At 45.0% G+C, this 60,948-nt stretch overlaps 6 protein-coding genes and 1 non-coding gene across 8 annotated transcripts; 2 read left to right on the top strand and 5 right to left on the bottom strand.

Annotated features, from left to right (window-relative positions):
* Positions 1–4,156: 4,156 nt before the first annotated feature.
* LOC133908094 (abscisic acid receptor PYL10-like) lies at positions 4,157–5,235 on the top strand. Its single transcript, XM_062350220.1, has one exon. It carries the CDS (start codon positions 4,295–4,297, stop codon positions 4,934–4,936), a length of 642 nt encoding a protein of 213 aa, XP_062206204.1. The 5' UTR covers positions 4,157–4,294; the 3' UTR covers positions 4,937–5,235.
* A 2,504-nt stretch (positions 5,236–7,739) lies between these two features.
* Positions 7,740–7,828, bottom strand: TRNAM-CAU (transfer RNA methionine (anticodon CAU)). The gene is given in 2 exon segments: positions 7,740–7,775; positions 7,791–7,828. It is a non-coding gene; the product is annotated as a tRNA-Met (tRNA).
* A 499-nt stretch (positions 7,829–8,327) lies between these two features.
* On the bottom strand, positions 8,328–10,760 carry LOC133907928 (mitochondrial carnitine/acylcarnitine carrier-like protein). Its single transcript, XM_062350053.1, has 3 exons — positions 10,599–10,760; positions 9,450–9,841; positions 8,328–8,992 (listed from the first exon to the last, which is right to left on the bottom strand). The coding sequence occupies exons 2-3, from the start codon at positions 9,839–9,841 to the stop codon at positions 8,458–8,460; spliced, it is 927 nt and encodes a 308-aa protein (XP_062206037.1). The 5' UTR covers positions 10,599–10,760; the 3' UTR covers positions 8,328–8,457.
* Positions 10,761–17,839: 7,079 nt separating this feature from the next.
* Positions 17,840–19,890, bottom strand: LOC133907013 (uncharacterized). Its single transcript, XM_062348984.1, has one exon. It carries the CDS (start codon positions 19,691–19,693, stop codon positions 18,116–18,118), a length of 1,578 nt encoding a protein of 525 aa, XP_062204968.1. The 5' UTR covers positions 19,694–19,890; the 3' UTR covers positions 17,840–18,115.
* Positions 19,891–20,172: 282 nt separating this feature from the next.
* On the bottom strand, positions 20,173–22,965 carry LOC133907016 (uncharacterized). Of its 2 annotated transcripts, none has more exons than XM_062348986.1 (7): positions 22,720–22,965; positions 22,545–22,581; positions 21,520–21,593; positions 21,319–21,412; positions 21,143–21,225; positions 20,823–20,985; positions 20,173–20,688 (listed from the first exon to the last, which is right to left on the bottom strand). In XM_062348986.1, the coding sequence occupies exons 1-7, from the start codon at positions 22,789–22,791 to the stop codon at positions 20,666–20,668; spliced, it is 546 nt and encodes a 181-aa protein (XP_062204970.1). In that variant the 5' UTR covers positions 22,792–22,965; the 3' UTR covers positions 20,173–20,665. The 2 variants fall into 2 exon arrangements, with proteins under 2 accessions (XP_062204970.1, XP_062204971.1); XM_062348987.1 differs by having other exon boundaries at positions 20,793–20,985; positions 22,720–22,953.
* A 723-nt stretch (positions 22,966–23,688) lies between these two features.
* LOC133907015 (RING-H2 finger protein ATL28-like) lies at positions 23,689–24,991 on the top strand. Its single transcript, XM_062348985.1, has one exon. The coding sequence runs from the start codon at positions 23,896–23,898 to the stop codon at positions 24,640–24,642; it is 747 nt and encodes a 248-aa protein (XP_062204969.1). The 5' UTR covers positions 23,689–23,895; the 3' UTR covers positions 24,643–24,991.
* A 4,698-nt stretch (positions 24,992–29,689) lies between these two features.
* LOC133907777 (replication factor C subunit 5-like) lies at positions 29,690–35,080 on the bottom strand. The gene is made up of 11 exons (XM_062349872.1): positions 34,266–35,080; positions 33,883–33,993; positions 33,770–33,802; positions 33,450–33,612; positions 33,155–33,333; positions 32,925–33,061; positions 30,601–30,696; positions 30,430–30,499; positions 30,244–30,324; positions 29,985–30,132; positions 29,690–29,901 (listed from the first exon to the last, which is right to left on the bottom strand). Exons 1-11 carry the CDS (start codon positions 35,031–35,033, stop codon positions 29,828–29,830), a joined length of 1,860 nt encoding a protein of 619 aa, XP_062205856.1. The 5' UTR covers positions 35,034–35,080; the 3' UTR covers positions 29,690–29,827.
* Between the last annotated feature and the right edge of the window lie 25,868 nt (positions 35,081–60,948).

Here is a 60,948-nt window from a genome sequence, read left to right as displayed (position 1 = left end):
AAGATTCCTTCGTCATTCGTACCAACTCTAGCTAAAATATGGCGATGATTACGCGGATTAATAGTAATGCGCAGCAGCAAATTAAACTAGTGGTACTGGACATGCATGCACCTCGACTCTTCCTTTAGTAGGTGGTGTGTCAGTCTCTCTCCGGACCGGACGTGGATGAACCGAGGAAGAAGAAGATACTCAACTGTTTCTCAAGCTCGTTTTCTCTATCTACAAAAGAAACTCCATTTCGCTTTCGATATTACTCCCTGAGCTGAGTGCACTAGTACGTCGTGCAAGAAATATACGTACTAATTAAGTAAGCGTCATGTTGCCAAGTTGGCTGAAAAGTGTGACGAAAATACCATTTGAGTGCGAGACATGCATGCTTTTGGGCGTCCAAATCGCAACTGTCTTGCTACTCACGGCGGGCCATGTCAGTCTCTTTGAAAAAGTCGTCCGCTTTGTTTTTCATGGGATAGGTGTCACCATTACTTGCAGTTTTTGTTTGTATCAGGTCACTGTGATGTGGTGAATGTTTATGTTCATCATGCACACATTTTGTACTACTTTGCTTCAGCTCTGCATGGTCAGTCATGGAGTTACTGGCAGGCCATTGGATTGTAATTCTGGTGAACAGAAAAGGAGCACTCATACTCCATAGGTTACATTTTTCTGGCCCCGTTTGAACCACATGATTTTCTTCTTCTGATTCTTGCAAAAAATGGTTATCTGATTCTTGCGGAAAAATGAATGTAAGCATAAGCATCGTGTTGGCAAGTTGGCTGCAAAGTGTGACGAAATTATGATTTGAAGGAACGCGAGAGAGGCCGGGCGTCCAAATTTGCGGCACGCTGATTGGAGAACCCAGCGGTCCTTCTTGCTCGTCTTTGGAAATTATCGTCAGGCCCCACCCACCTTCTCACATATGCTAACCCGATTCAGTTACTTTAATCTCTCCAATTCCAAGTCCAGATTAGATAAAACTCTCGGCAAATCTTGCTAAAAGGCACCAAATCAAATTACAAATTTCAAAGACTCATCTGTGTACGTGCCACACGCTGAGAGTCTGTTGTTTGCATGCGTGACTTATCATACCCACTAGTTATACGCACATCATTTTAATATGTGTGTATGCACATTCAAATCATCTCCAGCAGCTATCTTAAATTTTCATTCTTAAAAATACTATTACAATATTTCTTATCACTATTACAGCATCTTTTATTTTTTTATCTCTAATAACTATCTATTTTCTTACTCCGGTCCCGCTGCCAACCTTATGAACAATACTGCTACAGTGTTTTCCTGGACTCACGGCCAGCTATTATAAACAGTGCTGCTACAGGTTGCATGCACTGTAGCAGTACTGTGCGGCACTGTAGGACCAGATGAGATATCTGTTGGAGACCGATTTTCAGTGCTACCGTACTTTACAGGGTACTGTAGCATTAGATAACTCATTTGCTGAAATTGACCTTACCGGTACTTGTTTGGCACATACACAAATGACATTGGGTGTCACTGGCGTACACATAAATAACGAGTTTGGGATAAAACACGAGAAAAACAACTTCTGTCACATACTAGATAGACAACCATCCTTATGGCTAAGAGGATGTTTGGCAGAACTTTCAGAACAGTTTTCCGGTTAGAATTAGAGACCTCTATCAAATAATATATTTTAGCTTTCTGAGTGGAATCTGTGTGAGTGATTTTTTGAAATAAACTAGAAACTATGGAGTAAAAAAAGCACATTTCACTGATTCACTTCCCGCATAGAATCACTTGTTTCACATAATTTATTCTAGAGAATCACTTTCAACTACAAAATCATATATCATAGAGATTAAAAAAACTTGAATCAGAAAAATTTGAATCAGAAACAACACTACTAAACAGATTAAAAAAACTATCATTGGTGTCCCTAACAGGCAAACTCACTGTAACTCTCTCACACGGCGTAGCAATAATTGTTACACTAAAAATGCCATTGCTTGAACAAACTTGCTTATTTCACTCCTTCGCTCACATTATTTATCGATTGAAAAAAAAAACCATTCTTTACGCCTCAGTAAACGACGTTGTTACGACATGATTGAAATAAGGAATCTCGCTTATTTCGCTCTCTTTCTCATATTATTAGTTGATGGAAAATAAAACCCCATTTTATTCGGACCTCAACAAACTTATCATCCTTTACAACAAACGTATCATGCTTTACAGTATAGAATGACTCACACGAGATAAACGTCAATCTCTACCGCTAAAAAGAGTATTGCTTTAACATACTTGCTAGTTTTTGTTTTTTTGGAAATTAGAATAATAATCGTGACTCCTACTGATTCAATATCAGTTTGACAAGCTTATAAGTTTTCTTTAACAACTCATGATGACCTTTATGACGAAAAACATACAATCCTCATGGCACAAAAGACTACACTTAAAATTATAGTTAAAAAGACTACCACTTTAATAAGCTCGCTTATTTCACTCTCTTGCTTACATTGTTCATAGATGGAAAATAACATGCCATTTTCTTCACAGCTCAACAAACTTAGCATCCTTTTACACTTCAAAATGACACACACTTAGATAAACGACAATCTCTATCGCTAAAAAGACTATTACTTTAGTTTTCCTCGGGAAATCAGAATAATAATCGTGACTTCTACTGATTCGACAAGCTTAACAATTTTCTTTGACAGCTCACTATGACCCTTACGCCGAAAAAACGATGATCATCACGACTCAAAAGACTACCGCTTTAACAAATTATGGTTAAAAGACTACCGCTTTAACAAAATCTCTGTTGCTCATATTATTCATCGATGGCAAATAGCACGCCATTTTCTTCACGCCTCAACAAGTTTAGCATCCTTTACAATTTAGAATGACCCACACGAGATAAACGACAATCTCTACCGCTAAAAAGACTATTACTTTAACAAACTTGCTAGTTTTTTTTTTCAGAAATCAGAATGATAATCGTGATTTCTACAGATTTAATAATGGCTCAACAAGCTTAAAAAGTTTTCTTTGACAGCTCACTCATGACGACCTTTTTGTCAAAAAGCTGACAATCCTCACGGCTCAAAAGACTACCACTTCAACAAATTACGGTTAAAAAGACTACCAATTTAATAAGCTCGCTTATTTCCTTCTCTTGCTCACATTGTTCATCGATGAAAAATAACGCGCCATTTTCTTCACACCTCAACAAACTTAGCATCCTTTACAATTCAGAGTGACACACACTAGATAAATGACAACCTCTACCGCTAAAAAGACTTACTTTAACATACATGCTAATTTTCCTCAGGAAATCAGAATGATAATCATGACTTCTATTGATTCGACAAGCTTAACAATTTTCTTTGAGACCTTACACCGAAAAACCGACATTCGTCACGGCTCAAAAGACTACCACTTTAACAAATTACGGTTAAAAAGACTACCGTTTTAACGATCTCCCTTGTTTGAGAGCCATTTAAATTAACAAAAAGACCCCTATGAATAATTCCAAAATACAAAAGAAACCTAGCCAACTCAAAATTAGAAGCCTCCAAAGTCCAAAAGGAGAAACAACAATACGCATAACAAAAACAATCTACTATAAAAAGGGAAGAGAGAGAGAGAGTATTTTTTAGACGGAGAGAGAGTAAGAGGAGGAGGAGGAGAGAGAGAGGAGGGGCATGAAGGCAAGGCTAAGACCAAAATAAGTAAAGGTGTGATTGTTTGCTAGCATGTTTTGTTCTTCGTATGAATAATATATGTAGGAGGAAGTAGGTTGAACGGATGTAAAAATGTTTAGTTAGTTGTATTTGTTCGGATAGATTGAACTGAGTTTTTGTTTGATCGATTGAATCTCATATTACATAAGCGGATGCAAGAGCTGAGATTCTAATTGGTTGCTTATATAAAAGTGATTTTATGACATTGATAAATAAACTCTTTTGTATAAACGGATACAACAGTCTACATTCGTCCAGTCAGACTACGGAGTTCGAACTTGAGAATATAAATATATATTTACATATAAACTAAAATAATATATAAAAAATCTAATACGATTTTCTTTAAAATTATACACATTTACATAGCCAGATGATACGTGCAGCCAATCAATCACCCCAAAGAGGTAGAAAGCCCAAACCCCATCTCGCTTCCTCAAAGAAAAAAAGATCTCCATCTCACCCTCGTCGCTTTAGTATTAAATATACTCGCGCTCCAGCTCACTGGTTCCCCTTCCCAAATCACCTCAGCGAGTCCAATCGAGTCCAAGGCGGAAGCTTTAGCTGCGGCTATGGAGCATCAGGGTGCGGGGACGGACGGGGAGGTGCCGGCGGGGCTGGGGCTGACGGTGGCGGAGTACGAGCAGCTGAAGCCGACGGTGGACGCGCACCACCGCTACGCCGTGGGGGCGGGCCAATGCTCCTCGCTGCTGGCGCAGCGCATCCACGCACCGCCAGCCACCGTCTGGGCAATCGTGCGCCGCTTTGACTGCCCGCAGGTGTACAAGCACTTCATCCGCAGCTGCGCGCTCCGCCCGGACCCCGAAGCCGGCGACGTCCTCCGCCCTGGCCGCCTCCGCGAGGTTAGCGTCATCTCCGGCCTCCCCGCCAGCACCAGCACCGAGCGCCTCGATCTCCTCGACGACGCGAGCAGGGTCTTCGGCTTCTCCATCACTGGCGGCGAGCACCGCCTCCGCAACTACCGCTCCGTCACCACCGTGTCCGAGCTCGCCGGCCCCGGGATCTGCACCGTCGTGCTCGAGTCCTACGTCGTCGACGTTCCCGACGGCAACACCGAGGACGACACCCGCCTCTTCGCCGACACCGTCGTCAGGCTCAACCTCCAGAAGCTCAAGTCCCTTGCCGAGGCCAACGCCGCCGCCGCCCCCTCCAACTCCGTCCCCCAGCCTCCTCCGCCGGCGCCGGCGGAATAGCGCCGGTCGGAATGGGCAAGGGAAGAAAGCAACAGCAAGTTTTTGGTGTATCTGTAATTTCGTTTCTCTGAGAGGGTTTGCTCTGAATTGAATCTGATCATGGATGGACTTGGATTGGACAAGGAGGGGTCAGCTTGAATTAGGTGTCATTGCAAGGGTGCTACCTGTAATAAACCCCTTTTTCTTCTTCTTCTTCTTTTGCTGGATTCCTTCCTTTCTTCTTGGCTTTCTTTACTTCTTTCGGAATTCGGTTAATTTCAACTTTATGTGATTGGAATGGTTCCTTAGGAATTGCTGCTTCTCATCTTGCATTGCATCGTATTATACTGCATTGCATGTGGCTATCTTTCATGTGATTCAAGCATAGATTGAACCTGAATTCCTGGTGCATGAAGGATGGACTCCTCATTGGTAGCACCACTAAATCACTGATCAATATTGTTCATTATTTGGTTCCTTTCGTCTCTTAGTAGTTCTTGAGCGATAATGATTATAGATTGTTATATGTTGCGGTTGCAACATAATTTATTGGATTCTCTTGTGAATGCAAAAATCACCAGTGTCCATTTTTTTGGGTCAAGAATCTAGATCAGCTGGTAACCAGGCACTGTATTTTGTGCATGTATCTCCACTTAGAGCTGGAGTGGTTTGCCTTGTAGTTATTGTATTCTATAGCATGTACTACTATTTGAGTAAATTTCTTGTAGCTCCAGTGTAGCAGTACATTAGGAATAGCAAGTGTCGTCGATTCCTTAAATTGTACTGGTACTATATTTGATGATTGCCTTGAGATGCTTGTTCAGTACTAGCAATATCAGGGTGTTTTTTTGTCTCTTCTTGCCATATTTTTCTGCTACGTGTACGGTGTACTCCCTCCACGATCATTGTTCTGGAAGAAGCGTCAAATATGCTATAGCGACGCTTTGCTTTGTTATCATGGAATAGATATCACCATTAGTTGCACTTCCCAAGCATTCTTTGTTTCTATCTGATCACTGCAATGTGGTGAATATATGTCCAGCTTGTACCCTCCATTTTTAACTTGGGTTGTAATTCTAGTGAACAAAAAGGGGTACTCATACTCCATGGGTGACATTTTTTCTGTCCAGTTCGAATGGCATGATTGTTTTCCTGATTCTTGCAGAAATTGAATTGTTTCTTTGTAAAATTCAAGCATTCCGAACGTCGCCGGGCCTTGGAGACCATATCTTGTAATGCCTTCGAAAAGTGCCTGAAGATTCAGACAGGGAAGGGGGAAGCAAGTAAAATGCTCACAAGACCAATGAGCATTTCCTTTCTATTTCGCCACACAGGTCCTTGCCACAAGTGAAAAATCAAGAGATTCGGAGAGCAATTTCTCGCCTCGAGAAAATTGAAAGCTCAGGGCACGTTGGAATGACAAATAGTATATTTTGGCGCTCCACTTCCTGTCAGTGGGGATCTCCTCTCACCAATCCCGTTGCTTCATCGCTCAGCAATTCGGCATCATCAAAAGCCTAATCAGCGTGTCTCTTCTTTCATGACCTTTTGACCGTCTTTCATCCCCCATCGCCACCTTACTCAGATTCCTTCTGCTTTAACAACCACAACTGAAAGCTGATGAAAAATACATATCCCTGAATAATTGGCAGTAGTCACATGCTTATGTGTTCATGAAAACTGAAAACCAGTGGTCCCTGAGAGGGACTACGCTGTAGCAACAACAAACCCGGCATCCGGGGCTCCAATTGGCTACGAAATCTCATTGCAAACGAGCAGAGAGATCCCGGCTCATCGAAACGAAGCTTGAAAGCGATCCACCACATTCTTTGCCGCGACAACGGGTGCCATGGTTGGAGGAACAAGGTGACTGTGTGATCATCAACCAATTGCTGTCCTAAGTTACAATGGATGCTACAAATTCCTTGGCCAAGATCTACCAACTTATCTACCAACTTCGCTTTACATGTACTTCTTCAGATTAAAACCAACGACCTATATTCGAGTTTGAATTCGAAAACCTATTCTCTTCTACTCAGAAAATTATCTGATTCTTCCTAGCTAGGTAGTCCCACTAAGTGAAACACAAGTGTGTAACTTCGATGGCATTGCAGTACAATAACGCAGGTCAGAGGGAGGAATGGGGACAGGCATTTTGTACAGGTGAGAAACAGAAGTACTGGTGGCTGCCGTTGCATTGCACTCTCACATGGCACTGTCATTAGGACACTGACCTCCCCTCATCGACTTGCTCAACTTGCCCTAGTAATCAAAGCAAGAAAAGACTCCTCTCTTCTGGGCCTCAGCTGGTCAGGTCAGGTCAGGATATCATCTCACGTACGACTCAAGTCTGAAGCAGAATCGACGGGAGCAGAATTTTCTCAAGAACTCTGCCTTAATTGCGATTAACACAGGAATCACTGTGTAAACAGTGTAATGAGTCAACAGCTACAGCAGCCTGCATTAATTAATCATTATTACTGTAACAATTCCTGTAGTAACAGTGGTATGGTCTAATATAGCGACATGATTTACTGTTCACTAATTACTGTAGTGCATGATCTGAGCTCTCCGTTTTTGATCGGACGATGCACATTCACCTTAATGTAGAGGACTGTAGCATCACTGCATTGGCTTCTCCAATGCAGAGGATCTCAGTCCGCCAGCTACAACTAGTGATCAAATGACATCAACAAAAAGTTCTCGTCGTATCATAGTTTGGGGTTGAATTTGCCAAGCCGAAAACAAGATTCCTGATGGCAATCTAGTGTTCATTTTAGCAGTTTTCCCCTAAGCGAAATAGCGACGCAAAAGATTAAAAAAATGGGGTGAGAGAGGCTCGAACTCTCGACCTCAGGATCACTCACGTTTTAGCTATGAGACCTACGCGCTAGCCAACTGCGCCACCACCCCGCTAATGCTCTGCGTTTCAATTTATTAATCATAATCCATCAAAAGAGTCTCTACTAAATTTCACCGAATTTTCGGGAATTCTATAAGGTAACGAAATATCTAGTTTTAAATTTTCTTTTATTGCTATGTGAGACCCACATAGCAGACTATGAAAAATAATCAAAATTTCATAAAATTTGGTCTTTTCGCCGATGAAAAAAAAATATAAAATAAAATTGAAATCCCTACCCCGCCGAGGTCATGTACCAAGCCAAAGATTTAGTTAAAGATTGTTATCATGTCCACGATTCGTACACAAAAAGGTCTCCGAACAGCATCAGAATTTCAACAGCAGTTGACACTGCAACCGTGAGGTCAGTATCATCAGCGCCTAAAATTTAGGACACGCACTGTACACGATCACTGCAAAGTCACAACGCCGCCAAATGCACCCATCAGCAAGGCCTTATCAGCTTCATTAGTCTCATGGCGCCAGAGCCAGCGTCAGCAAAGCTCCAAGTGAATGCAATGCAAATTTCATAAACAAATTTTCTTTTACAGATGAGTTACACAGTTCGCCGCCATCGTTGCATCACATGAATCAGAACAAGTGTGAAAGAAACATCAGAACGAAGTGACATGGTGCAAGATCACCCTAGCGCGGACCTGGTCACCTCGTACGCCAAGAAGCACGCAGCGTTGGCCGGCACGCTGCGACCCATGGCGGGGCCGAACCCCTTGTACAATCCCTTCACGCCGTCGGCGGCGAGGATCTTCCTGAACGCGTCCATGGAGCCCGAGTACTTGGGGTTCTTGTAGTCGTCCACCTGGAGCACGCTCTTCACGACGTCGGTCGGGTACACTGAGCCCCAGAAGGAGGCACCGGCGAGGCCGCCGGCCACGATCAGGGAGCCACGGCCGAGCTGCGACGTATCCTGCCCGCCGGCGATCAGCTGCTTGATCGCTTCGTACACCCCGAACATGATGGCGTTGCCGGGGACCTCGCGCGCGAGCGTCGGGAAGAGGCCCTTGAAGAGGCCGCGCGTGCCGCCTTCTGATTTGAGCACGTGTCTAGCGACGTCGATCGGGCCACCGTATTTCACTGAAGCGGGGGCGGCGACGCCTCCCGCGCCGGCGGCAGCAGGGGCAGGAGCAGCAGTCGCTAAGGCGCTCTGGGCTTGCAACCTGACACGAGATGAACATGCAAGGATCAGTGCTCTGCTTCATCTGCAGTGCCGAAACATTCTGAGAAAACAAGCATGCAAATTGGCAAACAACAGATTAACTGAGTGGGAATGCTGCATGATCGCAAGAACACATCTCAGTAATGCGGCAGAGTACTAGCACTGCTGAACAATGCAGTGAAAAGTGATGCATTGCTTGAATGGAAGGATGGACCAAAATATTTTAGCTACATCACTGGACCAACAACACGCTGTAGGAAGATGATGCTTCAAACATAATGTTTGACTCATTTCCATAAAACACTATGCAAGTTTTTTTAATTGATATGACATTATTCATGTTGCTTGCTTAACACTACTAGATACGCTTGCATTCAGATTACACTACTTAATGAACTGACGCAACACTTTTGTTCAGAACGAAATGATCAGCAGGGTGTTACAAGTTTACAACTGACCTGCACTTGATGAGTTCGGTGGGGCACGCCAGGAACGAGACGGCGACCCCAGCGCCGGCGCCGGCGACGACCTGCTGGCCGACGGTGAGCGGCACGCCGGGCTCGGACCGCAGCACGGCCTCCATCTGGCCCCTGACGGTGAAGAGCACGGCGTTGAAGGCGGCGACGGTGGCGAGGGGCGCGCCCATGCCCTTGTAGAGGCCCCGGGGCCCCTCGGCGCCCAGCGTCTGCTTGACGGCGTCGACGGCGCCGGCGTAACGGGGAGGCTGGCCGGGCGGCGGCGTGGGCTGGCTCTGCAGCTTCACCTTGATTGTGTCGAACGGGTGGCCCACTACCAGCTGCGCCGCGCCGCCCACCGTGCCGGCCGTCAGGTCCTTGGCCACGTCACCCATCTGCCATGCACGCTTGCAAATTCAGTTGGATGCTGTCTGCCTATCTGAATGTCAGTTTCTACTCACTTTCAGTAATTTCTTCAGTGCGTCACTATTCTTCATTTTAACCGCATTATTTGTTTCATGTAATTAGGTTCAGTAAACACATCAGACAGCTGAAGAAATGAATAAAAAAAAGGCATATTCACAACTGCTCCTAGAAGCATAACATCTTCGCATTTTCTGACCAGGATGAACTTGTCTCTTTCTCTGCCTTCTTTTGCCTGAACCTACCAACAGCTGAACCTATCTGTTTCTAAGATAGCTTACGAACCTAGACGGCTTGACACCAGAACAGGCTCCCTTGTAGGAGCATCCATGGCCGAGTAGGCAGACAAGTTTGTCCCAGTAGCAGGGAAGACACAAGGAGAACATGTTCATGTACGCCCAGGCATTGTAAGTTTGTAACTGACTGACTACCCAGCGAACCCTTTCGGCATCTCTAGATTTTGGGCCTCAAGTGGTAGGCGCATCAGACATTAAATTGTAGGCCTGAGGAGAACGAGGGCAGACGATTGATTTACGAGATTACGCAAAGAAAATCAGTCGGGATGATGATGCTACCCTCCGATAAATCTGCATAACCGTAGCCCAATCAGATGGCCGAAATCCCAAATTAAGCAGCAAGACGGACAGCTCTTCCAATAATGGCCATACCCAACCAGAAAATACACACACTGATCTGACAAGAACAAGGAAATCTGAAATGGATTCATACTTGGGTTAGGCAAGGAGCAGAGCTTTTGCAATGGAGATGAAGGCCAGGTACGACCGCCGCCTCCTCCTCCTCCTCACCCAACGACTCAGCACGCTCCTCCACAATAAGTCAATAACCAGAGCGGCAACTTGGACTACTAAAATACATGGCACATATGCCAATAGGAAAAAGGAAAGAAAATTGAGGCCAAGAAGCCAAGAGTGGGGAGACGAGGGCCACTCGCCACCAAGCGCCGCAACCTAACAAAAACAAATCGAAAGGAAAGGCCACCAGCCCACCAGCAGCACCATCTCAGCATCAGAGCACCACCACTCCCGGATCACCGTCGGATGGCCAATCCACTCCAGGCCAACCATTGCGACAAGGCCTATATCACTATCGAACGTGCGTTGGTTGTTTCGCCGGTGGCGGAGCGACCGGTTGGGGGTTCGATTTCCGGTATCGTAAGGGGCCTTGTTTCCGTTAATAGAATTTTTTCAAACAGTCTTGAGCATCTGTGAACATAATAGGAGCGTACAAGTATATGTTGAAGGTTCCGTGAATCTCTTTAGCAGATGTATATGGATATGTATAGGTCTAATATCTGCTTTAGGGTATATGGGTGTGTATGTATAGGATGTGATATGTATAAACATGTTTTCAGATACTACAGTTTGTACCCAATGTTGAGAAAAAAAATTGTCAATATCACTACTCCATCACCTATCATTCATTAAGGGTCTATTTGGTTGGTTGAATCAATCCATACATGCACGGGGTTGTGCGGGATTTGAATAGGTTCAGCTGTTTGTTTTGTTGAATCGTATTATTCTGTTTAGGGTGAGATGATTCAAGTTATTATAATATACCAAGAAGATGATATACCGAGTTGTGTGGTAAAATTGGTCGAACGAACCCATACAGGTTCTGTCAACTCTGTTAATCACTTATAGTTAATGATGATTAGTGACTATTAGTAGTTATTAATGATTTTTAGTTAAATATTGATTACAATTATTATTGTGGATATTTAATAATAATTATTGACAATTTAAGTTATGATTAACTAGAATAAGTAATGATTAATACTAACTAGCATAGTTTGTTCATAATAATAAATATGAAAATATATTATTTTCGTAAAATAGTTAAGTTATACATAGATATAATACATGACTTTTAACAACTAAATATGTTCACGTACAATCTCATACATCCAATCAAACACATTTTTATACCATCTCATACAACTAACCAAATAATCTACTTGTACCACCTCATATAGGATCATCCCATCTATCCAGGACGATCACATCCTATTCAACTTCGTTCAACCAACTAATGCCCTACTTGTTTTAGCTTTTTTCTGGCTTCTGCTTCTTAGAAGACAAAAGTTGAAATGAACAAGGTTCTGAAAAGCTAACTTTTGATGAAATGAACTAAAAAATTAAGAAGCTGACTTAGAATGACTTTTTTAGCTTATGGTAGGCTGAAAACCTAAAAAATTCTCGTAAAATCCAACAGACAAAAGCCAGAAACTAAAAGACAGCTTTCAGCAAAAGCCTAAAAGCCATCTTCCAAACAAACTGGCCCTAAAAACACACACCAAAGGGTGTGTTTAGTTAAAGGACAATATTGGATTGAATATATCTATTCATATTTTGTTGGATGAAGCAATTCAATTTTTTGTTTGGTAGCAAGGATAGGGTGATCTAATTTTTTTATTTGGTTGGATGGAAGAACTTGGATGAGGTTAGCTAACATTTTACAAGACCCACTTGTCATATATTTAGTTTTTTATTAAAATATAATCATGTGAGATCTTGTTTTGTTGATTAATTGCAATAAATACAATGATACAATTGGATCACAAATCCGATAAATGGTTTAGGAGATAATCTCATTTAAAATATGCTAAAAAATATATTTACTCTAACTAACCAGAATATATCATATTAATAGAGATAAAGCTCATCTAGAATATAGATAGCTTCGTACGGCCAATTTCACATGATGATTTCATCTAGCATCTAAAGAGAATATTTCTCTTAAATGAACATACCATCTAACTCGCACTCTAACCAAACACTTCACAAAACTAGATGTTCTTCTCCCATAAAAAATATCCCTCTAAACAAAAACACCATAACTCCACACATAATCAGGTTATCAATAAACAATCTTGCCATTGCTTCCAAACTCCAAAGTTTTCAAGCACAGGTTGCTGCATATTTGCAGCAAAAATATTCTAAAAAATGCTGACCATTGCTGCATTCTCAACTGCTCTCCAACGTGCAGTTCCATCGCCATGCCAGAAGAAATGGCAATGGCAATGAAATCTCCAATCAACCTAGAGCCGCCCTTGTTATCTCGTAGGCCACGAACGTCGCGGCATTGGCGGGAACGCTGAGCGCCATGGCAGGTCCGAACCCCTTGTACAGGCCCTTCACCCCATCAGCCGCGATGATCTTCCTCAGCGCGTCGAGGGACCCCGACTGTGAGCTGCGCGCAGGTCTGGATTCTAGGTTACGAAAGGGATCGGCAGGGGTGGAGTCGCCGGCACAGCGTGCAGGTGCACGGCGTGCAGCAGCGGCTCGCGCCGGCCGCACTTCGCGCACGGCAAGTACGTCCCGGCCATGGAGTTGGAGGTCTCCGAGCGGAAGCAGGTGTTCGGGCACAGGCAGCGCGACGCGGGGAGGTTGCAGTGCGGCGAGGTACGGTCCGTGCGGATCAGCGGGCCGGGGACGGCGGTGTCCGGCAACCTCCAAGGGACGTTCGCCTTCGTCGAGATCACGGAGCCGTTGAGTGCTTACAAGCTTGGTAACTGAAGGTTCTAGCCAGCTGCTTGTGCATGGCTGCTTTGCTAGTAATGACTCAATACTATCGCGTTCAGTCTTAGCCCAATTTCCTTTTTATTTCCTACTCTCGAGATCGTATCAGACCTTGAAAATTCGTACGCGGCGCTCTAAGCCACTTCTCAATGAATTTTCCTCTTGATTTTTTTTCATGCCCCTCATGGTCGTTGTTTCATTCACCAACCACCCCAGGATGAAATTTCTCTTTTTCATATCTCCCCTCAGAGATCGAATCGGGTCAAGAAATTTTACACGATCATTCGCCGCTCCTTCCCCCTTCTCCATGAATTTATTCTTGATTTTTCGCGCGCTCATGTGACCGATAAATGGTGGTTATCTGGTATTACGAGGTGGTCGTTATATCTTTTTTTATCATACAAATATCTCTGTTTTTATTGAAAGCAAATTAACTATACATAAATCATCAAATCACCGGTATAAACCACAGACACACAACAAAAAGGAAAGAAAAACAATCTGTAGGCCGCTAGCATCACAGAGAAGCTCACAAGCTCTAAGGTAGCAGATTAGACATAAGAAAATAAGATTATAACTCTGAGTTACTAGATAAACAACTACAAACACACAGAGAGATTCACATCACCAAGACATCAGATTAGACAATATGATTAGGCTAGAAGTTGTGGCACCACTCCATGAGATGCTTAAGAGCTGGTTTGATCTTGTCCTTGTCGTCCTCCTTGAACAGGATTTTTCAACTCTACAAGTACGAAAGACTATTGAGAAGAATATCAATTGGTTTGTTAGGGAATTTCTTTCAATAGTCATCCTATTATGAGCACGCCAAATCACACAGCAAAGCTCTGTAAAGAAAAAGAGAATCAGTTTTGTAGGTAGATTTAGTTTCTGAGCTAACCATCTGAGAGTAAAATCATCAAGGATCTAGGGTTGCTCAACCCATCCAAAGCATTCTCTCACTACACTCCATGCAAAGTTACATAGCAAACATTGGAAGAAAATGCGATTAACATTTTCTTTTTTTTCCACAAAGATAGCAAGCATCACTACCCTTCCACCTCATCCTCATTAAAGTGGTTGCAGTTTGCAATCTATCATTGAGCATCTGTCAGATAAAGATCTTTATCTTTTGTGGAACTTTGCATTTCCAAATTGTACCGCTAATTTTGCTTCTTATTACACCATCCAGCATGAAACGATATAAAGACTTAGTGGTGAAATTCCTAGACTCCTCCAGGACCAGTGAACTTCATCATCTAAGTCATCCAAATTGATGAAGTTTATCAGCCTCTTTAAAACCTCATATCTTGCTAATTAATTCTAAGGGAGTTAGAGCTCTTCTGAAATTGATTCTGAAAGTGCCCCCTCAAAGCAATCAACCACCTTGGCAGATGCATCTGAGATCATTTTGTATAGCTAAGGGAATTGGATCTTAAGGGGGTATCATGTATCTAGGTATCAGTCTAAAAACTAATTATTTTCCCATTGTGCACCTTATATACAACTCCTCACTAGAATAAATGTTTAACCTTATGAAGACCTTGTCAGAACTGAGTGGATCCTTTCCTCTTAGAGGCAAAGAAATCCCCATCTATCATATATTTGGCCCTCAGGAGCCTGCACCAAAGTTCCTACCTATTTCTCAAGAGTTTCCAAATTCATTTGACCATTAGATATTGATTCATAATCCGTGTGTTGATAATACCTAGACCTCTTTGGTCTTTCGGTTTGCAAACAACCTCCTACTTTACAATATGTTACTTGAACTTATCTTGAGCCCATCTCTATAGGAATTTGGATCTAATAGAATTCATCCTCCCATGGGTCCCAACATGAGGGATATAGAAACCTATGATATACATGGGGAGACCACTCAAGCAAGTGTTGGATAACACAAGTCTCCTCCCTGAAGACATGTTTGTCTCCTTCCAAGGGTCAAGCCTCTTAAATAGTTTTTGGACCAAAGGGTCAAAGGCATCCCACACTCAAAGACTGATCATCAATTAGACCAAGATATTTTATTGGCAGGATGCCTAATTTGCAATTGAGCATATTGGTACATTTCTCTTTTGTTTCTTGGTCGGTTCCAAAAACAAATGCCTCACTCTTGTGAAAGTTGATTTTAAGTCCTGACATCCATTCAAAGCAATGCAATATAATCTTCAGGTTTAGAATGCTAGCTTCCGAGCAATCAGACATAATCATCGTGTTATCAGTGTATTGCACATGTATGATTCCCCCGGGATAAGGTGTTCCATTAACCCTGAGATAAGGTCTTTATCCCTAGCCTTATTCATCAACGAGCCCAAAACTTTTGCCACAAAATTGAATAAAATTAGGGATAAAGGATCTCCCTGTTTAGATCTTGATAGGTTCTGAAATAAGAGCCCTGAGGAGAAACCTGTTCAGTTTGATCCAAAAATGTTATTTTAGATGCATATCTTTATCTGGTTAGGAGCCATATAGGCGTTTATAAAACTCGATGATATGCTTCGTGATGTCATCATATTTCATAACCATCTCTGTTTCTGTCTCTAACTGTCTGATGCGATTTTTCCCTTTCCTTCCATTAGCACAAAGGTGAAAAAACCTGAAATTCGAATCACCATGAAGAATCCAGTCTTGCAATCGTTATATCATTTACCGACCACCCTCGGACTTTATTATCTTTTTTATTTCTCCATCTAGAGATCATACCAGAGTCCAAAATTTTGAGGCATGCTTGTGCGATCCATTCCCAGTATCCATGAATTTTCCCATGGTTTTTGCGTCTGTACCGGGCGGCGAAACTTGGATCTGCAGACCCCTCAGGCCTCTGGAGCACGCCGCTGTTTTTCATCTTAAGAGTTGTTCTGTTTGTCTTTTGATCTGCCAAGCTTGTGTTGCTGTTCTCTAGCATTCTTTCATCCAGCAAACCGAGTACATGTAGGCAAGTTCTGCAAGCGCAATCGCGGATGCTGATTGATCGAATCAGGAGAGGACTCCTACTTGCCTGCTTGGTTCACGGGATCGATCCCCTTGGCCCAAGACTCCCTCTCTATCTCTCAAGATCTAATCCGACGGCCGAGAGAGAGGGGTCATCTGTCAGATGGGGGTGGAGGAACGCCGACGGGAATCTCAAAGGGAACTTGTGTTTTTGTTTGGTCCCCAGCAGCAGCTTCTTGATCAGATTGCATGTGACTGACCCTTGCTTGCTTCTTCATCAGATTGCAGTAATCAATCAGTGCCCGATTTGGCTCTCCCTGCGACACAAATTAAGCTCCAGTTTTTCAAAGCAACTGCCACTCTACCAACAGATGAACAAAGATAGCAAAGCATTCTCAGCTGAAACACCACTGCTGCAGCTCAATGCTACAGGCTGCAGATTCAGATAACCTCTTTTTGCACCACCATATTCTGAAAGACAAGTTCCACTAACTTGTATAGCGTAAGTCACTATACTAGCTGTTTAGGTACAGTGGACTGAGAAACAAAGAAAAGTACCACACAGAAAAAAGGACTAGCTATGTGAACGTACATAGAGAAAAAGAAAAACTATATTTCCATAAGGAGTTACAGGCTTCACCTGCATAAGCCCACATCCCTCTAAGGCTCTATCAACCATCTAATTTAATCAAAATCAAGCACACAGCCATCACTAGTCAGACAGTCAGTATAGCACCGTCCATTCTGATAATGAGCCTTGCGTCCAAGGCCTGAATAAAGTGCCTGAAACAATTGCAAGAGTTGATGCACTGAAGTGTGCTCAAGTCACTTGATGATTATTGGGTACTGGGTACAAAAGTATGAGTGACAGACAGTAGATTTTCATGTGATCCTTAGCAGACATCCATTCCCCACAACAATTTGCACTTGATATACTTGCATGTCAGATTGTGTCTTAACATGTCAGATTGTTCATCTTTAGCGTGCTATTTCACTCCCCTGTGTACAAAGTTACTACTTCAGACACAATCATTGCACCCAGATACAGGATAATGATTGAAACTTGAGACAACGTCAACAATAGCCTAAGCTGCGATAAGGAGATATATTCACAATTCTTATATACACTGGCTGCAGATGTCCAATAATTGCCTAAATGTTCATACCTTGGCAGTTGGCACTCAACAATAAGCTGTAAATTTCCGTACATTAGATATTCAGGGGGGAAAGGCACTGAAAGCTGGGAGAGGAAGTAGACGGCAGTGAACTAGATGTTCTGGAAATCCGAATAATCCATCCTACTTTACAATCAACTACAGCATGACCAATGCTTAAAAGATAACAAACAGAACAGAAAATCACAATAGTATTCAACCTAAGACATCGTCGGTGCACCCAGATACAGGAGAAGGATTGCAAATTGAAATCAAACATGCCCAACAAATTATGACATTGAAAATTCAATACTTATGAAGCGCTGTGATGGCCGGACGGGCGAAAGCATGAAAAGCAAACAACATATCACAAAATACATAGAATGTCATAAAAACATTTAACTTAACATGATTCTTACACCCCAATACAAGATAAGGTTTGAAACAATGTCGATTCCAACAAACAGAAAAAGTTGAAACTTAATTTTTAAGCAACACCACCAAAATTTAAACTTATAGCAGTAGGGGGGGGGGGGCATATAAGATAATTTAACAGAACCAGTTCAGATCTATGATCTGGAAGCGCCAACTCTTCTAAGCAATGCAGCAACAGTTGGTATTTTGCTCATTCCACCATTCCAGCACGTGTGTTGCGTTCCACAACTTCGTCCCCTTCATCCTCCTCGTCGTCACCAAGGGTCATGTCCTCAATCAGCTCCTCAATTGGCACAGTAGGGACATCATCACCAATCGTCGATGCCATCTCTGACCTATAATCCTCGTTCTTGTACAGATTTATCTTAAACCTCAACTCTGGGTTCTGCTCCAAGTCCTTGAGGAAAGCTTCATACTCATCTAGCCTCTTCTCTTCCTCACCTTTGGCCTTGTTTGCAGCATCTTCCTCCACTGGCAGCCTCTTCAGCTTCCATCGCCGTGTGCGTGGCTTCTTCTCATAGCTCTTCTTGACAAGAATCACTTCAGGTAAGCTGTGCCGCATCATAGCCGTGTCCATGTCATCATCATTCATGTTCGCGCCATAGAGATCGTACCCAAGGGCAAGGTCACCAGGGTTCAGCAGGTGCCCAAGATGCGTCCGCACCATAAATATGGTATCATTCTTCCCGAAATCCGACACCCGGGCAACCTGCGCAAATGCCAACTGGTAGCGAGATCCATCGATGGAGATCTCAGGTGACTCTTGTTCAATGTCTAGCACGATGTACTCCACAAGTTGCTTGCTAGTCAGAGCCGCTTTGAAGTTATAGACCCTGTACTTCTTCTCCTCGAGGTGGTGCACACGCAGTGTGAGAGGGTCAAGCAGCGCAATGGCATTGGTAACCTTGACGCAGAGGACAAGAGGGCCAAGGCCACCAAGGTCGCGGGACGCCTGGGGGCTGAGCGCGATGAGGTCCTCACGGCAGATCGGGCAGATATCAACCGAAAAGGTGTACTTGTAGTTGTACACGCTGCTCTTGGTGTCGTGCGAGACGAGCTGTTTGGCTGTCTGAGTTTGGACGGGCGCGACGGTGGTGAGGAAGTCGACAAGGCGGGTGGCGTGGGAGCGCGAGCCGAAGAAGAAGTCGAGGCCGCCGGGGGCCGCGGCGACTCGGATCGCGAGGGCAGCCTGCCCGTGCTTGATGAGGAGCTGCTCGAGGTAGAGGAAGGTGCGGCGGTGCGGGACGTGCTGGCGGAGCTGGACGACGGCGACCCACTGGTCGGGGTTGGATTGCAAGCGGGCGCAGGAGTCGCAGAGTCGGTCGTGGACGACGAACTCGACGGGGTGCGTCTGCTCGAGGACGACGCCGTGGAGCACCTCGCGGCGGAGGCTGAGCTTGAGGCGGAGGCGCTTGGAGTGGGGCTCGGAGAAGACGAACTCGGCGCCGGAGAGGGAGACGCGGAGGCGCGCGAGCGGGCGTTTGATGCGGCGGAGCAGGATCTGCATGAGCTCGGGGGACTCGGGGGTCGCGCGCAGCCAGGAGCGCGGCGGCTGGAGGTAGGTGGAGCAGTCCGGGCAGTAGACCACGGCGGCGTGGCGCGGGACACCCTCGGTGATGTCGACGCGCGCGCGGAGGCAGCGCGCGCACATGTTGGCCGGGTTGGGCTGCATGGACACGCCGCACATGCAGCACAGCACCGTGCCCGCCGTCGCCGCCGGGACGAACATCCCGGAGCCTCCCGCCGGAGCCGCCGATCCGGGCAGCATCCTGGTTGCGACTACCGCCGCCGCTCGCTCGCAAGGATGGACTGGATTGAATCGGATCGAAGCAACAGGCAATCGCTACCCTACCGGTGGTGAGGGCTTGGAGGAAGTGGTGGAGAATTTTGTTAGGGTTTTGTAGCTGCAAGGGAAGGCAAAGGGAGAGAGGCGGCGGCGGTGGCGGTGGGGCGGCGTTTACGGAGTCCGGTTCACGGGTCAAGGGTATAATGGGTATTGCCGCTGAGGCCTGCCTATTGATAGATAATTATGGGCTCCTGGGCCCTTTCGTCTGTTGGGCCTTAACAATTCAACCAGAGGACTCCCTTGCTTCAACATGACGAATTCACCATGTTGCATGCATCTCGTTCAGGAAGAGCAATTCAGATGCTACCACCAAACACACACACACACACACACACAAACTGATCCCAATCAAATAAAATCTGATGCCATCAGCCAGCAAGTTAATTATATATCAGGCATACTTCCATGCAAAAAAATATATATATTAGGCATACTTAAAGCATGAGCAACAGGATCATAAGAAAAACAATAGTACTAAGTTTACATAGTCGTATGCAAAATTGTGAGGGAAGAAAGAAGCTCCCCTGGTACAACAACACCTCACTTAAAAGAGATCACCATGTGCCATCCTATCAAGTCTTAGCAGCTGCTGTTAGACATTGCTTACTGAAGTTTCACTACACGTTGCTAAGCAAGCATGGGTGACACGCCAACAACCCAAGAACAAGAGCAGCAAGACGGCTGGTAACATGCACATCATTTCCACAGATGACTAAACTGTGATAATGTAACTTCTGAATTTTGAGAACTAGGACACCGTTCTTGCTGAGGTGCGGAAGAATTCTCTCTTCAGCCTATCCCGGGGCATGTTCTCTCATCAAGAAACAAGTGGCTGCTTGAATAAGCATCAATTTTCCTCCGTCTTTTAGAATGCTCATTCCCGTGTATATTACATTATGACACTTTTACATCGCACCCTGTTCACAATGATGAAGTCACATGAGTTCTTGCCTTTAGTTTCTTCAGTTCATAATGAGAACAGATAAAACAGCATAGGAAGATGACATGGTGCAAGCCTTACATTCTAAAATTCTCAGTGTAGGTCACGAACCAACATGCTTCTCCAGGAAAGCATTAGCCAGATTGCTGAAGCTGGTGTTAACAGCTCCAGCTGCAGCATACTCTCTTATAATCCGAACTACATCTGGTTTCAGGATCTCTTTCTTTGTTGAAGGGTTGCATAAATAATACAAAGCCCCAAGTGCATAAGTCACCTATTATGTCATGTCATCAAACAAGAAATTGCTCAAATGACAAAAAAGAAGTACGGAATCAACTAGAAAATATACCCTGCCAAAAGAACAAAACCTCCATGCAATAATTTGGCAGTGTTAATGTTACAGTGTTGTTCTAAGCTTCAGAAATACTCACAGTATTCCTCACTGGGCTTGATAAGCATTGTAGAATCAATGGGATGCCACCGCACTGAATAATGACTGAAGCATTTGCAGGATCTGCATGTACACAGATGGATACACAAAGAATGAGTATCAAACTAATTCACATCGAATAAGAAATCATAGAGTTCAACGTATTGTGTAGCTCACCAACACATGAATTACAGATTCCACCAACGCCGAACTCAACAAGCCTTTCATTCGGCTCTGTGATGCAGTCCAAGAATAGCTCAAGAACATTCAGCTGAGAAAATAAGACAGAGTTATTGAACAGGACAGCTAATTCAAGACTGTATTTACAGGAAATATGCACCAACTGTTCCAAAAGAGAAGTTGAGTGGAATCAACAACCTGACGCATAAAGGCATAGTTAAAAGGGTCATACGCGAAATTTGCCAAGTTTGCAACTACTTTCTCCTTGGATTCTGAAACAAAACAGGTGAAATAAGTGAGTGTATACCGTACAGTAGCATGGAATTTAATCCATCACCCGTGGTAGCTTTAGCCTTTAAATACGGTTCTATCTAAACCAATAACCCAGAAAAAAAAAGGTTTGCTAGATAGTCTAAGCACTGACCAGCCTTTCTCCCTGTTGTTTTGATTAAATCAGCCTTTCTCCCTCTAGATCTTGCACCAAGTTAGCTATTCCTTTTTTTTATACAGGTGCAATATGCTGCTACTCTAACCTAACTTTTCAAGGATACGCATAAGGGCATGAACAATGCTAGGTGCTTATGGCTAAGTGCTTAAGAAAAGAGAGTGTTAAGCACTTACATAAAAATTGTAATTTTCAATGCAAACAAAGACTACATGTGCTGAAATATGATTAACTATCTTGTTAGCACCAATATAAGCATCGGTGCTTAAGTAAGCACCTTGCTATCTGTCTAAGCACCTATGCTATTGTAGTTAAGAAAAAAAAAACCCGTTTTTTTTCCATAATCACCCCATTGTACATGCTCTAAGCTATGTGTATCAATATATCAAGAAGAATTTAGAAGTTACAACTTACAACCACAACCAGTTCTTTAGGCCGTTATTACATAGGAAACTAGCACAGGCACTACCAGAACTACTAAAAGTAAACTACTAGGCCTAGTGAAAACATAGAAACAATCATAATTCAATAGTAAAATGTTTCTCCACTCCGCATTGCACGTATTCATTGTAGCGTACTAGATCGTAACGGATAATCGACCGGTAGCAACAAAACATCACCTTCTGATCACACAAACCAATACGATTCAGACTAAAAACCTGCTGCTGCTGCTGCTGGGACTGGTCCCCAAACTAATACTCGTAGCTGCTAGAAAAGTACACAGAAAATGGTCTGCAAAGGAAGCGGGCTGAACGAACCAAGAAAAGTAGCCACTAACCTTCATCCGTGGAGTTCTGGAACTGGGTCACGAGATCCTGATGAAGCGTAATCGAGTGGGAGAAAAAATAGGAACGGTTAATCAGCAAGTCGATTTGCAAGGGGGAAACCAGCAAGAGGACCCCCCCCCCCCCCAGCACCAATCCCTAAGGAAGGAAGGAAGAGACGGGACGGACCTGAAGGTACTGATCTCGTGGAGTGCCGTAGCGGCCGGTGCGCTCGACCTGGCGCTGAGCGTTCGTAAACATGGATCCCTCCGGCCAGAGCCTCCCGATTCGGCGCCTTCCTTCTCCCGGTCTGTGCCGCCCGGACCAGTCGCCGGCGAGCCGATGTAACGAGGAGGGCGGGCGGCGCACCGAAGAAGTCGTCGGACTCGGTCCAGACTAGTGGACCACCATTGGCAATGGGGCCCAGCCAAGGTCTTTCCAGCGTGGGCTTCACTTCGGGCTCATTTCATCTCTTCATTTATGGGCCTCAGTTTGAGTTTAGTACTTTTTCTTAGAAAAAGGAAATACAACTTTCGGTTGCTATACTAATACGCAGTCATTTGATAAATGTGAGCACATGTATTAAGTCCGGGACTTAACCTGAGTGGATAGGTTCCACCGTAAAGACCACAATATGATGCTTATTTACAAATAGATCACGATTGTGCACTGTTTGAATTTTTTCAGATACAATGCTACCAATTATGAGAAGTCCAAGCTTGTTGGTGAAGTTGCAGATGTATGAAGGAGCTACTCAGCATGCATCTCCTCCCGTCAGCATGAGTTCAAAGTCTCCCGCGTCCGTAACATGGCAAGTCCTCGTGGTTGTGACCAAATCTTGGATGCCGGCCCTATTTCAGTTCGCTACTCGTGGTTTTCGGACGTAGACACGACGACTGTGTTAGCAAAGGATAGTAGCTGGAAGAAGGAAGTGGGGAATTGGAGAGAAGTAGAGGAAGGATTGGACAATTCAGAGAGATTCTATTGCCGAGTCATGAGTTCCAGAGGAAGAGGGAAGAAAGGTTATGTGTCTAGTCATGCCTCAGCTGACAGACGGTCACCGAACAGCAACAAATTGAAACGAAGGGGGCAAAGGGAAAGGAAACGCAACCAAAATTAGCAGCGACATGACCCATGATGCGTGGCTACCTCGCGTTGCCTCGATCCTTCAGATGCCACCGGCCGGCGGGGCCATGCCCATGCGCGCGTGATGCATGTCGGTGTCGTGCCGTCCCGGCGTCACCTTCACCTCGCCGTAAAGCCCACGGCTCCACCACCCGACACCGACGACGCCCAACCAACGCCCGCGCGCCATGAGCCACACACGCCTAAAAGCCTAGCCAGATCATCCCGTCCCATGCGCCGATGGACACGGGCGTGGCCACGGCCGCGCGCCGCCTTCTCCTCGATGCCAGCCACGACTCTCGCGCCCACGCCCACGTCGCCAGCGTCTCTTCCTCGAGGCCGGCAGCAGCACCGCCCCCGGCATTGCTACCAGCGCCGCAAACGTCGTTCCCCATGCTGCTCCCGGTCTTCATCCTCTTCGTGCTCCTCCTCTGCTTCCTCTCCATCTTTCTCCTGCGCGACCTCCTCCACTTCTTCTCCCTCTGGCTCCACCGCCGCCGCCGCCGCCCCCGCGACGCCGGCGCGGACGCGGCGTCCGACGCAGCGGGGTCGGACCCGCACGCGCTGCGCAAGCCGGCCGGGCTGGACCCTTCCATCCTCGCCACGTTCCCCACGGTGCGGTGGTTCGAGGACGCGGCGGCTGCGCGGTCCGCGCCGGGGGCGGCCGAGTGCGCGGTCTGCCTGTCCGAGTTCACCGCCGGCGACGCCGTCCGCCTGCTCACCGTCTGCCGCCACGCGTTCCACACGGCGTGCATAGACTCGTGGCTCGGCGCACACACCACGTGCCCAGTCTGCCGCTCCGAACTGGGCGCGCCGCCGCCCCAGCCGGGCCACGCCGCCGTTCACCAAGAACACGACGGGGACGGTGGCCGCATCACGATCGCGGTCGACGAGGGACCAGGCGTAGCGGTGACGACCGCAGACCATACGACGCCACCCCCAGCGAGCCATGACAACGTTGGCGCTCGATCGCGAGCTGACCGGTGACACACTAGGTGGCCAAGCACCGAGTGCCAGGTCGCCGGCGTATTGTCAAGATTTCTTCCCCCTTTTTTGTGAAATTTCTGGTGTGTTGGGTTTGAGAGGATAGCTAGCTCATAGCAACGGAAAAAAAATTCTATGCAGCGGTGAGATTCACATTGGGACATGTGTCTAGCACCGCTCCATAGATTTTTTTCGCACGGCAACGGTTCAACGGTTCATGCAAGCATGCATGGTGACACACTGATACCATGTGTATCTGACGACTGTATACATTCACAATTACAGATACAGGCATGCTGATGCGTACTACCATTTATGGAAATGTATATACTGTAGTTTTCATTAGCATTGTGATCAGAAAATCAGAATTGTTCATCTGCATGTCTCGAGAGGGAATTGCTCATTAGCTGCAGCGTTCTGATTAGTTTCAGAAATGGAACGGCAGAGTGGCTTGTGCACTTCTTCCCCTGCAGCCTATCGGTTGATATGGATTGGAAACTGTCACGTCTTAAAATGCTAATTACGTAATTATATATGTATAATCGTTATTGTATGTGCTTACACGTGTTGGTATATCAAAAACCGGTTAAACAAGTCTCAAACACCTTAGAGATGGTTTAGAGTACTTTGAAGAATCCCTACATGCCTTGAAGAAGGAAAAGAATAGAAGGAGAATGATATAGCCAGACAACAGTCATATGCACACTTCATCTCTCATTTGCTTGCTCACGCCATTAGGTATCCTGAGTTCCTCGAGATCTATGAGGAGTCTTCTACTTGCTTCAAGAAGTATGCTCCTTCTGCCCTAACAGACAGACATCATGGTCAGCGAGTCATGGTTCACGCTCAGGAGCTGATCCTTGTTGATGAGCGAGAGAGAGCAGTAGCTGAGGACCAAGCCCTAGCAGAGGCCGAGGTAGAGCTACCTTAGTATATCTTTGACGTGGACAATGTTTCAGACTCGGACGACATTGAGTACATTCCCCCGGTCGCTAGGTCACACGATGCCAAGGCAGGAGGTTCTTCTCAGACTGCTCCTCAAACCTCAGTTCTTATTACTTTAGCGTCTGAGACAGCTCCTCCAGTACCCCTGCTGCATAGTCTTTAGAGCTTGCGTTGATTCTTCAGCATATGCAGCAGCAATAGGTAGTTCAGCAGTAGTAGATCCAACAGCAGCTAGCAGCACAGGCTGAGATGCGGGTGAAGCTTCAGGCCAACATGATTCACCAACAGGAGCAGCAGATGGTCTTCTTGCAGTCTCTTCAGCAGCAGTAACAGGTCATGTTCTCAGCACTTCAGTCAGACAGAGAGAACAATGCTCGTATGTTCTCTTTCCTGTTCCAGCACACTGACCTTTAGTTGCCAGCTGCACCTCCAGCACCAGCTCCAGCCGCCAATCCTCTCCCAGGCAGCATCAGTGGACTTTTGACTACTCCAGGATTAGACTTTCCACTGTCAGCTCTCTTCAACACTGGAGTACATTCTCAGCCTGCTGGGATATCTTCGAGGCCAGTGCTTACTTCACTGTCGTCACCTCTACCCACTGGACCTCTCAGTTTTGAGGACTCACCACAGCCGACTGACCCTGATCAGGATCCTCTAGTTGTGCCTCCAGCTGTCTCGCAGCCTGTGTTTGATAAGGTAGAGCCTACTCTTTGAGTGCTGCTTAGTTAGGTTGACCAGGAGATGGCTACCTAGGGTCTCGACACCTCTAGCTCCGACCCTCGTCCAGACACTGTGCAGAGTCAGCCTGCAGCAAGAGCATTCTCACCTACCGACGATGCTGATGTTGAGCTTATCTCATCTGCATCCGACTCCGAGACTGATGCTTCTTAGTTCGTGGTGTAGCCTTCTTTGGCAGTGTCGGCTCCCTCGTCTCCTCCGGCTCCAGATGTGTTCTCTTTTTGGTGCTTAGATGCCAAAGGGGAAGAGAGAGTCTAATGTTAGGGAGAGTTTTGGAAAGAGATAGTTAGTCTTGAGTGTCTAGAGAGCTTGCTAGTTTCAGGGGAGTCTAGTTTAGCTTTTGGGTAGCTAGGTTCGGCTTGTTGAATCTTATGGATTTTGATGTAATGACATATCATTTGGTTCTTAATCGATGTTTTAGCTTGTCATCATATTGTGTTTTATTTCATGCGTGCTTAATTCTATTTGAACTGGCATGATAGGTTGTTCTAGTGCTAGGTTTTCTCTTTCTTTTTTGGTTATATGCTGTCAATTGCCTAGTATGATAGGGTGTACTTCAAATCATATCTATATCTTCTCACATATGTTGTCATCAATTACTAAAAAGGGGAAGATTTTAGCATCTAGGCATCTAGGTAAATGATAATTGTTTCGGTGATTAATGACAACCGTATCCTTGTGACTAACAATTTGAAGGGAATAAAAAATTTAGTTCACAATGATAATTAGGTATTCTTGATCTCTAAGGCGATTATGTGGACGGTCAAAGGACTTGTGCATCAAGATTAATGATTTTCTAGTTCTAAGTATCGCAAAGGAGATGAAGGACACTTAGAGTAGTATAGATCATTTTTACTTAGTTTTTTGACTGTACTATAAAGAGGGACTAAGAGTAGTAGTTTGATCTAGTGAGTCTAGACATGGTTTGATGCACACTTGTGAAATTCTAGCACTAGGTAGCTCATAGAAGCCCATGGTTGATATGTGGAGAAGCTAGAGCTTAAGAAAGTTTGAATTGGATGAGCTCCGAGAAAATTTACCTCACCGGATGATCGGGTCTATATGAAGTGATCTCACCGGAGCATGTGGTTATCTCAAGACAGAAAACACTCTAGATGCACCGGATACTCCGATGAACAAAATGATGTAATCACCGGATGATTTTCTAGGTGACATGTGGCCAAAACTGTTAAAAGTGTTATACCGGATAGTCCGGTGTTAGTGTGGTGAGAGCACCGGTCTATTTCAGCGAAAGGGGCATTGTCAGGAAAAATTGAAATTCAACTCACCAGATTATCCAGTGATGCAATGATGACTACACCGGACCAATTATTCCAGAGGAGATTCCAGGTGAAGAAGTTTGAAGCTTAGCTCACCGGATGGTCCGATGATCATGGTGTGTACACCAGACCAATTCTTGCAGAGAACAGTTTCTGGTGGCAGAAGAAACTTCAATCATCGGATGGTCCGGTGAAGGCAAGAAAGGATCACCAGAGCAATATTTCCAGAGAGGGTTGTTTTGGTTGGTTTGAAGGAGTTTCACTCACCGGATAGTCCAGTGATAGACAAGTGTGTACAACGTAGCTTTTCTACTAGAGAAGTTTTTGAGGACAGAAGAAGTTTAACCCACTAAATAGCCCGGTGATGGCATTGAAATCATCACCGGAGCATATTTTCTAGAGAGGGTTGCAACTGGCAGTTTGGCTAGTTTGTACGCACAGGATGATCTGGTGTTAGGTTGGTGTTTCTAGCCTATAAATACCCCTTCACTTGGTCTCATGTGGTACTCTCACGACTCAGAGGAGTTTATACACTGTGTGTGTCATCAAGAAACAAGATAGAGCATTTGAGTTGATTTCTAAGTCCCTAATTGAAGATTAATGACATCATTATTACTTGAAAAGTAGCAAGTGTGCATATAGCTGTAGTATAGGCTTAATCTTGGTCAAGTGAAGCTATTGGCTTGTTACTCTTGGTGGTTAGCAACACCTAGCTAGTCTTTGGTGATTGGTGATGTCTCGGTGAGCTCTTAGAGTTCTTGTAGGAGCTTCGGAAAGAACTATGTATTTGGTTTGATGCCCGCCAATCTGGAGAGGAAGAAGTGACAATCATGAGGGATCACTTCAGTCTTGGTGACTTAAGGGAGAACAATATCTTTGGTGGATGCTCCAACGAAGACTAGGGGGAGTGCAAACTCCTCGATATTTTGGAAAAAAAATTCGGTGTTCTCTTATCTATTTCTTTACTATTTCGTAATTTAATTTGAGCATTTACATTCTTACAAGTTTTTAATTTCGTATTTTCTTAGAGCCTTTGCTTTCTTGTTTAGTTGCCTTCTTCTAGCTTGTTCGTGTAGTCGCATTTTTTTTCTTCATCTAGGCTATGATTCCTATTTGTTCTAGTTTTTGGTAAAAGTTTTTAATTGCCCAGTTCACTCCCTCTTAGGTCATTCGATCCTTTCATCAACCTTGTGGTATTTTTCTTTACTAATGGCCCAATGTATAATCCTCAGAATCGGGTTATTTATATGTACCCTATATAGATTAAGACTTATGAATACCTTTGTACTCAGATGCTCTACAGGTTTTGCAGAAGAGGAAGAGATGATGTTTGGCTACTTGACACCCGCTGATACTAGCGGCGGGAATGAGTAGGTAAATACTCGAAGGTCGTGTTTTTGGGGTGAAGCCTAAGGGTATATGGCTACACCTATCTTTTCCTGTCTTCAACTTTTATTTCTACTACATAGTTTCTCTTTTGGCTAGGAGTTGATCAGTTTTAGTATCATTCTATATCTCTTTGATGTAAATTGTTAAACTTATTAATGGTTACGAATTTATAATATGATTTAATTACTCGTTCTTTATTAAGCTTGATTATGATTGTTTATATTGGAAATATATGTGTTCCGATCTTAGACACAAAACAAATAGCAGGACTAACAGGATGATATTTTAATTAATCATCGAGGTTATTGTGATGAATAATAATCTTCCTGATGATTAATTAGAATACTGTTTAGACAATTTCTCACAGAAACGGATGAACCAGGGCATCGAATGGTTGATAGCCATATGCATAAACAAGGCTATTCTAAAGTTAGGCTTTGACTAATTTTAAACTTCATTACGGATGGTAGCTGCATTCTTGACTGTAAACAATTTTGCTGTAAAAATTAGAACCACTGTTCATATATGACTACTATCATTTGAAGGAGGTCGAAGCAAGGGTCCAGAGATCAGAGAACACAAAACTATATAGATCACCCATAATCTGTTTTTATTAATATTATCATATATTATAGTAATATATGTAAACTTGTGTGTGTTATAAGTGCATACAAACGGGACCATATACAGGTCTATTTTACAGGATGTAGAAACGAGACCACTATCGTTCTTGAGGTGCTTTGATTATCCGAAGACACATCGCGTCTTATTTAGGTACCAACAGTACGACAGAACTTCCGCAAGGGGATTTGTCGACTGAAGCTATGAGTCGTTCTTCATTGAGCACCGCTTCTATTCGAGTTCTTCGCTACTAAAGATCTGTAGAAGCTCATGAACCTCACAGTGAATTCTGCCAGGATTGCAAGGTCAATTTAGTTGCTTAACTGGACTAAAAGTTCAGAAGAAAATTGAAACCAAAAGAACTGCTAGTACCTTCAATCATTATGAAGCATTGGATGGTTTCCCCATGGTCACGAGCCTCCTCGGTAAAACCTTCTATGTTCATATTTCTCATTTCCAAAGCTGCCTCCCGAGATTTGCATCCTTTGCACTGTCCTTTTAGAAGCTTGCATTCTTTGCACTAGGCAGGGGAGCAAACATGCACCACAAATCAGTGTAAAGTAGACGATACACTAGTTGTAGGCTGACAAATGGAAAACTGACAATCACTGAAGACGCCAGCAATGCTTACATGGTTCAAGTCCAACGCCATTTCATCTATACTATGCTGAAACTCTTCATCCTTGTCCCTTTTCAGTTCAGCGACCAGGTGCTACATCTCAATAGAAAAAAAGGAAAAAATTAACAGTAGTAAACTCTGGCAAAAACTGGGCCTGATTGGAATAATCATAGAGACAAAACGCAGATCTGAGCTTACAGAGAAAATGAAATGAGGTGACACATCATGTTCAATCAATTTTCTGATCTTCCCCCGGATAACAAATAGTCTGTGCACGCAGAAAAACAAAAAGGTTCTATTTTGTTCGGACGTTTAAAGTAGCTCGACATTTTGCTAAATTGAAACGTCAGAACGCAAGGGATAGCTTACTGCTTTGAACTTGGCTCCTCCATGATATTTCTAGCCAAATTAGAGATTTCCTCTTCCCATCCTGTCAATATAGCTTGGCCTTCTATGAACGGGTAGCTGTGTATGTAAGGGGAGTTTTTATTGATTTAATATGAAATACACCTTGATAAATGAAAGAACAGTAACTTTACTAAAAAAAGAATGTCATACGACTTGCAATAGTTCATAAAAAGAAGGGGAGTTAAATCACATTGTAGAACTGTAATACATCATCATTTTTTATCCGCATACCGGCACATGTGGTAAGATTATTATTTTTTTTCGAAAGGACGGCACCAGAGATGCCGATGCTATTAAAGAAAAAGAGACTTGACCATGTTTATGAGGAAAACTGGGTCCAAAAACCTTAACAACTGGTCTGTTGAAAAAACCGGCAGATAACTCCGAGATGATAATACGACCTCAACTCGAACAGAACGGTGCCTATACCAAAAAGCACAACCAGACAATAGACAAATCCAACTCAACTCAACTCACGCGCTAACTGATCAAACAATTGACCCCCTCACAACTCAGATCGGCGGAACCCTGCTCCCACGCCGCAACTCGGTCGGCGGAGCCCTGCTCCTACGCCACACCTTTCTGTCACACAAGTTGGCAGCGCGTTGCTTTGGAGAAGCGCGTATTGGACCAGAACGCTGTCGCGAAGCACCAAACCAGAATGAAGAGTCGTTGTGAACCAAGAATGTAAGGGTAGACCTACAGAAGAAGCCAACGAATCAGACGGCGAGAGCAGGGGCTTCTTGAAGCGGCGCCTTCAGGAAGGTAACGATATCAATGTCGTCGTCGCCCGTTCGGACACCCAGAGAGGGTTTTCACCCGAAGAAGCATTTAGGGTGGAAGAGCCACAATAATGTCACCTCCAGGGAGGGAAAGACGTCCGAGGGCATCAACGACATTGGCACTAGCTAGCCGAGCAGAGCTTTCACTCACAGCTCCCCACCCTGGAAATCTGCACAAAAGAATGCAAACCCACAGCCAATGCAGCAGCCACGACACCACCAGGCCACCGCGCCCACCGAACCGAAGCTCCTCCCGTGCCCGACCTATAGAAAGGAGGAGACCAAGTAAGGGGAGGAGCAACGAAACACCGGAAGACTGTCCTCGAATCATCAACTCGCCACCGAGCTCCCCACGGGTCGAAACCAGGAGAAGAGAGGTTTGGCAAGGGGAGGAGCACTGGCAGCAGCTAATGTCAGAGGCCGTGCAACGCAAGGTGAAGGGGCTTGAGGCTAGTAGCAAATCCACCGACGGGCTAGGAGGCGAGCACAGGGGTGGATAGGACCAACAACCATAGCAGAACCACCATCAGGCCAGCCACCGTGGCGTCAGGCCGCCCACCCATGCAACTGAGCAGACGTCGAGGCAGCTGTCCATCAGCAGTGGCCGACCTTGCGCATGCATTGACCACAAGAACACCAACAACGACTGGTCTCCCTGCAGGTCGAGACTGGGAGGAGTAGGACAAACTGACAAGAGGAGGAGACCAATCGACCGGGAGGCCAAGAGAGGCAGGATGCCGTGCTATCACGGCACCCTGTAGCCGAGCCACCACGCACACATCACCGTGCAGAAAAACCACACGACACCGTCGGTGTCCACAGCATCAACCACCACTGCAGTCTGCCGAGGGATAGACTGCACGGACGAGCAAAGGGGAAAGCATATGAACTGGACGCCAGCCAGGGTAGCCACTGCGCGTCGGCCATGGCTTGCGGCAGCGCTTGCGAGAGCAACGCAGCGCACAACGCACGACAGCACAGGCCCACTGCCCACGTGCAACACCGCCGCGAGTCTGGTGGCCGTCGCCGTAGAGGCGCCCATAGCAGCACCGCACGGTGCCGCGCCCTGCAGGAACTCCACGTGCAAGCGAGGTGCGGATCCGCGGTGATCATGCCGCCAGGACATAGATCCGGCCGACGGGAGACTTGATCCGGCCCGACTGGGGCGGATTCGGTGAGGGCACCCTGAGCTCGGACTGCACCACTAGTCGGAGAAAAACCCGCCAGCAGGGGGGAGAAAGAGGGAGGGGAGAAGGAGAAAGGAGGGAAGAGAGAGGGGAAGGGGGCCCGCCGCCGGAGCAGGTCACTGGCGACGGCGGCCGGGCGGGGTGCAGAGAGGGGGGTGCTAGGCGGCGGTGCGTTGTCGCCTCGAGTCACCCTGAAGGGGACAACGCGAGGCTGAGAAGGATATATGCAGATTAAACACAAGTGAAATATATGTAAAAAGAAAGAGAACTTAGTTTTATGTAAAAAGAAGGAGAAAAGTCTTGTTAAGGTACTTACTTTGCCTTCCAAGTAGCTTCAAAAGAGCGTATTGCCTGTCGGAGATTATTGCTTGCGCTTACTGTTATTCTCCTGGCAAGATCATGAGGCAAATAGATGCTCTCATGCGTTGCGATGTACTCTAGAACCTTTATTATCTAAATCAAATAATCTTTTAGCAGACTGTCCAGCACAATAAGTGAAGAATATCATACATGTAGCACTGATCAACAGGCTGTATTGCCAGGTACCTCATCAAATGAAGGTGGCTGAAGTGTCACGACCTTGCAAAGATGTTTGACAGCATCAAGGTTTGAAGCATCGGAGCAGCAGAAAATGATTTTGTCGCACCCCGAATACCTCCCCAAAAACCAACCAATATAACGTTGAAGATCGGACGAGAGTTTATCAGCGTCATGGAGAACAATCACTGCAGGTATGTAAGCCACAAACGCTTGAACACATCATGTACAAATACCGGCAAATCAATGAAGATCACACGGTTGTTGAAATTTCCTGCTTTCATGAACAAATATTGCCAATTACCTCTGCATTTAGTATGATCACAAACCGAGTTTGGTGATGGGATGGATTCATTCAACAAAGTAGTTATGACATACTTCTCATAGCCATGTAAATCAGCCAAGTTTACCTCCACATGATGTCCTGAAATCTTCACTCTGACATCAATATGCTTTCTAATTTCTCCCTACAGTATCAAATCGGTCAACAGGTCACCATGGAAAAAGGGTAAAGAAGAGATTTCATTTTATAATTCCCTCCAAGGAAGAAGAAAAGAAGTTTACCACTTCAGCAATTGTGACAATGTGATTAATAAAACTAGAAAACGCATTAGCGCATAATACCTTCAACTCAAATCTCTTTGTCTGTTCCTCTATCTGCGAAATGACAAGATGAATAATGCATAAGAATTTGTGAGTACCAAGGTTTAAATTTCGCACAAATTAGTAATAGTGACCTTGAGATCATCAGGACCAAAACCATCCCTTATAAGTGCCAACACCATACTTCTCTTCCCAACCGCCGGCGGCCCTTCAAATATGAAATGCTTGCACTGGTGTGCAACAACCTGCATGCAACAAATGAGTAGAAAAGTAAACCCCATATCAGCGTGTCATTTGTGCCTCAGTCCATGTATCAAGCGAACTGATTCCAAATGCTCATCGAGAGGCCCTTCACCCTTCACTTCTAACCCTCCTAAAATTCTCGCTAAGATGAAGTTACAAATTGCAAACTTATCCCGATTGACAAGGTTAACTTGAAACAGTAGACTGAATTTTTGTTTGACCTCAAATCCAAATGGAAAGACAATGAACGTTTGTGATGTGAGCAAGTGATCACCAGCTGATAGAGCTCGGCGGCGACGGCCTTGTTGCAGATGAACTCGTTGAGGACATTGGGCCGGTACTTGTCCGCCCACACGAACTTGTCGTCGGTCGCCACGACCAACGCCGGCAACTCGGCGAGCGACTGAGGGGATTTGCCCTCTTCACTGATGTCCGTCTGCAGTGACAAATATCTCATTGTCTTCTTCGGCGAAGCTTTCAGCCAGGTACCCCCTCCTCCTCTTCCAACAGGAGTGATCGACGTCGCGCGTTCGCTGCTCCCTGCGCTCTCGCCGGTGGACGTGTCCGCTTCGGCATTGGCTTTGGATCCCGCGGCCGGCTCTCCGACGGCGGGCTCCTCTCTCTCCCTCAAAGGCCTCCTCTCGGGGACACTCACAGTCATGACGGGCGCCTCGTGGCGCGGCAACGCCTGGGCCGCGGCCGGTGCCGCCGCGGACGACGCTCTAGGCCGTGGTGGCGGGCTTGGTGTGCGCCTTCGGGCCTCGAGGTCGCGCGCGACGGCGGCGCCGCTCTTCGGCAGGAAGGCGGTGCCCCAGCGGTGGAGTTTGCTCATGATCTGGGAGTGCGGCGAGGATGAGGGTGACGACCTCCCCACCGCCCCGACGGGGCGCCCGCATGCCGGGATGAGGAGGGGGAGAAGGCGGCCCTGTCCGAGTCCGGGGCCGTGGTGGCTGCGCTCCCGGCGGCGGTCCTCGCCGAGCACGGCGGAAAGGGTGGTGGCCGGGGACGGCGCGGGTGCCGGCGAGGAGGAGTTGATCGCCATGGTGATCTCGGAGCGGGAGGTGGACGCGGCGGTACGGTGTGCGTGGCGTGGCGTGGCGTGGCGCGAACAAGGAGGTGACGAAACCAATGCACGGCGAGAAAGGCAAGGAGGGTGACGGTGCGACCAACGCGAGCAACTGCGACAGGGTGGGGTGATGGTGCTCTGCTGGGGGACGATGGGGACTGGAGGCAGTAAGGATATTGCTTTCTGCCGGACCTGAGGAATCATCTTCCCAGGGACCTGCGGGCTGGCCGGCTTAGCGGTGCGAGATGGCATGGCGACGTGAGATTTTTTAACCTTTTTGCAGCTGACATGGTCGATGAATGACACGCTTCTGCTGAACTGAAGGCTCTTGGTCCAGCACTCACTCTTGGCAATGGCCTCATTGCACGTCCCGCGCGCTTCATCACAGCTCCATCAGCGCTCACAATAACTGACAGACTAACTAACTGAACCTCAACTTAACTGTCTAACCGAACTAACTGAAGACCGACGAAAACAAACTGAACCTGAAGACTACCTGAAGCTTCACGCACGTACTGTACCTGTTCCTTGGGGACGAGGCCGTAGGTGAACACTGAGCAGAGCGCCTCAGTGTAAGTCACAGAACTCTCGACTCTCAGAGCATGGCCCGCACGCCGCGCTCGAAGGCGACGACCTGAGAGTGGTGGGTCGTGGAGGTGAGGGTTCGACCTGCGTCGGCGGAGGCAGCGGCTTCCGGCCACGGCGCACCTCGCAGTCATCGCCTTATTGGGTGCCGGCTGCTAAATCGGGACCGTGAGATGTAGATCGGACGCTTCGAGATACCCCCGTTGGTGGACGGTAAATGAAACACGGACCACCCTGTATGGTAAATGAAATGGCGACCTCCGGCCAACGCCTCGAGCCGAGAAGAGGAACGCGCCCTGCTCCGAGTAGCACGCGCCGGGATGCGGTGCCTGCTAGTGGTTCTTGGCCGGAGTGAGGCGGCCGGGAGCAGAGGCGCCGGTTGTTAGAATTACACGGGCAAGCTCGTATAATAATTTTTAATAAATTTTAATATCGTCTCTAACCATATTTTTTTCATTTCGTTCTCTTTCTAATTCCTTTCCCCATTTTCATTTCCTTTATTTTCTCTCATCTCCAACAGCTTCCCTTCGAATGAAATCACGAAAGGAAAGAAGAGAGAATCCCATCCTGAAAGGAATGACTATGAGAATCTCTTTGTGACGGGAACCGTGAAGGAAAACCGTTGGAGCGTTGAAGAGAACGAAAATCCCACCATGAAAGGATTCTAGACCCTGAAGAAAAACCGTTAGAGATGGTCTAAAGGTTTACATCGTGGAGAGATAGTTTATGATGAGGTACGTCTTCTATCATTGTTATATTGTTAATGGAGGTGAATGTGATTTTTTTTTCAATATATGCAAGGACCCTATCTCATTAGGTAATAAATAAATAAACTATTAATTGAGAGTAGCTATTAAATTAGAAACACTGTCATTACATGAGTCTATATAAAAGTTAGTGTTTTATCTCTTTCTCTTTCTGTTGCGTTGCCATTATAGTCTACTCTATCTCGGCGTCGGCGTGCACCGGTAATCGAGAGAGTAGATCTTCAAAACTCTCGCTCTTAAGATCCTGCACCGGGAGATGACGAATAAGATTTTTGGAAAGTACTCTGTGCGACTGCTCAAGTTCTTCACCACGGCTCAAGGTCACTTAGGTGCCGCCCGCTGTTATCGTCGACAAATTTGGCGCGTCATCAGCAGGATCGATCGTGCCGTTAACACGGTGCAATCAGCATCTTCAGTAACGTCCACAGCGTAGGGCCAGTACGTAAAAACCATGTTACTCATACTTTATTTCGGTTCCTAATTTTGAGTATAGTAGATCTAGATATATGTAGTGTTTTTATACACATGACTAAATTATGCTCTGGTAATATGAACATGTTAGTTTATCAGTTTACGCTTATGAATTATTTATGGATTAAATTAAATCTAAAAGTGTCATATATTCTAACTATCCAAAAACCTTATTGTAGGCACTTATGTTTATTAATAGCTGGAATTGTCGATGTATTGAGGACAGATAAGTTTTCTAGTGTACATTTAAAAGATAGCAAGTCAAGGTCATTATGTGGCTAACGGCTATAAATATTTATTGGATGGCTAATGGCAAGTCGGAAGGAATCTTCATTGCTGAGCAGAAAAATGCGTTCACGAATGCCAACAGACTTTTTGTAGGATGCATTCTTAGCGATTTTGGTGACCATCTTTGTGATGTATACATGCACATACAAAGCGCGAAGGAGGTGTGAGATACACTGAATACTAAATTCGGTATATTAGATGCAGAAAGTGAATTGTATATCTTGGAGCAGTATCATGACTACAAGATGGTTGAAAATTGCTTTGTAGTCGAGCATGCTCCTGAAGTTCAGTGCATCATGAAGGAACTCGAAGTCATCAAGATCAATGTACTCGTAAGTTTGTGGCTAGAGGCATCGCTACCAAGTTATCTCCTTCATGGAGAAATTTTGCCACTGCTTTAAAGCACAAGAGAAGATTACTGTTAAGAGTTTGATTGCATCTTTTGATGTTAAGGAGAAAGCTCGGGCTAAAGATGTGAGTCTAAAAGGAGGCGAGGGACAGACTAACGTTAATATGGTGCAAAAGCCCTTCTACAATAAAAACAAAGGGAAAGATAATAAGCTAAACAAAACTACCACCTTCAAGAAGAAGAAGATGAACACAACAAAACTACCTTGCTTTGTGTGCGGTGAGATTGGACACTTCGCCAAAGATTGTCCAGATCGCAAGGGAAGAAAGGCTCCACAAAAGCATAAGTCAAAGACTGCTAATGTTGTGACCATTGATGAAGCTAGAAACAGAGCTGCAAGATATGAAAATTTACCATCAATGTTTTCAGTATTTTAGTATACTAACTAGTGGATTGATACAGGGGTCAATGTTTATATATGTCCTGATATCTTAATGTTCCATTCTTATCAGGTCGCCCATGATTCCTCTGTCTTAATGGGGAATGGGTCACATACTCTTGTTCGTGGTATTAGCACGGTAGATATGAAGTTTACTTTAGGAAATATCGTACAACTGAGGAACATGTAGCATGTCTTTACAATAAACAAGAATCTAGTTGGCGACTCACTTATCTATAGAGATATGTTTAAGGTAGTGTTCGAGTCCAATGTAGTAGTAGTGTCAAAGCATGAACAATTTATTAGTAAATGCTATGAGTGCAGATGCTTGTTCCATTTTTTTTTATTCAGCAATAAGTCTGTGAAACATATTTATGGCAATGTTAATAATGATGCTAGTATTTAACACTTGCGGTTATGTCATTTAAATTTTGGTTCTATAACTTGACTTTCCAATATGAGTTTAATTCCGATTTTTTTTCATAGTCAAAGGTTCTAAGTGTCATATTTGCGTGCAATCAAAACAACCTTGTAAGCCTCATAAGATAGCCGAGGAGGGAAATTTAGCACCTCTAGAACTCATACATTCAGATCTGTATGAAATGAATGGTGTGTTGAAAAAGGGTGGAAAGAAGTACTTCATGATGTTAATTGATGATGCGACTAGATTTTGCTATATATATACTTGTTGAAAATGAAAGATGAGGCTCTAGATCACTTTAAAATCTATAAAGCAGAAGTTAAGAATCCACTAGAGAAAAAGATCAAAAGAATTTGGTAAGATCATGGTGGAGAGTATTTCTCTAGTGACTTCGACTTATTTTGTGAGAAACATTGGATTATTCATGAGAGGACGCCTCCCTATTCACCTCAATCAAGCGGGGTTGCTGAAAGAAAGAACCACAAACTGACTGACTTGATTAATACCATATTAGATAGTACGGGATTATCTAAGGAACAGTGGGGAAAGGTTGTGTTAACTTCGTGTCATGTCCTGAATAGAGTTCCTCTTAAGGATAAGAAGAAACCCTATATGAAGAATGAGAAGGGAGAAAACTATCACTTTTTTATTTGCGCACTTGGGATGATTAGCGAAAGTCAATATACCAATAACTAAAAAGTGCAAGTTTGGACCTAAAACAATGGATTGTGTCTTTCTGGGATATGCTCATCAGAGCATTGCTTATAGGATTTTAGTGGTTAAATCTGAGGTACATGACGTTTATGTCGATACAATGATGGAGACTCATGATGCAATATTTTTTGAGCACATATTTTCTATGAAAGATTTACATAGCATGTCGAGACTATTTTCTGAGTTAATTCTTGAACCCACTCTACCTCTTGAGATTATTGAACAAATACATGAGCAAGATCCTGAGGAGGATGACAGTGATGCTCCTACGAGTAAGAGACAAACGACTACAAAGTCTTTTGGTGATAATTTTATTGTGTACCTTGTGGATGACACTCTCAAGTCTATTTCAGAAGCGTTTGCATCTCCAGATGCAGAGTACTGGAAGAAGGTTGTTCGAAGCGAAATGGATTCCATATTCGTAAACGGGACTTTAGGAGGTCATAGAATGATCCTACGGTTGCAAACCTGTGAGTTGCAAGTAGGTGTTCAAGAAGAAGCTTTGGTCCGACAATACAATTGAAAAGTAAAAGGCTCGACTTATGGCCAAGGCTTATACCCAAAAGGAATGCAAAGACTTTTTTTGACACTTATTTACCTATTGTAAGATTGACTACTATTTGAGTGCTACTTTCCTTAGATGTCTTACATGGTCTTATTGTTTATCAGATGGACGTTAAGATAGCTTTCCTTAATGGAGAGTTAGACGAGGAAATTTATATGGAACAACTTGATGGATTTGCAGTAAAAGGTCAAGAAGGTATGGTGTGTAAGTTGTTGAAGTCTTTGTATGGTTTTAAACAATCTCCTAAGTAATGGCATGAGAAGTTCGACAGAACTTTAATATCTGCAGACTTTTCTCGATTAATGAGGCAGATAAATATGTGTACTATCACTATGGTGGGGGTAAGGGAGTTATATTGTACTTGTATGTTGATGACATACTGATATTTGGGACAAACCTTGATGTGGTTAATGAGATCAAGTCTTTCTTATCTTAAAGCTTTGATATGAAAGATCTGAGTAAGGATGATGTAATCTTAAACATCAAGTTAATCAAAGGAGAGAATATGATTACTCTTACACAATCTCATTATGTTGAGAAGGTTTGAGCTGCTTTGGCACCAGTACATCAAGTCTTCTCCAACAACTTATGATCCTAGTGTGATGTTTTGAAAGAATAAAAAAAGTGACAGAGACCAACTAAGATACTCTCAAATTATTAGATCACTCGTGTACTTAGCTAGTACTACAAGGCCTCACATCTCATCTGCTATGAGCAAATTGAGATAGCTTACTTCTAACCCAAGAGATGAACACTAGAGTACGCTTGAGGGAGTCATGCGCTATTTGCTTGGTACTATGAGTTATGGTCTTCACTATTTTGGATACCTATCGGTACTGGAGGGTTATAGTGATTCAAACTGTATATATGATGCTGATGAGATTTATGCCACAAGTGGATATGTATTCACTCTAGGTGGTGTTGCTGTCTCATGAAGGTCTTGCAAACATACCATCTTGACGAGATCAACTATAGAAGCAGAACTCACCGCGTTAGATACAACTACTGTTAAGGTAGAATGGCTGCGTGAGTTGTTGATGGACTTGCATGTGGTTGAGAAACTGATATCGGCTATCCTTATGAATTGTGATAATCAGACGATTATTATCAAAGTAAACAATTCTAATGATAATGACAAGTCCATAAGATACATAAAAAGACGATTGAAGTCTGTTAGGAAATTGAGAAACTTTGGAGGTCTGTTAGGAAATTGAGAAACTTTGGAGTGATAACCTTGGATTATATCCAAACAGCTAAGAACCTGACAAATCTCTTTACAAAGGGGCTATCATGGAATGTGATAGATAATGCATCAAAGGAGATGAGTTTGAGACCCATGTGAGTTATACCATAGTGTTAACCCAACCTATGTGATCGGAGATCCCGTGAATTAGGACTTAGGAAGAACAAGCTATTGGTCTAACTAGAGGAGAGTACCTTTATTTTTTATCCACTCGAGTAAAAATGCAATACTCTCATAGATCTGTAAGGCAGGTTGGCTATTGCCTTAACGTGTTTTTGTTGGCTTTGAGTAGCGAAGATGCTAACCTACAAGGATTTCTTGAAAGAACATATCTATATGAGTCTGACTGTTGGTCGTAATCTATGAGACTTGGATGATCTCTAGTAACTCATGAAGAGACCATAGAGGATGACTTATATGCTCCACCCACGAGGTAGCCTACTGGTAGTCAAGTATTAGTTATGACTTTAAATGAAACTTGTTTGCACAAAACCTGCAATTCAAAGCGTTGTCCATTGTTCAAGTTGTAAATGAGTGTAGCTTGATGTTCTAGGTGGATGTTCAACTTAATAGTCTTCACTGAAACACTGATATATCAAACAACAGTGGTAACTATCTTGTATGGTTCGGGGGGTAAGCGGCGTACTCCGACTTCATATTAATAGGTAAATCCTACATCATGTGAAATTGATAATTCTCTATGGAATTTTGAGATCTAGTGGGGGATTATTAGAATTATAGGGGCGGAGCCCATATAATAATTCTCAATAAATCTCAAAGGCCCATATAGTGAAGATGTAGCCTATGATGAGGTCCAGCCTCTATTAGTGTCATATTGCTAATAGAGATGTAGGTAGTGTTTTCTCCCTATATATATGCAAGGACCCCACCTTATTATGTGAAAAATAAATAGACTGTTAATTTAAAGTAGCATTTAAATTGGATACGTTTTTATTATATGAGTATGTATAAGAGTTAGAGTTTTGCCTCTTTCTCTTTCTGTTGTGCTGCCGCTGTAGTTTACTCTATCCCAGCATTGGCGTGCACTGGCAATCGGAAGAGCAAGTCTCTGAAACCCTTGCTCTTAAGGTCTTGCACATGTAGAGGGTGAATAACATTTTTGAGAAGCGTTCCGTGCGACTGCTTAAGTTCTTCATCACGGCTCATATTTCTGGTCGTTTGGGTGCCACTCGTTATCATCGTCGACAAATTCACCGCGTCATCAGCAGGATTGATTGTGCCATCAGCATGGTGCAACCAGCATCTTCAGCAACCTCCATAGCGTAGGACCAGTACGTAAAAACCATTTACTCGTAATTTATTTTCTATGGTTCCTAATTTCGACTATAGTAGATCTAGGCATATGTAGTGCTTTCATACACATGATATGATTATACTCTGGTAATATGATCATATTAGTTTATCAGTTTACACTCATGAATTATTCATAGATTAAATTAAACCTAAAAGTGCCATATATTCCAACACCGGTTGCGTCCACGCGGAGAGGAGGTAGAAAGTGACGACGTCGGAGGTGTTATATTTGAAGCGTGAATGCTTATGAGCTCGTCTTAGCTTATCTAAATTGTTAAGGTGATATTAAATCTACTATACTGGAGCATTTGAGTCATACTGATCGAAACTAGAAAAATACTAATGGATCGATGTATTACATTTTCTATTTTAGGGCCGATGTCATCCATAACTTACCGCGTACATAAGTAGATAAACATACAAGATCTCCATTCATTGCTATGGTCATGCCATGTTACCTTCACGGGCTAATATGTATGCACTCGTGTAACGAGAGTTGGCTCTAATATTATTTGTAACATCTCGCTTTCAAAACCTGCTTATAGCCTGATTCATATGTGGAATGGATCCATATATGCATATCATCTCTCTTACATTTTTATTGTTATTTCGTGTAAAAAGGTTAATCCGAAGATGTTATATTAGGAGCGTGAATGCTTATAGGGTGAGTACCGTAACGCTGAAATCCAGAGCGAGTATTGCTAGGTAACATAAGTTACACTGTACTGCTTGTTCGGCATGGAATTAGCGATTTTCTTTCAAAATACAACCTCCCATGACCCCGAGCAAGGCTGGAACGCGTGCTTTCGAGGGTGAAGAGCCCCTGCGCCGTGGGGCGCGAACTACATCATATCGTCAAGACGTGCGTCGCGGGGCAAAAGTGCGCTCAGCTTGCAACCTGGTTCAGATGACGGACACCAGATTGGTTTAGACCTGACTACCCGAGAGTGGTCGGTTCGTCGAACAGAGGAGGCGTCCGTCAATCTCGGCGATGCCGGCGGCGGCTTCCGGCCACGGCGCACGCGTTTGCTGCGCGGAAAACGAAGCAGCGTTGGTGAGATGTTTGGTATGGACTGACTTCCTTGAGAGGCTCCACAGCATACTTTTGCCACCTCAGCTCCAGTGTACAGGAAGTAGTGGTTGTTTGCGGAGAGGACATGGTGAATTTTAAGCCATGGTTGTTCTGTGGTGACATGCTTCTCTTGGTTGACCTCCAGGAGCGGACGTACGGCATGAGCAGTAGGGCCTTGGCCCTTAGTCAATTTTTTTGTCTGATGTATTGTATTGAGTTACTAACCATTGAGCATGTAGTCGTGTAATGCAGATACCCTACTCATCACCTCCGCCTGCTGTCCAATGGCTCAATCATCGTGGATTCATTGTTTGTGCTTCGGCCCTCGCGTTGGCATCCTAAAATCGTGTCATCGTGGCACGCGGGGTGCTCCTCCGCTTGCTTACTGCCGTAGTGCAGTCGCACTTCTCTTCGGTCATCGTCGACCCCAACTGCCCTTCTATCGCCATCGGTTCGAGTTCGTGCTCATCATCTTCATCACGGCCTGAATCCTTCTTTGTTCAACTCACATAACGGCGTGAGACTGCTAGAGATAGGTGACGGTAACGTCGAGCTGATTCCACTCAACAGCGCTACAGAACCAAATAGTATCGTGTGTTCGGTGCATATATGGCCCCCACTCATTTTTTATCATGCGTCCGCCCCTGTTGACCTCTCAATAAGCATTGCTGACTTGTCTCCGGTACCTTTTCAGCCTGTTTGGTTTGCCGGATCAGGCCGTCCGGGTCACCGCCGCTCTCGACGGCGTGGTCCGCTGCTTTTCCATCGGACGAGTAACGAGTTGGTCGGGGAAAATGAAAGGACTGCTTGGTGCCGGACGAGATCGTGCCATGACTCAATCCAAACAAACCGGTAGGCTCGGATCGCTCGGAACCGACCCAAACACGTCAGGTTCGGGTCTTTCGCCTCGACTCCTTTCTGCTGCGAGCCAGCACATGGCAACTGAACGTTACGAGTTTACGACTTACGATCTCTTCCCTCTTCTTCTCTTGGGAGCAGAGCAGAGCAGAACCAGGTCCAAGTCGTCCGAGTCCAAGCCTTGTTCCTCTCTCTGACCGTTGACTAGTTGACTCGGCTGGATGGAGTACAGACTAACCTAGCTTGGCAGCCCACACTGGCACTGCACTGGTCTTTGACCGACTCTGTACCTAGCTAGCTTTCGGCTTCTTGCTTGAGTCCTTCCATCGGCTGACGAGAATAATTAAGTTCTAACTGCTAGCTAGCAGACAAAAATCGAAAAATAGATAATATATGCTATTATATTTATCAAAATATCATATCAGCATATTTGACACTTTTCATACAATTTCATATACTGTCTTACTAATCTCTTCTCTTATTTTATTTATCCAGTCTCCTCCACCTATCTATGACTTTGTAGAATAACTAAAAATAGAGTAAAATAAGCATTAGAAGCGGTGGGTCGATATGAGCATATGGTGAAGAAGTGAAGTGTACGAACGCCGAGAGTATGAGCAACAACAGGAGAAACTACGGCTCAAACATCAGAAGGAGGAGTGTATGAGGAAGACAATGAAGGAGCGCGCTACAGCTGAGGCACGCAAAGCAGAGAGGGAAAGGAAGCAGGAGAGAGCTCGTCACGCTAAAGCGGAGGGCCTCGATGCTCTGTAAAAGGGCAAATTTTCTAGGTGCACTCAGTAAAGAGCATCTATTGTAACCTGGTATATTTTTATCCTCTAAGACATGTTAGGTTTAGCAGTGGTACACTATTAAGTTAGTCTTTAGACGTACCGTACATGCCAACGTTTATTGTCGTAATCTCTTTATGGTTAGGGTCCATTCTCGTAGCGACGAAAAACCCATATCCCATATAATGTTTATCAGCGTATGTAACCTATATACCGGGTCATATGATAATCGTACTTCATAACTATTATTGTTCGACAAATTATAATTTGTATCCTCCCAACGTTATTTCACTAAAAAGTTATCGAAACAAATACATTAAATGAAAATAAAATGTCGATAAAATTACGTTGAAATAAATTTACACATACTCACTCATCCAGTTCCTTTATTTATTCGCTCGTACCCTAATAAAACAAAGTTGTGCTACTGCACTTTATTCATCCCCACTATCACCAATAGATACTACACTCTATGCAGAGAGATGACACGAAATGAAACACTCACTCATCAAGTTCATTTCTTTATTTATTCGTTCGTGCCCTAATGAAACAAAGTTGTGCTACTGTACTTTATTCAGTCCTATTATCCCAATAGTAGTACACTCTTCTAACTCGAAGGAATTTATATAGATCTACACCACCATGGTGCAGGTCACGGGTGGCAACAGGAATGTCAAGACAAACTATTTCCTGACCGTGTTGACCGTCTCAGCCCGGTCCTGGCTTATGAACCTCTCCCGTAGACCGGTTCAATCATGGGGGGATATGTGTGACCAGTTTGTTGCCAATTTCCAAAGGACCTACGCCCAACTAGGTGTCGAGGATGATCTGTACCAAATCAGGCAGTGACAGGACGAGTCACTATGAGACTTCATTAGGTGTTTCACCGAACGCTGGAATACCATTCCAAAGATCATGGGTGAATCCGTGGTCATCGCCTTCCGAAGAGGGGGGGGGGGGGATCAGAGACCAGAAGATGGTTGAAAAGTTGGCCACAAGCAAGTTCGGAGCACCACCGAGCTCTTTGAGCTCGCAGACAAGTGCGTACAGGCCGCTGAAGCCCAAGAGCACTAGAGCAGCATGAAGCCATAGCTGACCTCCGACCGACCCGCCTCTTCCAAAGGGGTCAACTAGAAGGAGAAAAAGAAGAACAAGTGTAAGGCAGGACCACCCGAGGTCATTGCGGTTGAGCAGACAGGCCGACCACGCCGGTGTTTCGATAAAAAGGACGGGAAGAAGGGCAGATGCTACTACCATATCCATTGAACAGACGCGCATGACCTGACCGAGTGCAAGGTCATGCAGGGCATCATCGACAAGGAGCTTGGGGAGCGAAAACCCAGGCGCCACAACAATGGCGAGGATGATAGCAGACAAAAATCAAAAAATAGATAATATATGCTATTATATTTATCAAAATATCATATCAGCATATTTGTCACTTTTCATACGATTTCATATACTGTCTTACTAATCTCTTCTCTTATTTTATTTATCCAGTCTCCTCCACCTATCTATGACTTTGTAAAATGACTAAAAATAGAGCAAAATAAGCATTAGAAGCGGTGGGTCGATATGAGCATATGGTGAAGAAGTGAAGTGTACGAACGCCGAGAGTATGAGCAACAACAGGAGAAACTACGGCTCAAACATCAGAAGGAGGAGTGTATGAGGAAGACAATGAAGGAGCGCGCTACAGCTGAGGCACGCAAAGCAGAGAGGGAAAGGAAGCAGGAGAGAGCTCGTCGCGCTAAAGCGGAGGGCCTCGATGCTCTGTAAAAGGGCAAATTTTCTAGGTGCACTCAGTAAAGAGCATCTATTGTAACCTGGTATATTTTTATCCTCTAAGACATGTTAGGTTTAGCAGTGGTACACTATTAAGTTAGTCTTTAGACGTACCGTACATGCCAACGTTTATTGTCGTAATCTCTTTATGGTTAGGGTCCATTCTCGTAGCGACGAAAAACCCATATCCCATATAATGTTTATCAGCGTATGTAACCTATATACCGGGTCATATGATAATCGTACTTCATAACTATTATTGTTCGACAAATTATAATTTGTATCCTCCCAACGTTATTTCACTAAAAAGTTATCGAAACAAATACATTAAATGAAAATAAAATGTCGATAAAATTACGTTGAAATAAATTTACACATACTCACTCATCCAGTTCCTTTATTTATTCGCTCGTACCCTAATAAAACAAAGTTGTGCTACTGCACTTTATTCATCCCCACTATCACCAATAGATACTACACTCTATGCAGAGAGATGACACGAAATGAAACACTCACTCATCAAGTTCATTTCTTTATTTATTCGTTCGTGCCCTAATGAAACAAAGTTGTGCTATTGTACTTTATTCAGCCCTATTATCCCAATAGTAGTACACTCTTCTAACTCGAAGGAATTTATATAGATCTGCACCACCATGGTGCAGGTCACGGGTGGCAACAGGAATGTCAAGACAAACTATTTCCTGACCGTGTTGACCGTCTCAGCCCGGTCCTGGCTTATGAACCTCTCCCGTAGACCGGTTCAATCATGGGGGGACATGTGTGACCAGTTTGTTGCCAATTTCCAAAGGACCTACGCCCAACTAGGTGTCGAGGATGATCTGTACCAAATCAGGCAGTGACAGGACGAGTCACTATGAGACTTCATTAGGTGTTTCACCGAACGCTGGAATACCATTCCAAAGATCATGGGTGAATCCGTGGTCATCGCCTTCCGAAGAGGGGGGGGGGGGGGGTCAGAGACCAGAAGATTGTTGAAAAGTTGGCCACCAAGCAAGTTCGGAGCACCACCGAGCTCTTTGAGCTCGCAGACAAGTGCGTACAGGCCGCTGAAGCCCAAGAGCACTAGAGCAGCATGAAGCCATAGCTGACCTCCGACCGACCCGCCTCTTCCAAAGGGGTCAACTAGAAGGAGAAAAAGAAGAACAAGTGTAAGGCAGGACCACCCGAGGTCATTGCGGTTGAGCAGTTTCGATAAAAAGGACGGGAAGAAGGGCAGATGCTACTACCATATCCATTGAACAGACGCCCATGACCTGACCGAGTGCAAGGTCATGCAGGGCATCATCGACAAGGAGCTTGTGGAGCGAAAACCCAGGCGCCACAACAATGGCGAGGATGGGGCCAACGTCGACCAGTCGGTGCTAGGGTCCCAGCAGGCCGACCACATGGTTTACCACATCTTCAGAGGTGCCACAACATATTCCTCGAACAAGGAGTACAAGTCAGTGGTCCGTGTGGTGTGAGCGACCGCATCGTGCCCAAGCCCTAATCTGAAGTGGTTAGAGGTACCCCTCGCCTTCAGCCAGACAGACCATCCTGCGTACGTTGAGCGCCTTGGTCGCTACCCCATTATGGTCGAACATATGGTACAGAACATCCAACTGGGTCACATACTGGTTGATGGAGGGAGCTCCATCAACCTTCTCTTCGCCAACGCGCTGGATGCCCTGCAGATTCCGAGGAGTGCGTTGAGGCTATCTCCTCCTTTCTTCGAAATTACCTCCGGCTCCTCGGCTAAACCGTTGGGGCAAATCGAGCTACTCATCACCTTCGTCTCTCCGAATAACTTCAGGACCAAAAGGGTCCTATTCAATTTGGCAGACTTCAGAACTGCTTATACCGCGATCCTGGGGCGACCCGTGATGGCTTAGTTCATGGCTGTTGCTCACTACACATACTAGGCAATCGAGATCCCTAGTCTGATAGGGGTCATCACTATTTTTGGCAACACGAAGATGGCTCAGCACTACGACAAGAGGAGCCTCGACATGGTCGAGCTGACTCCCGGGTCATAGCCCGAGGACGCTGGGCCTACTGGTCGCCTAGTGAAAGTCTACGTCGTCACCAGCCTAGACGATCAGCCCAAGGCAATTTGCTTAAATGACGCTGATCCATCTAGTACAGTCCAGATAGGGGCCGACCTGGACCTTAAATAGGAACTCGCGCTCACCACTTTCCTTCGAGCGAATGCTGACGTCTTTTCATGGAGTTCGTCTGATATGCCCAGAGTCCCTAGAGACATGATCGAGCACAAGTTATCTATACAAACGGGCACGCGACCAGTAAAGTAGAAGACACGTCGGTTCTCCGCTAACCAAAAGGAAGCACTTCGAGAGGAGGTCGACAAGATCCTATAAGCAGGCTTCATCCATGAGGTACAATATTCAAAATGGCTAGCTAACCCAGTCATGATCCAAAAACACAACGGTAAGTGGAGGATATGCGTCAACTTTACCGACCTCAACAAAGCATGCCTAAAGGATCTCTTCCCTCTGCCTCAGATCGACCAGCTTATTGATTCAATGATCGACAATGATTTGCTAAGCTTCTTAGATGCCTATTCAAGGTACCATAAGATTAGCATGTGTAGGGTAGATGAGGAGAAGTCTGCTTTTGTAATACTCTTTGGGGTCTTTTGTTATGTAAAAATTTCTTTTAGTCTGAGAAGTGTCGGTGCCACTTACCAACGTTGCATTCATCTCGTTCTCTGACTATAGCTCAGTAGAAATGTCAAGGCATATGTTGATGATATGGTCGTGAAAAGTAGAACCAAGGATGAGTCGGGGACCTCCAGGAAACGTTTGATAACCTTCGAAAGTACCGCATAAAATTAAACCCAGAGAAGTGCACATTTGGAGTCCCATCATGGAAGTTGCTTGGGTTTCTCTTATTCGGTCGAGGAATAGAGGCAAACCCTGACAATATCAGAGCCATCAACCAGATGAAATCCACAATCAGGTTAAAGAAAGTCCAGAAGCTAACAGGATGTGTGGCAGCTTTGAGCAGGTTCATCTTGAGGTTGGGATGGAAGGGGTTGCTGCTCTTCAAGCTCCTAAAGAAAAATGACCACTTCTCATGGACGACAGAAGCAGAGATGGCCTTTCAAGAACTCAAAAGGTACATCTCTTCCCCTCCTGTGCTTACCACTCCTCGACTAGACGAGGAGCTCTTGCTCTATGTTCCAGCTACCCCACAGGTCGCGAGCGTGGTCTAGTATACTATGTTAGTGAGGTCCTACACAACGCGAAAGCTCGATACCTACAGGCTCAGTAGCTTCTATACATCATACTGATAGACTCTCACAAGCTCAAACACTACAGGTAATCTCCTCTCTTCCCATTAGAGAAATACTCCATAATAGTGATGCTGCAAGAAGAATTGCAAAGTGGGCAGTAGAGCTTGGGGAGTTCAATATTCAATCCGTTCCCCGAATGGCTATCAAGTCCCAAACGCTAGCCAATTTTGTGACCGAGTGGTCGTCCTTTGAGCCTGAACAGGAACAACGACCAGAGACAAACAAGCACTGCACCATGCACTTCGATGGATCATTCACGTTGAAGGGAGCGGGGCTGGAGTTGTCTTGCCTTCACCAACGACAACATCCTTAGGTATGTAGTTCAATTACGTTTTCTGGCCACTAACAATATTACAGAATACGAGGGACTCTTGTCCGGAATGTGAGCAACCTTCACATTTGGGATAAATGTTTGTTAGCGATAGGGGACTCGCTACTCATTGTAAACCAAGTGCAAAAGGAATTTTAGTGCTCTGAGCCGACAATGGTGGCATACATCATGAAAGTGCAAAGATTAGAGCGACGCTTTATCAGTTTTGAGGTCAAGCATGTCTCTCGCAAGGACAACTTCTTAACCGATGAGCTGGCCCATCTAACTTCTTCTTGTGAAACTGTCTCGATCGGTGTCTTTGAAGAAAGACTCACACAACCATCCATGGCTGCCCCATAGGTCACGTGTGAAGGGGATGCTCCGTTTGAAAACGGAACACTAGAGACAACACCTTTGGAGGCAACACCTCCTTCGATGCCATCGACCTTGGGTGACCATCATGGGGTTACCCTGCTTGACTCGGGTACGACCTAGATGGATCAGATCTTGGACTACCTTTATAATCGAGCAGTCCCTGATGATGATGCATCAACAAGAAGGGTCACTCACCGGTAGAGGGACGTCTTTACTGCCAAGGGAGCAATGACCTTTTACTGAAATACATCACTAAGGAAGAGGGGAGCACAACGCTCTTTGATATCTATGAAGGCATATGTGGCAACCACGCTTCGTACCGCACTATGGTCGGAGAAACGTTCTAGCAAGGATGCTCGTGAGCTGGTGAGCTGGTGGAACGGTGCGATTCATGTCAGTACCATGGCCGATATACCAACCTACAAGCCTAAGCATTGCGAACCATACCACTCTCTTGGTCTTTTATTATCTGGGGGCTCGATATCGTGGGACCATTCCCTAAAGCTCTAGGAGGTTTTGCATTCCTGTTCATAGCAATTGATAAATTCACTAAGTGGATCGAGGCCAAGCCTGTCAGGAAGATCACTGCCATAGCTGCGATCAAGTTCATACGAGGGTTGATAGTGTGGATTGGTAGTTCAAACCGTATAATTATGGACAACGAGACTTAGTTCACCAATAGTTCTTTCCGAGACTACTATGAAGAGATTGGGACCAAAATTTATTATGCGTTAGTGGCACACCTCTAAAACAACAGACAGGTCGAAAGGGCAAATGGGATGATACTGCAAGGGATCAAGACCTAGGTCTTGATTGGCAGGTCTTGATTGGCTTAAGAGCTATTCAAGACATTGGATGGACAAATTACCTAAAGTACTTTGGTTGCTGAGAATGACTCCCAACAGGGCCACATCTGAAATCCCTTTCTTCCTGGTCTTTGGCGTGGAGGCAATGCTCCCCTAAAAAATTGCCCTTTAGTCTCCTCAAGTGACAAACTACCTGGACAACAACCAGATGGCACGACGAGAGGATGACATAAACCTGCTCGATGAGTTCTGCTATTGTGCTATAATTCGAGCAGCCCGATATTAGCAAAGTTTCAGACGCTATCATGACCAAAAGATGCAGGAGCGGACACTGGTCGTAGGTGACCTCATCCTTAGGTAGGTCCAGAATAAGACAGGTCGGAATAAGCTTTCCCCCAATTGGGAGGGACTCTACAAGGTGGTCGATGTCACCCGGTCTGGTATAGTCAAGTTAGCCATGGAGGACAGACGTGAATTGCACAACTCGGGTCGAGTGTTGGTCGCCATTGAAGGGCTTGTCATACCAAGGGTTGTTTTAGGTTCCACGAACCTAACTAGCAAGCGGTACAAAAAACCTTAGTCCCCTGTAAATGTAACAAGCACTCAGAATCTACTCACCACATGAACACTGGGAAAGTTTGCATAAAAGCAAGTCCTTATAATTAAAAAATAACCGCTGGGTAATGCCGGGGGCTGTTTCTAACGGTTTTATGCAGTATCCCTAGGCTCCAAAGATACCCCTCTATGGGTCAAACCGGACGGACCAAAGAATAGACTGAGTCACAAAAAGAAATAACCCCGTAAGTTCGTGAAGCTCCTCTATGGTCTTCCGGACGCCGACGAAACCTTCAAAGATTGCCGGAACAAGGTCTAGGTCGGGGAAGTGCTTGTTGACACAAGCGAAGGCAAGACAGACGCTGTGGATTGCGGTCGCAAATAAGTGGTCACTGATGTTCCCGCGCAACCTCTACTCGAGCACACCTGCCTCCTCGGAGGCCGCTAAGAACCAGTTAACATGACCAGTTACGATGTCTCCAGGAGTGGGGTGGATCTGAATACCGGCAACCTGGAGCAGTGACGACGTGCGACTAATGGGACAGGACGCACCAAACGACCAGGCAGACCGAGCATACCTACTCTCTGTAATAATAGCCTCGTAGTAGGGGTTTTCGGTAGGAATAGGACTATCATAGTTCTGGTATGTACTGTTTGTATATACACCTCTCCTGCTATATAAAGGAGGAAGGAACAGACTTGTAAAAAAGGGAACTTTTTTTAACCAAGTTGATCGCTATCATAAGACAATACATATGACGCATGACTGTTATCCTATGGAAAGCATGAAACTGAATAACCCCTTATACTCTTGAGTTTATCATCCACACACTCGTAGAAAATGTTGATTACGCTCTCATCGACCGATATTCCTTAGACATATTATCAGAGATTGACCCTCTATACGTACGTTACTGCTCGTTTCATTTCATAATTAATCGTAACATTCCAACCATCACTAATCATGCCTGCCCCTGCCGCCACCTCATGCACTTTTGGATTGTCGCTTCTCTTTTTTTCTGAAGAAAAACCTGCCACCTCTCTGAAACTGAGAAGAGCACAGCAGGCATGCAGAATTTGCGCTTTCAGCTGTTGCTAGCTAATACTATTCCATAATCATGGACGGGACGGATCACCGGATTAGAAGAAGACAATAAACTAAAGGTGTAGCTAGAAAAGGCGAGGTAGACGAATGATGATGATGGATGGACGGATGGATTAGGTGGTGAAGTCGGCGTGAGGGAAGCGTACACACGTAGCAAGCTAGGGAAGAACTACCAGACGGCCTTAGGTTAAACATGCATGAGCCAACAAGTGCATGATCATTGCCATGCCTTATTAGGATCGATTTAGACAACATATATATATGTTACAGACCCACTCGATCAAACACCCATTCACTGCAACCTCAAGTACTATTATCAATCCACTCATAAGGTCAAATAGAAACCAACCATCTTCGGCACCACACATAAGCAATTTCATGGTCTGCAGTGAGGAATGCTGTCATATTGTATCTTCATGAAGTCGCACTGCCAATGTGTGTTGCCGGTTGCTAATGACCAACTCTGAGAATGATGAGGTCAGCGTCCAACAGCTGCACTTGATAGTATCAACATTAATTCTGAAATTTGTAGAAGGTGAACAATACTTGCCGACCCTTTCATACTTGGTCCCCTGATTCTCTAAGATGAATGTAGCTTCCTGTACATTTATGCCCCAAGATCCACAACACTTCCGCTCCTTTACTTTCTGAAGGAGCTTACAGCCGAGACATATGAGCTCAAGATCAAACAGTGATGTTCCAAGTAATTCACACATCTTAACACATCATAGCCAAGGATGTATAATGACCATGTTTATAGACAACATCTGCATCTCTGCAACAAGCATCACCACGCAAAGTCCACCAGCTTGTAAATGATTTCTGAATAATGCCACATGCAAGTGCTTATGACCATGTACGTTCAGTACGACCCAGTTAGCTTGTAGACTTGGCATACTCTTGCGCTCAAGCCAATGCCATAGTACGTCCAAAGTGCATCTTACTCTGCCAGGACCAAGAGAATTTGCGATTCGTTGGTGCGCCCCATGAATCGTCTGAAACCCCCAAAGTGTATTGCTCCAAAAGCAATAGGTGCCATATGAAGCTCACAGTTGCCTCCATGCGAATCAATAACTTCAAGTAAATCCACTTGGCATGCAGCAACATAAAAGAAATAGCAGAAAGCTTCATCCAAGTATGCTTGATAGACAAACCTCCCGAGTTCCTGAAAATCCAAAGAAGCAAACAGGTTGTCACATCCCAAAATTGAACTTTCCAAACAATAAAATAGCATTTTGTTATTTATTTAAAAGTCATTCCTAATTTTGGCATTTAAAAAGAGTTTATTTCCAAATGATAAAATATTTTATTTGGATTCAAAGCTTTTCAAAATGCCTCTCTAAAATTTTCCTAGATTTATTTAAGTGTTTTGCTATTTAATTGGATTTTATTTTTGCTTTGTTTTTCTAAAAATATTTTGATTCCTAAAACCCTAAAATCCTCTTAGGCCCCAACCCAAATTCTAAGCCTAGCTAACCGAACCCAAATCTAACCCAACCCAGCCTCACTCCCCTGGCCCCTCTCTCAGCTTGGGCCGAGCCGGTCGAAGCCCAGCTTCCTTTCCGCACGCTCCCCGCAGCTGGGCTGCAACCAACCCGAGGCCCAACAAGCAGCCGCCTCCCTCTCCTCTCACTACCATGCCAGACCCGCTCATCATCCGCCACCTCCCGCCTCGCTGGCAACCGCTATCGCGCTTGACCTCCGCGTCACGCCCACGTCGCCCGCTCCCTCCCTCTCCATTTAAGCCATAGTCGAGCCTTCCCCCTTCAATTCTGCACCCCATCCGCCGTCTTTTGCATCGCCTCTGCCTCCAGTGCGTCGCCGCTCGCCATCCTCATCAGCACAACCATCTTCGAGCGCCGCCGCGCTCGATCTCCACCGACAAGCCGCCTTCATCCTCCCCAAGTGGCTCTCCGGCACCACATGACCATGAGGAGCTACCCTCGGTGCTTCCCGATGCACCTCTGTCGTTGGAACCATCTTCCTATTGAGCATATTCGTCAGCGACCACATCTCGACGTCGCACCGCCTCTTCGCGCCCTGCCCCATCTCCGACGGAGCTGAGCCCACCTACGTCACCGTCACATCAGCGCGGTGCCATGGAGTCAGCCCCATGTCGGTCTCGTGCCTCGCATCTCCACCATCGTCGATCGAGCCGTCTCCCCCTGCCTTCCTCCACCGAGTGCGTGCCTCGCTATGATTCTGGTGGAGCCACAGCCCCACGGTCTCACCACGGCGCGGTGACCTCGCCAGCACCCCTCCTCACCGTTCCCAAGCCCCCCCCCCCAATCGCCGGCAACCATTACTGGGGAAAGCTCGACCGAGCTCCTACTCTACTCTCTCTCTCTCTCTCTCTCTCTCTCTCTCTCTCTCTCTCTCTGATCCCCTCTCTTTCTCTCGGTGAGAATCACAAAGAACCCTCTCCATTTCTCTCTTTTCTCCCTATCTTTATTTTTCTACTCAGAATGTTTACATGTTAGCCCCTATTATCTATAGTTAATTCCTTTCCCAGTCCTTTTAATTCAAATACAAGTTATCTCTTCAATACTTTCCAGCAAATTTTGTCCAAATTCAAACACCTTCTCCAGATATTCATCTTATTCATCATATTTCAGCAGTTCGTACTCTTTCATGTCCGATAATTAACTTTTGTTGCATAACACTATATAATTTCTAAGTATTATTTTAATAGTTAGATGCATATCATATGACTTCGATGTGTAAGAGCTCACATATTATTGCACATTGGATATGAATTCAATATTAAAATAATATTTATAAAATTATATAAGATATCACATGTCAATATTCTTGGACATCCTTGTACGTCCTTCTCCGATAAGACCTTAGTTTCCATCGTCTTCATGTTAAATCCAGTTCTTTCTTCATCGAAAGCCCCAATCCATTATTCTTTCCCCTTTTGATTTGCAAATTAGGTTTTATTTTGTATTTAATTAATTTTGCTTTTATTTGCATGTTTCTACGAGTAGAGTCCGACGTGTCTAGAAGAATCGATGATCTACAAGATCAAGACTTTGGAAACATTGAGCAAGACATCGGATAAGGCAGGTGTCCTTAATCACATGACTCCGTTACAGGATAGTGTCTTTTACTTTCTAAGTTGCATGCTTGTCAATATGAATCCCATGGCTAGGGTTTACTAGATTCTTCCATTATTATCCTTGTCGTATGTGTTGTAGTTTGGGTGTCGTGGGTAGATATGCTTAGTCATGCTATCAAGTCGGGTGGTTTAAATGTTAATCTATTTAATGGTCTATGCAACATGAATTGGTCTTGTAATCTTGGTAGCAACATGGATACCTAGGGACTTGGGCAAGTGGACTGAGGGTGGTTGTGACATTATGGTTATCTTTGGTGATGGTATTCTTCAGTTGGCATGTGGACATGTTCCAGGCGGTTTGGTTACTCTGATATTCATGATGGTTAATTTACCCATGTGGCTAGTGATAGTCTTGCCTAAGTCAATAGTTAAGGATCGGTTCATGGACATGTAACCCGGCACAACAGCGCAACCATAAAGCCTATATGGGTACGATCTATCTAATTAATTAGCCACCCTTCTGGTTCTGTGAGCACCATTGGACGGTTGAGTGGCATAAGAGGGGGCTTCTACAATGATGAAATCACTGTTAGTGGTAAAATCTTAGTGGGTGCTTACAGTTTGGTGGGAGCTTTGTAACGGTCTTGTAGTGATCTCCTGGCGCACACCTCGAAAGTGTGTAAGTGCTTTACCGACATGACAACATGGAGACTGTCACTTAGTAATGCAAGTGATGAAATCACGACTCGTGGGTAAAGTGTGCAGACTCTGTAGAGTATAAAACTAATCAATCAGCCGTGCTCATGGTCAAGAGTAGGCTTGGATTTCTTCATGATTAGTGAGGATCTTGGATGGTTCGTTTTGGGTAGTCGGGTAGTGGTACCCCGATGGGTTGGTAGTTGGATATGAGATATCTGGTGAGTCTGGTAGTCAGATGGAATCTGATAAGTTGTTTCTTTAATGTTGGTGTCGTTACACATAATAAATAGAATTGCTAAGTCTTTTTTGAGTTCTAGATTATGATGACATAGATGCAGTAAACCTGAGTCAAGCCTTTCTTATCTTAAGCCCTCATGTCATTCTTTCTCACACTTGCAGAGTACGATATGTACTCACACTTGCTATTTTCAATAATAAATGATGCTCAGTTGGAGAAGACTATACGGCGATCAAGGAAGATGAATTCTACAAGGAAGACATAGCGTCCTAGGTCGCGTTGCCCCCAGTCAATTACTTGTGGTGTGCTTAGAAGATCCATAGGAGTCATCTTTTGTTCTTCCGCCGCTATCTTATAGACTCTGATATTTATTTCAATAAAGTTGTTTTGTTCGATATAGAACTGTATATCGCTTATAATGTCACCGCATGTATGATGAAACTGATCCTGACATACATGTGGAATATACCTGGTTATTCTTTTGAAAAATCGGACATGACACATATCAACCTCAATGATCCATCCTTGACCAAGAAATATTACCTCTACACCTCTACTGCTCTGAATATATATTCGATTAGCTTTAGGAATTAATTCAGCACACCTTGGATTCTTTAATACTACCATCTTGTACTCTGCACACTCCAAAATTTTAGCTGGCACACATTTGAAATGTTGTTGAACTGGAGGTGGAGATGGCCATGGGGGCTAGCTTCCAGAGCAAACTGAAATTCCACCCCACAAATTCCCATCAAACATTTTAGATGACAACCATGGTGTGGGCCATAACATAACACCATCTCTTATGATCTCCAATGCCACTGGTGGTGGCCATGGTTGCCACTGAACCCACTTTATTGGCGGTAGAAACAAACACACTCACATCACAGATGTTTCCTGAAACCTTACGTGGATCCATCTAGTAGGCAATGCGCACAACAAGCTCACCTCCTGAGTCAAACGAGTTGATGACCATGTTATGGATGCCACCAAATGAATCCTTCCCTGGAAACTTCACAACGATGAGCGCGGTGGTGGTAGTGGTTGAGGCCAGGGCTGCTGTAGAGGTGTTCCCGGATGCGGACATGATGACGTTGTAGCTGGGAAAGGTGCCATGACTCTGGATCATTTCGTTGAACAACTAGGGCGCACCCGGGCTGACATGCGCCAGAGGCACCAGGCTCAGGACCACGGGGCTTCGGATGATGAAAACCAGAGATAGTGTCAGGGCAACAGTTGGAGCGATTGCGGATGTCAAAGCTCGATCATTTCATCGAACAGTTGGTGGGCGCGCCAACATTGGAGTCGCTAGTGGCAGCATTGATGGATATCTGGGGTTGGTGATCGCCTCCTTGGAAATGGTATGATGGTATGGCATTCTGATGGCATTGCACAACTGAACACTATCAGAGATGTTGTGATCGGCACTGAGGACAAGCTTGGTAGAGTTCTTTGAATAGCCACACACCGTTTTGACAGTAACTGGTGGTGTGACGTTGGAGTCGACGATGTCGTTGGGCTTGCCACTTGCAGTTGGCAACGACATAGGTGCTGCCATTGCATGTGCAGTAGGCTCAACAGCAGCGGAGGCGGTGCCACACAGAACCGGTTCCTCTGACATTCACGTCAGAGGACACGGTCACTGACACCTGGGCTCACATGTCAACGACAACTGTCCTCTGACATTCACGTCAGAGGACACAGCCACTAACACCTGGGTTCACATGTCAATGACAACTGTCCTATGACATTATATCAGACGAGCTCCATCCCGGTTGGTGTCACGGACACCCTTTGTCAAGCGATTCACCATGACAATTGTTTTCGCGCAAAGCTCCTACATCATTTCCTTAGGTGCCTCTGATGTCTCTTGGGTTGCCAGTTCCTTGAGCTGAGCATGAGGGGCTTCTTGAGCCCATGTGGCCAAGGATGGAATGGTTGTGGCCACTGAAGTTGACATGACTATGGGTGCCTATCGTAGATGAAGTAGTGGTCATGTCACTTGACATGGCGGCCATGGGTTCAACGGTCTGTGATGCCATGGACTCTGGTGTAGTGGCAACTGACGTCGGTTGTTGCACATATTGGATGTTGAGATAGCAACAACCATCGTAGATGCACCGCATGTGCAAGGCATTTCAAGCTTGTTTCACCTCCTGTTCTGACCGAAGATTAACCAATGCCTCCACTTGAGTACTTCTCTGGATAATAGATATTCTCTCCACGTCATAAGAACCAAAGACCTGTCAGAACATATCATACAATTCACGACTCACAATGACATGAAGAATGTCTTCCGAACACGCCTCCTGACAGCTTGTCATTTCATAAAACATGTGGAGGTCAGACCTTGCAAAGATGCATAAGCAATGTCGAGACGACAATAATCATCGTAGATGTCCTCCAAAGCTTGCTTGGTTTCGTGGCATGAGGCATACTTGACCATGACTATGACCATTGACATACCATGTGAAACTTCTAGGGCCTCCACAGCACCATATACATAAAAAAACTTGGTGAAGTACCATCTCCGTCATGGGGTGGTAGACGGTCCCTGACAATATAATGCTTTTTTGCATGGCAGCTCGTACGATGTTATGTACGAAAGCGCGCAAACAAAGTAAGCAGGCAAGCACACACAAACGGACCGGATTAATGCTGCATTTGTAGCTAGGCTTGCTTAATTTTCAGAACATGGGCATGCTTAACACAGGTCACTCAAAATGGACATGCTTGTATCGTAGCTACCTCCTCCTTGTCCTTGGGGGCCGGCATTCAATCTGTGAGGCATGATACGCATGCGTGGCATGTGTACCTCCTCCTACTATGTTGTGTTGTGCTGCATCAGCAACACCACGACAACATTCAGGTAGGAGGCGCGTTTCGATCCCCCACCCTGACCAACTGACGTCACCTTCGACCGAACCTGTGGCATCATCTAGTATATCTGGTGGTTGTGGGGGATACGCCGTCCAAGCCTGATCGCACGACCGGGGATGGTTGGGCCCACGCGGCATCATGTAATAGTTTTCTAAACGTGCACAGGGAAAGACAGCGGCGACAATGGTGACGGGAGGGGAAGAAGGCGAGCACATTATCCAACATGGGACCAATGGGCAAGCGACACGTTGGCGTTCCAACCACACGTGTGGACCACACTGGATGTGTTGCAATGTGCGAAAAAAACTTTTGCACTCTGTCTTGCGTGCATGATTGTTCTTGGTTCAAGTAGAGTGACGGAGAAAACTGATGGCTTGGCTGTTCCATATGATGATGTATTGCAAAATACTATTACTGTATGTTTCAACCATAACAGAATTACTCCGGTGACCAAGAAACTATGTAATTCCCTGTAAGTGGCTAAAGCAATTTCACCTTTCCATGAAATGGAGCAGAAATGAACAAATTGCTCAATCTTCTCCTTGATGAAAACCAGATGGAGTTAAGATGGTATGGCAACTCTCGTACTGCCAAACCACCAAGAAATCCAGTCCACATCCATGTCGACATCCACCACTTTGAATTTCAGAAATAAAACTTTCCTTCCATTTTCCTCCCGTCCTTTTGGGAAATATCACACGCCCACTTTTTCTTTCCCCTTTTCATATCTCTACCACTGTAGCATCCCCTCGAGAAAAGGGAAACCCAAAGCTGCTTCCTCTTGCAAAGTTGCGTGGAAGTTAGGAAGAATATATGTGAGCAGCAGCATAAGTTTCAGCTGCTGCTGATGCTGCCCTGCATTAGATGCTTCTGTTCCAGGTCGT

This window comes from Phragmites australis, chromosome 24 (assembly GCF_958298935.1).
Source record: "Phragmites australis chromosome 24, lpPhrAust1.1, whole genome shotgun sequence".
Classification (NCBI taxonomy): Eukaryota; Viridiplantae; Streptophyta; class Magnoliopsida; order Poales; family Poaceae; genus Phragmites; species Phragmites australis.
Note: the sequence above shows the minus strand (reverse complement) of the source record. Positions and strands in the feature narration are given on the sequence as shown.

Excerpts from the sequence above, each read along its gene's own strand:
- LOC133908094 (XM_062350220.1), top strand. The coding sequence starts at position 4,295 with ATGGAGCATCAGGGTGCGGGGACGGACGGGGAGGTGCCGGCGGGGCTG.
- LOC133907015 (XM_062348985.1), top strand. The coding sequence starts at position 23,896 with ATGGACACGGGCGTGGCCACGGCCGCGCGCCGCCTTCTCCTCGATGCC.
- LOC133907777 (XM_062349872.1), bottom strand. The coding sequence starts at position 35,033 with ATGGCGATCAACTCCTCCTCGCCGGCACCCGCGCCGTCCCCGGCCACC. Across the intron at positions 33,994-34,265 it reads CCGCCGAGCTCTATCAGCTG|GTTGTTGCACACCAGTGCAA; the intron begins GTGATCACTTGC and ends TGTTGCATGCAG. Across the intron at positions 30,697-32,924 it reads GAAGCTACTTGGAAGGCAAA|CTACCCGTTCATAGAAGGCC; the intron begins GTAAGTACCTTA and ends TTACATACACAG.
- LOC133907016 (XM_062348986.1), bottom strand. The coding sequence starts at position 22,791 with ATGTTTACGAACGCTCAGCGCCAGGTCGAGCGCACCGGCCGCTACGGC. Across the intron at positions 20,986-21,142 it reads CAAGCCCAGTGAGGAATACT|GTGACTTATGCACTTGGGGC; the intron begins GTGAGTATTTCT and ends ATGACATAATAG. Across the intron at positions 20,689-20,822 it reads TTTCCTGGAGAAGCATGTTG|GGTGCGATGTAAAAGTGTCA; the intron begins GTTCGTGACCTA and ends CATTGTGAACAG.
- LOC133907928 (XM_062350053.1), bottom strand. The coding sequence starts at position 9,841 with ATGGGTGACGTGGCCAAGGACCTGACGGCCGGCACGGTGGGCGGCGCG. Across the intron at positions 8,993-9,449 it reads ACCGAACTCATCAAGTGCAG|GTTGCAAGCCCAGAGCGCCT; the intron begins GTCAGTTGTAAA and ends ATCTCGTGTCAG.
- LOC133907013 (XM_062348984.1), bottom strand. The coding sequence starts at position 19,693 with ATGCTGCCCGGATCGGCGGCTCCGGCGGGAGGCTCCGGGATGTTCGTC.